At 33.9% G+C, this 68,931-nt stretch overlaps 3 protein-coding genes and 1 long non-coding RNA gene across 5 annotated transcripts in view; 3 read left to right on the top strand and 1 right to left on the bottom strand.

Moving 5' to 3' along the window:
* Positions 1 to 12,329: 12,329 nt before the first annotated feature.
* On the bottom strand, positions 12,330 to 13,689 carry LOC128164695 (uncharacterized). The gene is made up of 3 exons (XM_052828683.1): positions 13,306 to 13,689; positions 12,957 to 13,171; positions 12,330 to 12,781 (listed from the first exon to the last, which is right to left on the bottom strand). Exons 1-3 carry the CDS (start codon positions 13,450 to 13,452, stop codon positions 12,511 to 12,513), a joined length of 633 nt encoding a protein of 210 aa, XP_052684643.1. The 5' UTR covers positions 13,453 to 13,689; the 3' UTR covers positions 12,330 to 12,510.
* Positions 13,690 to 37,488: 23,799 nt separating this feature from the next.
* LOC128168716 (uncharacterized) lies at positions 37,489 to 39,002 on the top strand. The gene is made up of 3 exons (XR_008241434.1): positions 37,489 to 37,801; positions 38,436 to 38,495; positions 38,670 to 39,002. It is a non-coding gene; the product is annotated as an uncharacterized LOC128168716 (long non-coding RNA).
* Positions 39,003 to 41,361: 2,359 nt separating this feature from the next.
* On the top strand, positions 41,362 to 58,181 carry LOC128163453 (proton channel OtopLc-like). Of its 2 annotated transcripts, XM_052827061.1 has the most exons (11): positions 41,364 to 41,564; positions 43,787 to 44,005; positions 44,584 to 44,886; positions 45,801 to 46,055; positions 46,399 to 46,564; positions 49,626 to 49,740; positions 50,798 to 51,002; positions 51,392 to 51,555; positions 55,492 to 55,660; positions 56,861 to 56,989; positions 57,239 to 58,181. In XM_052827061.1, exons 1-11 carry the CDS (start codon positions 41,492 to 41,494, stop codon positions 58,024 to 58,026), a joined length of 2,586 nt encoding a protein of 861 aa, XP_052683021.1. In that variant the 5' UTR covers positions 41,364 to 41,491; the 3' UTR covers positions 58,027 to 58,181. The 2 variants fall into 2 exon arrangements, with proteins under 2 accessions (XP_052683027.1, XP_052683021.1); XM_052827067.1 differs by lacking the exon at positions 45,801 to 46,055 and having other exon boundaries at positions 41,362 to 41,564.
* Positions 58,182 to 66,317: 8,136 nt separating this feature from the next.
* Positions 66,318 to 68,931, top strand: part of LOC128167122 (uncharacterized) — a 4,686-nt gene continuing 2,072 nt past the window's right edge. The window contains exons 1-2 of the mRNA XM_052832673.1: positions 66,318 to 66,727; positions 68,599 to 68,748. Of these exons, the coding sequence (XP_052688633.1) occupies positions 66,511 to 66,727; positions 68,599 to 68,748 (367 nt within the window). The 5' untranslated portion in view covers positions 66,318 to 66,510. The remainder of the gene's footprint in view (positions 66,728 to 68,598; positions 68,749 to 68,931) is intronic.

Consider the following 68,931-nt stretch of genomic DNA (forward strand, 5'->3'; position numbering starts at 1 on the left):
GTGTACATTCATTTTGCTCACAGAGGTATTCCATATTGCTATTTTCTTGGATTGATTGAATGTGAATCGGCAAATTCAGAAGGAATTTACAATGCCATTAAAGAGGCATTGCATTTTAAAAACATTTCTGTGGATAGTATTCTTAAGAAAACTATTGCATTTGCTGGGGATGGTGCATCAGTGAATACAGGTCATCTAAATGGTGTAATAGCACATTTTCGCAGGAATGTTAGTCCGTCCATCATCATGGTCCAGTGCATGTCTCACAGAGTTGAGCTGGCTTATAAAGCTGCTCTGAAGGTAAGAGAATTAAACCAAAATTTTTGATAAGTAATATACTAAATTACCTAAAGAAAATTATATTTAATTAAATTATTTAATTTCTTGTAACAGCTCAAAAGTTTCATGTAGATTGATAGGTAGCACCAGTTTTTATTAAAGTGCATGGCTTGCTGGATGAACTTTTCAAATTTTACCACAAAAGTGCCAACCAATCCAAAAATTAAAAGAACCCTTTCATTGCCCTAGGCATGTCCCAAAGTCTTCCAACTAGAATAGGCGGAGCAAGGTGGTTGGGCCATGTGCAGACTGCATTAAAGAGCTTGTGTAAACGCACGAACGACCTTGACCTTTGCTGGATCAGGTGCAATTCCATTCTGTGAGAAAATAACTCCAAAAAATGAAATCTTGTTTGTTCTGAACACACACTTTTTACCATTTAGAGTAAGTCCACTTTCTGAAAGTCTTTATTTGGACTTCTTTAAGTGCTGTGTCATGCTGTTCTCTATTTTCTCCAAAGATCACAACATCACCGGATGTGTTTCTAGCTCCGAGTATTTTCTGTATCACTTTTCTGACTGTTTATGAAAGACTTCGGAAGCTGATGATATCCCGAAATTAAGACGCTTATATCTGGAAATCCCTAAGTGCGTGCTGAAGGTTGTGATGTACCTGGAATCTAGGTGCAACTCCAGTTGGTGATATCCACTAGGCAGATCGAGTTTGCTAGACACCTTGTGACCGTTTAAATCTAATATGAGCTCATCAATACTGGGTATTGTCTGGCGTTCACGTTTCACAGCCTTATTTGCCTCTCTCATGACTACGCATAGTCTTATTTCCTCTCTTTCCTCAATAGGAGAAATCCAGGGTGTTGGTTGTCTTTCTACCTTCTCTATGATGTCAGTCTCCACCAGATGTTGAATTCCTTTTGCCACCTCGCTTTGTAAATAAAATGGGGTTTCTGAGCCACTGGATGTTAATATTCATTAATGTGTAACTTCACTTGTCGCCCTTTGAGCTTTCCTATTCCATGGAACATTTCCTCAAAGTTATCCTTTACTTTCCATTGACACAAACAGAGTCAATTTTGTTTACAACAGTCCATATTTCCAGCTGATCTGCCGTCGGGTATCCTAGAAGCGAACCGCCTTCGCCCTCGACAACATGAAATGGTATCATAGACTATGACTTGCTGCCAAGTCACAGGTACCGATTACTTTGATTTCAATTTTTCCTCCAAAAGGAGTCAATGTCGTTGTAGTTTTGGTCTCCCAACCCTTCTTTGGGTGGTCTCGTCTAGGATGTTCACTGAGGACCTACTATCCAGTAAAAGTTTTAAAAAGTTAAGTTTTGCTTCGACGAAGGGTCCATTATGTGAGTTTACTTCAATCAGTGTACGAATACCATAACAGTAGTCCGAATCACTGTCGTCTTGTGAAATGGTTGATGAATCAATAGCTTTCACCTGCATAGTTAAAGGTTTATGTGCATCATTGCTTCGACACATTTTCTCGAGGTGTCCAGTATTCTTACAAGCATAACATGTCTTGTATCTTACTGGACAATGGTTTTTTCTATGCAAAAATGGTCCCCACAATTCCAACAAGTTGTAGTTTGTTTCGGACGGTGTGGTTTTTTGAATTTCTTTCCTTCACAGCTGTTACAAATTTTCTTGTCAACATCATTGAACTCAGAATTCTTTGATAGCTTGATTGAAATTGATTACCGGTATTTGATGAAATCAAATATTTATGGTTGAACGAATATTTAATTATGATTATAATACAGAATTAAGTTGAACACATGTATTCACAATAAAAGTTATATCTAAGTCTAAGTTTAAAAACCTTGTTTTATTGGTTGCTTCTAATTATTTAAAAGAAATAATTGTTTTCAGAACAATAAACATATATCTTGTTATATATCACTAACTATCTGAAGGTCTGGTCTGCGCTGAAAATTAGGAAACCAAAGTAACAGTACTCTAAAACTATTGAGTTATGAAAATTGTTCTTCCCCCACAAAATATAGTCCCTTTCTACACTTTATAAATATGTAATTTTCTTTTAATTTCATCCAATATGGTTTATTTTGCATTGTAAAATATAAATATACAAACTGAGTTAATATATATGATGCAGGATTTTAAGACCAGAGGTCACATAAAATCGTTACCTTAATGGAAAGGAACGAACCTCTTTAACTTCGAGCCAAATCATGAACACTTTCATGGTATGGTGGAACTACTGCTTGGGGGACTTATACAAAGGTAAGCAGATGAAGCAACGAGGAGTGGCAAGGTTGTGAATTAAGATGCAAAAGAATTATTTTGAAGGGCGAAATCTTCAAGCGTAAAAAATGCCACTTCTGTTTTTGTGGATCAAAATGCGAGAAAAGGCAAAATGAATTAGTCACATATAAAAGCTGTGAAAGGCACAATGAAACTACACGCGATTGTCGGTCTTGGTAAATCACCAGTCAAAGTGAATTATGTAAGTTGTTACTGTCCTCGGAGTTGTCAGGTGTGCAAGGGATGGAACGATGCAGTAAAAACAACACTTGTGGCAGAAAATTATGTCAGTGAGGAAATGGATGTCTCCATTACAGAAAGAAAAGTCACTAAGGAGCAAAAAAGAGAATATGTTGCAGCATTCTATGAAAATGAGTGGTATGCAAGGGGAAAAAATTGGTAGTGATGATGATGAAAAAGGCCGAGATTACATTTATGGAGAGAAAAAAAAGATTTATGTAGGGGGCCTAATAAATCTTGACAAACCTTGGTGTAACATGCACAATCAATGGGCCTATACATATACCAACTGGTAAGTCCAGTAGATATTTTAAGTTTTCAAGTAAAAACAACATCAAAAGGACTAGCTGAAAAGTTTGTTACTTTTCAAATGATTCCATTCCATTCCTCTTTGTTTGCACCGTTTTATTGTGAGGCGTATTCATCTATTCATAAGCCGAGTTAAAGAAAATGGTTCCTATTCTTGATAATTTTGTTATATTGTTTTCATTTACTTTAATGTTGCATTGCTAACACTAATTCAAAGAAGAGATGTTTGTTAAACACTTATGCCCCCCTCCCTTAGAAACTTCCACAAAGAAAAAGAAATGTAGGCTGCAAATAATTGGAATTTTTCTAAGTCCAAAGGGCATAACTCTGTCGAAAATTGCACAATCGTACCCAATATCGAACTTGACCTAGATATTATCATAATTAATCTGTATATCAAATTTCATTTCAATATGAGCAACTTATATATGAAGGAAATGAACGAAAACTGCAAATAAATAAAATTCCTCTACGTCCAGGGGGCATAACTCTGTCCAAAATTGCACAATCGTAACCAATATCAAACTTGACCTAGATATTATTTAGATAAACCTGTATACCAAATTTCATATCAATATGGGCATCCTCTGCGAAGAAAATAAACGAAAACGGCAAATAAATAGAATTTTTTCTATGTCCAAGGGCCATAACACTGTCGAAAATTGCTCGATCGTACCCAATATCGAACTTGAACTAGATATTATCATGATAAACCTGTATACCAAATTTCATATCAATATGGGCATCGTCTGCGAAGAAAATGAACGGAAACTGTTGGTGGGCCGACCGACAGACAGCAAAGCAATATGTCCTCCCTTCTTCGAAGCGGGCATAAATAAGGAATTTGCTTTCATTTTGATCTAAGTTTTTAGGAAGTATTTTAGTTTTTGAATGAAAGATAAAATATTCGTTACAATTAAACATTCCTTACTTAACCCCTCTTTATAGAACACACAGAAAATCTAAATTCTTACTTTTGCTTATTGTTAGATCAAAGTCGAATGTTAAATTCACTTGTCAAAACCGTTTATTTGTACCACTTGGATTTTGATTGACAATAATTGACACGTGCTGAAAACTACAAGTCACAACTATGGTCACTATGGAATACGAGGTAAAAGGGACTCTCTAAACGGAAAACATCACTTCTTTGTCGATTTATAAATGGTTAACCAATTTCAGTTCATTTTAAGATGAAATGACATAAATACAGCGAAGTACATTGAAGCGTTAAACAGGGGTTTACTCCAGAAAAGTTTCTACGTAATGTTTTGACTGACCTTTGTCCAATCAGATCGTAGCTGGGCGGAGTTAAGACATTGCCGCTCGTGACTTGAATGAGAGAGAGAGAGAGAGGAGATTGAATTGAGTAAATTATAAGTTGTGCCGATGAAGGAATAATCATTAGTTATAAACTTGCAAACAAATTAATTAAGGTCTGTATATAAAAATTACATGTATATCCCATATTGGTATAACTTTAAAGCGTTTTAAAGAACGATTGTGAAAATTTATTTGGCCGCGCGCCGTCGACAACATGTACATGGATAAGAATGACGTAGCTAACCAACTAAATTTCCTAGCATGGGGTCCGAGAATACGGACATTAAATATTTTGAAATGCGAACGAATGATCACTTATGAACATGATGAAGTTAGATGTAGTGTGAAGGAAAGGCAACGCAGACGGATGCTTAGTGGACAAGTAAAACAATGGCGGACAAATTCGTCCTAAGGTAAACAATGTTTCACAGTGAGTAACCATGAAGAAAGTTTTTATACAAAGTAAATTTACAACCTATGTTTAATTCCAGGAAGATTCGGCAAACTTGGATTTGAATATTAACGGTAACACTATTCGTAGTCTTCGATGTTTGACATTACCTCATCCTATTGCTGATCTATATATAGACATCGTTGAATTTCAAAACACTTTAAAGTTTCATTAATTTATAAGATATACTAGACCGTGATTTGTCACTTTATAGGATAACTATTGTTGATAGATAGTTCGCTCATCTGCGTATTAACTCTCTCTCTCTCTTTCTCTCTCTCTCTCTCTCAAATTAAGTCACGAGCGGTAATGTCTCAACTCCGCCTTCTATGATCTGATTGGACAAAGGTCAGTCAAAACATAACGTAACAACTTTGCTAGAGTAAATGCCTTTTAAACGCTTCAATGTAGTTTGCTGTATGTCAAATAGCCCCTCAAGGGGCCTCAGTTACAAAATGAATTTAGCTTATAGCAACTCATGTGATATTGCAATACACATGCTTACATAATAATAATTCTGGTTATTTTACAAAATTTGAACAATTATTACCTGGGAGAAGTAGAAAAGACATATTTCTATCAACAAACCTGTCCAGGAGAATCTTCGCGAGTCTTGCATGTGTTTTGTTTTTACAGTTCAAAGTAATTATGTATGCGTATTGGTATAGAACGCGGAACCCTATAACAGGTTTAGTTGCATATATTTATAAGTTATGAAATATTATAAATTTTGATGAAAGAATTTGATAAATTCATGGATTAAATTAGTAACTTTTTTAAAGTTTATACATTTATGAGTAGTACAAAAATACCGACCCGATCGAAAAAATATTCAGTCGGTTAAAGATGCTCTGTACTGTCTTGTTTAATTTCGGATCCTCGCTCGTTGTTTAGAACAATCCATGCTTGTGCGAAAATGTAGTCGGGTTTTAATGTTGATTGACTGCATAAAAAAACCGCAGGTTAATTTCAAGAATTTCAAAACATATTTATCGGGTAAATAACTTAATAATCAGATGTTCCGCTTTCCGTTCTTGCTTTTGTTCGCGTTTAAGCGTCACCTATTCAAAGGTTTTTAACTGACTTCATAAATGACTTGGTATACTGTAACGTACTACATTGAGCTGTGTATTCTTTTTTGCGCTTTTGGCGGATGGTTGCTTCCGCTAAATCAAGTACATCGCTTAATGCCATGCATAAGAATAGTCAAATTCAGGGCTGCGCTTATTCAAATCCACGTCAACTTGTTCAAAAACTAATTTCCGCCAAATATCGTACACGCCAAACATAATACGTTTACAGTATATGGGGTTTTTTTTCTACAAGAATTTATATTTTATAAGACATATTATATTAAGTGTATTCTCTCCAAATTTAAATATCTAATTTATGACAAAGCAACAAGACACATTGTAGTTTGATTTTTTACGGTCTAGCTGTAATCGTTTAATTGATGGAAATCCTTTCGCATATTATTCTCAAGAAACAAAATAGGATGCAGCCATTCTAAGATCGAAGCCTGGTGTTTTATTGTATTTCAATTTGACCTGTATCCGGGATTTGAAGAGATAAATTTACAACTTAATTTACAGCAAAGTATTTTCACAACAAAGACTTTCGTTCATGGCAGAGGCCCATTTAGTTTTTGCAAAAACTAAATGTGTCTTTCATGCAAGTAAAAATAAGCCTGATAGCCACAATTTCGTCCAAGGAGAGAAATCCTTTTAGCCGGGCTAAAAGCAACGACGGTGTTGTAGGCAGCAAATTGGGGATGTGACTTTTAATACCTACAAATGAACATAAAGCATCACTTTTTAAGTAGAGGGTTCCAAAATAAAAATTACCCAGATAGCAAAATTTAATCAAATCTAATAGGATTGTTGGTCGAGAATGAAATAACCAAGATTAAGAGGTTTTTTAATCTAACCTATAGCAAGTATGAAGTGAGAATTTCACTATCATTGAAATATTCAAAACAGATTTTGTTTTGAAGACAGATGGCCAAGAGAGGAGATACTATTTAATTGTCGCTCAGTATGAAACCACATATCACAGAGGACGTGATGTAAATGACTATGATGCATCTTCTGAATTAATATATAAGATACAAGATAATATACTGTACTTATTAAAATAAATGGAAAATGAAAATGATTTAAAAACTTAAGTATTGACTAATTTTATAGATCTTTATCCTATATAGTGTATATTTGTCTATGTATGTGACAGACTTTTTCATGGGTTTTACTAATTTACAATTTTCAAAATTTGTTGATGTTGGTGATGAGGTGTCCTGTGTCTAGTCTTGAGAAATACATCGGAAAGCTGAATCCAAATTGTGAAAGTTTTGGGCAGAGACCGAAGCGAAACATTAACGATTCAGATGCTGTTTTGTATTATAATTCTCCAGCTGGTCATAATACTTTGGGAAATTTTATGAAAACAATATCTATGAAAGCTGAACTCTTGACTTTGTATACAAACCACTGCATACGTGCTACGTGTATTACTGGTTTGGATCAGCGTGGGATTGAAGCTGGACACATCATGTCTGTCAGTGGACACAAGTCCGAAACGTCAATAAAGAGCTATTCAAGATGTGTAAGTGAAACCAAAAAACAAGGAATGTTTGATGTTATATCATCTGTTGTTTACCCATCACCAAAGCTAGGGCCAGAAGAACCAGTTGTAGTGTCAACAAATGTACCATTTCTTCAGAAAGTCACCTCTTACATTTAGATAACTGTCCGTAACAAACAATTGCTAAAGTCCTGCATGATGAAAATAGTTCGAATTTTGTTTGCAAATGTTCCAGATGAAAAGGAGAATGTAAAAATTGATTACACGCCTCAAAACTCCTGTGGTCCATTATTCAAAAATGTCAGTCAAGTGCACATTCATTATTACATGGGAAAAGAACAATAAAAATAAAGAAGATGCTGTAAATTTTTTATTGGATTCTCAAATGATTCTTAGATGTGGTTTTTTTTAGATTTTAATTGAGCATTCAAATTCAATGTTATTATTGCTAAAACTGATATTTTCAGAATATACACAATTCTGTTGAAATAAAATGTAATTTATGTGTAAAAAAAACTTTTGTTATTATTGTCGGTATGATAAAACAATTAATCACCCTTCATGAGGTCAACATGGCAAAATGATACCCCTTGATGATGCCCCTTGACCTGACCTGCTCGATGACCTGACCTGACCGAGGTCAACGGCCTCTGTCAGGTCAGGTCACCTCGTGGGTCAGGTTTCGGGTCATCATTTCACCATGTTGACCTCATGAAGGGTGATAACTGTATATTAACTGTGCCTAAAGATCAGATTGAATACGGAGAAATATTATTCATTAAATTAAGTTAACTTGTTGCCCTTAAAATTGGCTATTTTTCTTAAGTCACTTGAGTCATTTAAGTGACCTATTCTAATTGGTCCATAGTGTATCGTCCTTGAATAATTTTACATTTTTAGCGCCTTAAAAACTACAAGGCCAATTATTACCGATTTTGTTCAACGCTTCTCTAGGAAATTTCGATATGAATCTAGATGATATACTTGCCAACAAAGATACATCAATGAGTTCACAGGTTCTAGATGCACTGTTTGAGAATTTACTTGTTAATGCAGTGAAAAAGTTCCGAGTTCGATTCTTCTTACCACACACTAATCAAGGTAATCACAAAAGACAGCTAATGATCTTGTCAGAAATTGCTTGACAGGTTTTCAACACAAATTAAAACTACTAAAAGGTTAAAGGTACTGTGGAATCATCATTGTTTGTGGGTAACCCTTGCCCACTAGTTTACACCCCCAGGAACGTATATACAGGCATTTGTTTGATATTTATAAAAATTATTCCGAACCTTCAATAACAAAATTAATACGTTCCAACCAACCAGAAAAAGTTTTGCTTTCCACGAACATTGAGTAAAAAAATTCCAAAGTAGTTACTTGGGTTTGTTGCTGATTAACATTTAACAGATATTTCAAAGTCCTATTGCAAAATGTTTTAAATTAACTTGTTCTGAAAGTACAAAATGTTCCTTAAATTACTGAAAATACTAAAATGAAACGGCTAAACCTGATAATAAATTAGGAATACTGAATGATGGGCTGATAAAGCTGATGTAGAGATTCGAGATTTAACAAGACAACGATTTCCATTTAATGATTTCAGAACAACTGAATGTCCGCCAGGCTGACCATAATTGATCATAAATTTAAAAAAAACATGTTTCCAATTAAACAGACCGAACTGTTAATATTGCTCTTCTAAACACGACTGAGGCCGATAAATAAAGCATGCACTTGAAAACATCGTTTCCTCTTCGTCCGAAAGCTGCGTAGTAGCGCGTGTGAACGTGAGGTTTTCCGCTTTAGATTTATGACGCAATTACGAAACCGATAAAGGATTATATCTAGCCTTAATACGAGTGTCCATGGACTGAATGTTGTTATAATATAATGGGTTTTGTCACATTCTTTGATGTCTGCACGATACAAATATGGTCCATTTTTTCAGCAGCCACGTTAGGGAGAACAATGCCCCTAGAGATCGCCCATGATCTATAAATCAATGATCTGAGAAATTGCATGTAAAAGTGACATCTTGTTAGGTTAGCGACGAGGAAATTAATAGCAGGTTGTTTGTTCATCGTCTTTATAAAAATTATTTAGGAGATTATGGTATTTATATGGTGTAAGAGAAAGGTACACTATTACTATCAGACAAATTGGGGACTCTTTTAATACTTATTCACATGTTGTTGGTATCTTTACGTCTAAGGCATTTCCATTTTCCTTTGAAAAACATGTTGATAAACCTGGTATATTGGAATTTTCTAATTAGATTTGTTGTGTAACGTAACAAACTGTGTGTTAGTGTGATAACATTTAAATCACTGCTGCTTACGTGAACACAAACCATATTCGCCCCACCTATGATGAAACATTTCAAAGCTGAAAAAGGTACAACCTTTCTTGAGTTTTCACTGGTTAATATGGATTGATTAGTTGATGAATTATATATCGAAATTTCCTCTGCTTGGAAACTCATTACAAGGTACCAACCTTAACCATCACAATCATGGAAATCGACAACTCTATTTGGTCGTAAATCTTGTATAATAAAATAAGCCGGACAAGTATTAGCATTGCAACTGCTTTGGGTGATTTAGGGGGACATTTGGCCGCAAGAATAGTGGATGATGTCTGCTTGCACGACAGGTGCCGGTGGTTTAGGAGAAGTTCTTTTTGTGTTGTTATTGGTATTGTACATGTAACGGTTCGAAAGGTAGGCTACCTAGCCAATTCTACGACCCTGGGTTGAATATAGAAACATATACTTTATTTGTCTTTATCTCTGAACTGATTATATATAGTTATTGGCCTGCATATATAATCAAATATATTCCTTCCCTTACCAAGGGGCGGTTTGATTTACAACATACATTGTACAAAACCCCGTGCATGATGAACACTAGTTTATACCTTATTTAGGCGTGTAGTATTCACGATTACGTATGCCCTCGTCTACAGAGGTAGTCAGGTTTTCAACAGAAGCATTCACAGTGGTAATGCCTTATTCAAGTCGGACTGTGGACTTCCTTTAACTTAAGTTACATTCTTTATCAAATTAATAGATGCAAACCTCCAGGCGGCCAACCTCTACAAAATTAAACAATATTGTCAGCCTCTTAAACAGATGGTTAAATTATCGAAGTGACAAGCCTACGTATGCATTATTAAACAATCCACTCACCAACCCGTCGTAACAACTGGTTAAAATAAACTAATATGACAATCCACCTACCAACTGTTTGTGCCACGGAACTTGACGCATTTTTATGCTTGTTGACAGAATGACGAAACTGCTTTGTTGTCTAATGTATGCCCTTTGTGTCACTTGACGGTTGAGGCGGGAAATATGATTACTATGCTATCGTGAAGATAGTTCTCAAGTATCTCAGGCCGTGCTGCGCAATGGATCAAATATTAATATTGTTTCTGTATCATTTTTAATGAAAACTATTGAAAGTATTTCTAATATCCTGCATCCATATAAGGTTATGTATTTTACATATTGCAATATTTGATAATACATTTTCATACGGGAAATGTGAAAAAAAGTAAACTAGCAGTATTAGAAACACTTTATGACACAGTCCATTACTTAAATTGGAAAAGCTTATGGGATTGCGTCGAGTTATATCGAACTTTGTTGCAACAATCTCAAGCTGTAGATGTGTTGCGGCCGGTCTGAGAAAAAGAAAAAATCGGATGTACGATCCGATTGTGCAGTACGTTTACATTTATCAAAGTACAGAAAGTACTGAAAGACGGTGGCGTGAAAAGTTGGGTTGGTTTATCTAGATGCTACTGTTGTCTGATTTCTTTAGGTATGGTAAAACAACAAAATGAAATCAAGAGGCAAATGTTTATTGAACACATAGCTAGGTTTGATAAAAGATGAAGAACTTTTAAATAACAATACAGAATCTTGTATATTTGAGAGTATATCAGTTTGGAAAATAGAGATAAACAAAATAATGGAAGTTTATGTATTATGAGATATATAAAAAGAATAGTTAACAATATAATGATTTACACAAAGGTTTTTTATTTTGGTTATGTTATTAGAGTGGATTGGGAGAATTAGTTTTTTCTAAGATGAAGTGAATGTCAACTGGTATATTGACAATGGCAATGAAAATTTGGCACAAATTATTTGGCAGTATGTTCTTTTCATATTTAGAACATGTACCCATTTCAAAGAAAGAAATGGATGAATTGTAAAATGGCATGCAGAGATTATAGTCTGTAGCGTATTTCGTGATCAAGTTGCAATACATTTCACTTATCTTTCAGCAAGATAATTATTGCTTAGATTGTGTGCTGTGTATGTAAACTATAACTAAACTAGAATATGCATCAAGTAAGGGTAGTATCAGAAACAAAAAAAGTAAAGTATAAACAAACATGTTCTATATATAAACACACTATATATCTATGTCAAAGAAATAACCATATGTGAATGTCTCTTATAGACTGAACAATTGAGTTATATGGTTATGAAGATGAAAACAACAAAAATACAACTAAAACTAACAATATGCATCAAGTAAGAGTATTACTAAAATGGGAAAAGTAAAGTAAAAACCAACATAATTCACAGAAATCAATCTGTATATCCCAAATGAAGATTGGATGAAAGGGTCATATGGTTTTTTGAAACAAAAACAATAAAAGTAGACTAACTATCAAATTAACAAAATTAATTAACTTGTATAACCACTGTGTGCATGCAAAGTTAGAAAAGCATGTACCGGTATTTCTGTAAACAGTTGCTCTTTGCATTTGCTCATTAAATATTTATATCAACCAGAAATTAAACTAGATCTATATACAGTTATGGTGTATCAGAAAAGGTAAAAATAAGGTAAGTGAAATATTACAAATTTAATAAACCTGTTTGCAAATGTCAATTTGAAGAGATGTCATGATAGCTAATCAATAATCATACTGACTTTTTTTTATAGTAATTTAACAGTTCTTACAAAAAGTATTTATTTTGATATGGTTCGAATGTAGGAATGTTGGCAAGTGTTTATAACAATTCAAAGGAAATGACTGTTGTGCCGTTGATGACAAGCTTCACAGGGAAGAGACGTTTGTCAACAATCATTTTTTCTAGCTGTTGTAAGTTGAATGTTCCGGCTTCTTCCACATATCTTTGAACTTGGGCACGAACCATGTCCAGATCCACAATAAAGTCTTTATATATGTCATCTTCCTTGACACACATTTCACAGTGGGTGTCTGTCATTGACAGAGCTTCGACATTTCCGGCTACAACCATATCTTTAGGTTGTACAGCCGGAAACAATGAAGTATTCATTCGTTATTATACATAATATGCATAGCTGATATTTTTTGGCATGATTAAAGTACATTAATTTTTTTCCAATCTTGTGTAAATTTACAATAAACTAGTACTATGCTTGGATTTTGAATACATGTAAATGCAGTTGAATATATCAAGCTATTGTTACCTTGATGGTGGTGTTTCTTGTGGAGTTGAGACTCTTCTTTCTGAGCCATTCAGATACAAGACAATGAGTAACTTCAATGTATTGCCCTATCTTCAAGTCTTGTTCACTCAGCTCTCTCCAAAGAGTTAGTTCCATTGTCTGTCCATTCTCTTCTAAGGTCAATGCTCTAATCTTGGTGTCCTTCTGGGCAACTTTCACTGTTTTGATTGCTTCATCCTGCAAAGAAAATCAATTGAAAAGTAAACTATAGGGGTATAATTCAATACAAGTACAATTGTTTTTAATTTCATTTGATTATGAATTATAATTTTAGATGAATTTTAACTTTAATATCAAGTTGAGTTACGTACACGAATAATTTGCCCTTGAACAGTCAGGATTTCTCTAACAGGCGATGACATTGCATCCTTCAAGGTTTTTGTAGGTGATGGTGGCATGATTATGGTAACTGCTTTTTCCTTTAAAGATTCTGGCACTTGTACAGCTGGTCCTGCCATAATTTTTGATTGTTTGGACAGTACAAGTCGACTTCCTTACACAATGAAATTTCTTATTTGTAGGGTCCTTCCGTCTTTGATAGTTGGCATTTTTGCTTCATCACTAAGAGTGACAAGCATGGCCTCAGTTCCATCAGCAACACTAAAGTTCAAGATAGAACCCTTTTCTCCATTTGCATTGGTAAAGGTGGCCAGGTTTGATGACTGTTGCTTTAACCAAAGCATTGGGATATGGAAGGGAATCTCCTGACTTCATTTTTTGCAACTCTGCCAAAGTTTTGTGCAGCATCTGAAATACGGAAATAAATTAAGAGTCTTGAATGTCTACTGATACTTAATATAATGGTCTTGTACGATGGTAATAGATTTTAAATGTTGAGTATTTTAATATTGCAGACAATTGATTATTATTGTTTTATATTTTGAACTCATTATGCATATTTGTAAGAGGTGAGATTTAAGGTACTTCACTACACCGAGACTTACACTTTTTAGACACTACGTCACAAGATGGCGATTTAAATGTTTTGTTAAACTGTTTGTATCAATCGATTCAGATGTATATCGTCATAGCTCAGTGGTTAAAGTATCAGGCTTGTGAATCGCAGGTCATGAGTTCGAATCCACCTGGGGCTTTTGTTTATGTTTACTGAATAAAATTTTTGAAAATATCATTTTTTAACTAAAATTGCACGTTTTTTCGCCTATTAGACATATATACGTGTTATCCATCATGCTTTCTATCATAATCAAGTAATTTTCTGCTGATATGAGAAACTTTTTCAAGGTGTAGTGAGGCACCTTAATTATTATGTATTTTTTTAGCTGAAATGCAGTAACGCGTAATATAATAAATTTTTAAAATGGCAAATACACAACAATGGGTTTATGGTCTGAATAATATGATTCCAGAGTAGCACATGAAATTTCAGCAGAACTATTTAAGTTGGTATATACATGATCTAAACAACTTCCATAGTCAGTTGTAGAACTATGCATTATTTGTCTGATATTTAAATGTTTCAAATTTGAAGAGAGATCTCTTTGGGTAAAATAATCTATGTTTGTATCACCCATAATAAGAAAAGGTTGACTAGTATCTAATAAGTTCAAGACTGAAACCAGAAAACAACAAATATTGGTGATGGTGGCAAACTTTGGGGGACAATATATGAAAATAATTTGAACAAGGTCACTGTTTTTCATAAGCATTGCCTTTACTGTTTGAATGCCATTTAAAACTGCTTTTGACACATTGATCAGTGGATATTTGGAGTAAATAACTGAACCATAAAATGGCCGCATTGTTTGAGAGGATTCTTCTTCATCAAAACGATAAATATGAAAACCTGGTAACAAATAATTTTCACTGTTGTCACTTGCTTTTAATCTGCTTTCTGTAACTGCTACAATATCGCCTGACAGAATCTTTTTTTCCGACAATAAGTCACTTATGTGCAAATGCAACGACCTGCTGTTGTGATATATAATTTTCAAATCTGAGGTTATGTTTTCAAGAATAGGCAGGCAGGTCCACAATGCTGCATGATTTCTCATACGTTCCATTTCACAAACAACATTTCCTGAAAGTCCTATTTTTTCTTCATTTAGAGACAAAATGTGCAAATCTTGCAGTTTTCGAACTCTACTTAGACCGACATAATGAATGTGATCTAATTTCCTTTTTCCTAAATCTAGCACAGCATTATTTAATGTAGAACCCTGTGCTTTATGTATTGTTTTTGCACATGCTAGTCGCAGTGGAAACTGTCTTCTTGTGACATGACAAGATTTGTGTCTCCCGACTGTGAACTTTTTAGTCACTTCAAGAATGGGTGTCCAATCTTTAGAGATATCTTCAGAATACAGATTACAGTATTTTTGTCGTGCAGAAAATTCTATTACTGGGTCATCAAATAATACCCATACAATACTGCACCTGTTTGAACCTATTACTCTGTAATCTAATTTCTTCACTATGCATGGACTTCCATTTGTTAACCCATCTTGGACATTGATATTGATGCAAACCTCAGCAGGTAAATCGGTCACCAATTGCAATTTTTTACATAGTCCCATGGTTTTAGATGGATCATCAGATACTTGAAGGAGTATTGCATTTTTTATTTCAGAGGACACATCTCCAGTAACAGCATCAAGTGCCGTCACAATACATTTGTCATTTGAATCTGCTTTTTCATATGCTTGACTATTATGAAAATTCACATTGACATTGGTTGTAAACAAGTGTGGAATTAAATTTAAATTTTGGATTTCTTCTGTGCAGATTCTCGTTCTCAGCACGTTTATATCATTGTCATTGTGCTTTCCTTCTCTTAGTCTATTTAGTAATTCAGCAAAGTTTTTATCTTCTTTTTGCCTCATAATTTCTGTTAATTCAAAGACTCGAAACAAATCAGTCCATAAATTTGTTGCTAATGGTCCATAACCCTCAGTGAGATTTTCAAATATCCAGCCATCAAATACAGGTTTAAGCTGAAATAATCACCAATAGCTATGATGCTAATACCTCCAAATGGAACACCTTTTGCAAAAATCTCTTGCAGCCTTAAATTAATGTAATTGAACATTTTATTTCCTACCATCGAAACTTCATCAATAAAGACAATTTTCAAGCTGCGAAACTTAACTCTCATATTGTCAAGTTGCTGTACATCAAGAGGTTTGTACTTCAAATTTTGGTTTGCTGGAATGCAAGGAGTTTATATTCCTTATCACTCAGCATGTTTACTGATATATCATCAGTCTCCACTTGTTTTTTGGCTATGACTAAATCAAAACCTAAGTCATACTCCATCTGTGCAAATTTTGGGTTAAAACAACCATGATCTAAGCACAAGTTTTCATCTTCTTGAAAGTCAATTTCTTCATTATGTTGTACTTCTGCAGCAACAATAGGATCAACATTACTCAATAAATCATTCATATTGTTTTCAACAACGTCAACTATACCCCTGTCTGCTTCATAAGGCAATTTGTTTTTCTTTATGTTTTCCTGTTGCTGATTAACATGTGATTCAAAAGAGGTATGATTTCCAATTAGATCATTTTCTTCATTTCTCCATGGATAAAACAACATGAGTTGTTCTCGGAAATAGTTTTCTGAATCTTGTTCCTTGTTGTATCGAACATATCTGATAACTTTTTGAGTTTTCCTTAGTTTCAAAATAGAACCATCTTTCATATGGTATTCTTTTTGACTATTTGAATTGTCTTCATCACTAATTGACACATCACTATTGTCTTCATTCATTTCCTCATATTCATCCTCTGGTAACAACTCTTCAATATTGTTCTGTTTTTTGTCTTTAGGAGGTGGCACAACATCAAATTTTGACACAAATTCAGCTAAGCAATAATTCTGCAGAACACCTGGCCTTCTTTTATAACGTTTTATCCAGTTGTCTGACTCAATATTTGTTGAATTTTGTGGTATATCTTGAAGAACTTCAAGAGACTTCAATAAAAATGTGCGATTTTCTAGATTACATGTATTTATAAACACAACATTTCTACTACTTGATCGTAATGGCATTTGCAAAAGCAAATATGCTGCCTCTTGAGCACATATTTCTACATGTGTGAGGAATTTGTTTCCAATTTGTCTTATTTGCTGCTTTAAAGATAAATTTCCCTTCCTTGCCTCTTCACAAGCATCATGAAGTAAATTAGACATTCCTCTCTGGGACTTCGAAATATACGACACAATATATGCTGCACAAGCATATGCATCAAGAATGAACTGCACATCTATGTTAGCTTCCCATGACCTCAACAATATCTGATTGTATGGGTTTATTCTTATTTCTGCAATGCTGCGACGATAAAATACCTTCGGAGACTTTAAAGAAGACCGTATTGCCAAAATGTAATCTTCCTTTGTCAAATTTATCATTGTCAAAAATTCATCAAAACTCACTGCATTGCACAATTTAGAATCATTGAGCAGTTCACATATTTTCCTGTAATTTTGCTGTACATCTGCATTCTGTTCAAATTTGTCCTCCTCCAATGGTTCTAAAATGATGGTTTCTGGCATTGGAGGCAAAGGAAAATTAAAACGACAAATATTCTTTCCTGCTTTCTTGCATGTTCTAGCATGCCTGTGTGTTTGATAATTGACAAGTTCCGCAATATTTTCATTTTTGAAACAAGTGGAATGCTCATCAATAAAGTTTCATTAGTTGACTTTCCATACACAGGTGCATTTTCTATCCAAAGAAGAAAATGGATGTGTGGAGATCCCCTTTGCTGAAACTCAACACGAAAGAAATGGTCAACAATTTTTCCTAAAGGACTGCAGTCACCTTTCAAAATTTTGGACATAAATATCTGAAACCTATGGCTAAAATATCTCGAACAAGTTACTGGATCTCTTTTAATGAGTTCACATTTCTCGATCCAAGTCAATTCATCAACATCTGACTCAGTTAGTTCTGCATTGTTCAAACTTTTGCTCAATATCTGAATCAAATTTTTCCATTTTGTTTCTGCAGCTGAGAAAGAACAAAACCATGTTGGAATACCAAGCTGTCTTATCATTGCAAAAACATCTCTTTTTGCACTTTCCCAATATGCTGGTGATCCTTTTAATGTTCTCAAGACTCTATACCCTTCATTTAATTTAACAATGTTATCAAACGAAGTAGGATTCAAAACACGACCAGCTGTTATTTTTTTGCCTTCGCTTTTGCACTTTCGCATTGCAAGTGTCACTTTGTCCTGAATTTGCTTTATCTGTAATTTTTTTAACTTGAAAAAAAGGTTCGGCATTGAACATGCTGCTCGGCGATCTTGGGATCTTAACTCCCATTTGCAAATTGAACTGTAAGTAACTGGCACCGTACGATTTTTGTTAGACATTCTTCTCTGACCACAGTATATAGTTGGAAATGCTAAATATTCTGCATCTGGATCTTGATACAACCCAAGAGGTGTTTGGTTTTCACCTGGTGCAAATGACATTGTCTTATTTATTGATCTTACATCTGCAAGATGCAGCAACGTGTCTGTATTTCCAGTAAGTCTACTTTCAAAATTTGGATCTTCTGTCCATTCATCAACATCACCTTCATCTTGCAAAGAACTGGTCTCATTTTCCAATTCATTTGTATAAGATGTGTTCTCACAACTCGTAGCATTTTCACCTGATTTTTGCTCAGTAGCATAAAACTCTCTCTCTGTTCTTGTAAAATGTCCCAGTTTTCTCTTATTGATATCCCTTCATTTCGAAACAATTCACTGTTTTCTAAAAGCCACTTGAGTGCATTCATACATTTGTTTGGTCGTATAGCCTCATACAAAACATGGTGCTTATAACTCAACTTTCTTTTTAATTTCACTTGAATTGTTTCAGTTTCAGCTAACGTCCGTGGTAAAGATTTGACAGTAGTGTTGACATCTGAAAGAACATTAACAACATTCCCACGTAAACTCTTTTGTCCTCCTCTTGGTTTTTCCATCAACTGCATAAATGGAATTCTTGGACTAATGAGACGCTCTTCCATTTCAGTAATATTTAATTCGGGAGGTTTCGGGGGAAATTCTAATCCATTCACAACTGCTAAAGCTGGTATTTTACCAAGTTTTAAGTACTTCTTACAAGTATGACAAATCCATTCTGTATCTTTTGCACTTTTGATACCTTGCAAACATTTGTGTGCTATATCTAATGTATACAGAAACTGAGCCTTAGAAACACCATCTCTAAACCAAGTTTGTGTACAGCAAGAGCAAACAAATAATGGACCTTCCTTTACTAATTGTTTAAAATTCATTACTGCAATTTCCTCAGTTTGTTCAAGTCCTTCCCTTAAAGGGGTCACATTAGAACAACTTGAAACATCATTTTCAATCTGGCAATCTGAATTGCTACTTATTTCCCCAACTTCTGGTAAATTTAAACTATCAACATAGTTTTCAATAACAAAATTTTGGGTTCCTCTCTTATTCCAAACGTCATTATCCATTTTTTCAGTTTTCCCTTTTTTTCTTAATGAATGATCTTGACATTTAGGATTTGTATTCTCATTATGTTCTGACCAACATCGTTTCCTCGACTGTGTTCTATTTCGTCCTAATGACAAGTCACTTTCACTGCAAATGCGTGTTACAGGTTTTCTTGGTTTGTTGGAAAGAGTCTTAAAACAGAAGGCATTGATTTCATACTGCACATTATCCAAACTAATGCAAGAGAAAGACATACACAGATGTCGTAGAAAATTGCAAAGAGCTTGAAAACAGTTGTGTATTGTCATAGTACACTTTCCATCAGGGTCGCAAAGCCCATCATTTCCTCTATTATGAGCATCAAACACAAAAAATCTGTCACATCTTTGTTTCAAAGCTATTGCTGCTGAATGAAAAATCAGAATACAAGCATCATATTTTGCAAATGACATATTCAAACTGTTTTCTAATGAAAAACCAACCTCTTCTCCCACAGTTTGTGCCATGTTGCCAAAATAAGTCTGTCTGACAAATGATGAAATATATTTATTTCTAAATTCAATGTGATTTGGTAATTCAGAAGCTAATAAAAATGAGTTTGATTTAATGATTAAATGATACAAAACATCTCCAGTCTCCAAAACTGAATGTAGATCATGTTTTGTGAAAGATGCGTTTTCGTAAAAATGACAAAATAATAGAAACATAAAACTGTTTGTCACACATTGTTTTCCCCTTGAACTGATTTGGAAGATTTCCGCACATTGAGAATGATCTGCTTGTACAGTTAGTTGTTGTCTTTCCACACTTAAATTTTGTTGTTCGGCCATATTTTAAGAACTGAAATATCAAGTTATCTAAATACTCTGGCTTGAAACTATAATTAATTAAACATATTTTTTTGGACACTCATTGTAGCTCATAATAAATGTATTTCTACTTTGAAATTCTAAATCAACTAAACTTTTGAAGTCTACGAGTATCAATTAAAACAGCTTCTTTCAGTTAGTATTTTACGTTCAATACAATGAAAGTGCATACATGTATTAATTAATTTTGATTGTCAAATTGTCGCACTAGAGATGTGTTATGCATGAAATAAAGTAGTGTCTCTTCTACTTGGATTCTCAATCTAACTCATACACAACTTTATCAAATCCAAATGCTATTGTATATGTACTGTCTGTACACAAAAATCTTGTTTTTGTTCAAATGATAACCTTCTGAAGTTCTAATTTCAATCAATATATTATGTATTCAGTTCTTTATATGCTCATAAATCTTCATTCATATTCGTTCCAATTCACATTTTGCTTGAAGTAAGTTGCTCATATTGTTCTCAAATTATGATAATGTCAGCAAGTTTCTCATTCTGTACTTATATTCTGAAGTTAGTGCCAGTTTGTGCTCAAAGGAAGTCTCAAAATGATCTTATTTTTCTCTATGAAGTTTCTCATTTTGTTCTCAAATTCTCAAGTTTGTCTCAATGAAAGTTTCTCATTTTGTTTTCAAATTGATAAGTTGATGTCAATTTTCTCAATAAGTTTTCATATTGTTCTCAAAATCTCAAGTTTACCAACATATATATATATTGAACAATTGTTCAAAAAGTTCTGATTTTCTTCTCAAGAATCAAGATAGTCTTAATTTTAATAATCAATTACAAAACATTTTAGCACCAATAATTTTTATCAATAAATTTTTATGATTTATTTATTTGAAATTAATGATATACACGTGATATCAAGTGAAAAGTTAATGAAGTTTCCAAAACAAATTACAGATTATACTATGGCGAACGAACCCGATGCCGATATGGTCGACAGATAGCGTGGGTATGCTTGTACGCCCTAGATGATGATCAACTAATGACTATCAACAACAACGAAAATATAATATCATGAATAAACAAATCGAATCTTTTATAATAGCTGGTCTGTCCACACGTCGATCTCTTTACATATACTAGGCTTTATCAAAATAAACAAGAAATCTATTCAGAGAAAAAAATCCAATATTGCCGATTGATAGTAAAAAAACATCAGTAGTCTGAATCCTACTCTACATGACTATCAGACGAGGATAATAAACAATAGATACCTATATATATATATATTCAAAAGAAAACAAATTATTCAACTCTGATTCGCTTCTCTTTCTCCACGTGGCTTTGTTTATGTTGTTGTTTTCTGACCTCTGGGCTGTCTTCTTCTTTGTGAAAATGTCGAATGTCAGGATATATTCTTCCGCATTATTTTCATTTATTAGGAAATGTAAGATGCAAAGATATTTTATACCTGCTTATCAATATTTATAGCAATAACTGTTTGAGATATCTGAAAACAATATAGACATGTAAATTCAACAAAAACACTACGATATACTTTGAACTACTTTTCTACGCGCAATATTTATAAGGATGTAATACAGCTCTGGTTGAATACCTAACCCGACTCGCCTAGCATCGTTAACTTCATGAATATTCATAAGCATTTACTTTCAAGTCTTTTTGTGCAAACCTTAACCATTTATCAAATAACTTAAAAATTTTGTTTACTTTCAGGTTATGAAAGTTGTATAGTATTATATCTCTACCATTCTGATATATCAACTTCTGCGTAAACTTGATTATCACCTCCGCACATTTCTGCCGCTAGGGGTGCCATCATGCATACAAATGAGCTACTCGAGCGACAATATTATGCGGTGGCATATATGCCACCGTCTAATAAATGGTGACTGTATCTGCAAGTGGATTTTAAATACTTTATTTTTCAATAACGGTTTGCGTGGTTAAGATAAAGTTTGAGGCAAGTAAAGTGGCGATGTCAGCAGTAAGCTGTCTGAGGGTAACGGTAATAATTATGTTACAGTGTTTAAGTAAAAATAAATTGATCAGTTCAAAACTTTTTTTCAGACCGGGAGCTAAAGACCTGCAACTTAACAATGAGTAAACGTTAAGTTTGTTTATTTAATTGTATCATTTTTATGCTGCGATGCATTGTTAAAATAAATAGATGTGACAACTGTAATAACTATATGCTTATAGATAATAAAAGAGGGGAATGGCCACATCTACGATCGAACTCAAGACCCTTCAGTTTAAAAAACCAACGTTTTACCGACTGATTTAAAAGGTAAAACCACTAGTTCGTGCCGAAAGGATGAAAGGAAGTACTAAGCTTTTTTTATACACACTATTTCTGAGTTAAAGTATATACAGATCCTGGTTGAGTTTGATTCATTTATCCAACGAAGGTAGATGTAACAAAACAACATGTTTAAAAGGTTTAACTTATACAGAATTGAACGACGCTCAGCTGTTTCAGTTGAACTTTATATCTGAGTCAATAAGATGTTAATGAACACAACTGTGAAACGTACTTATCACTTTCTTTGCGTGGTGCTAACAAAAGAAAGTGATTACTATTTGTCAGAATTTTACCAGTCATCTTTCTATGAAAATAATTCAGATCAGCCATTGCCATTTAAGCGTATGTCATTGGACCAGCCATGTTTTCTAACATTTTAAATTTGTGAATATTAGAATTCTTACACAACACGTACTTTTGCTCATAACCGTAGATACTAGTGTTGACCCAAAAGTAATGTCACTCAGTGCATCGAGTTTCTCATGGGCGTTGTATTTTACAAAATAATATATATTAATTATTCATTCCACTTGAAAATGTAATTAGATTTAGTTGAATAGCTTGCTATCACTTTACTCCGACCCCTTATGCTTTCATCGCATCTGTGACATTACTAGTGGATGAACCCTGGTATTTGTTTTTTGTACATCCGTAAATTTTAGATAAATGACTGACCAGTTTATATTTGTGAGTATGTCTACTGCCTGAAAGTATTTAAATGATACATTTTTTTCTCTCTTTCATTCAATCCCTGTTTCTTTCCTTGTTAAACGCATTTCCTAACTTTTATTTTTGTTCACTGTTAATATTGTAGCTTCATGTTCGTTTAATCTATACGGGATTTGTTTTTTCATAGTTGCCCAAGTACTCAATACATAAACGTAAACAAAAATGGTAACTTGCTGATGCTACAACGGACAAAATAGCTATGATTGCTTAGAAACGGTTGAACTAACATAAGCTTCTGGTGGCTTAAATCTACGTTCTTCTTTATTTTGCATACCATAAATATACATTGTTTTAATTTTTCTCATCATTTACCTTGACAAACAAATCTTGATTATAATCATGACAAGAAATATTTTAGATGCCTTAAAAGAAGTCTTATTTCTAGAATGTTTGAGCATCCACTGGCAGGTCCTTTGTTTTCTGGTCCACTGTACTCTAGGCAAACGGAAGTAAACAATAGTTTTAAGAAGATATTAATTTTTTTTTCAACTTCCGGCGGTCCGTTATTTGATATACATTTAAATATTGTTACTGCGTTTCTGCGGGATAGTTCTTTTTTAAATGAATTAATATTATGCTTCTTTTTATGAATTCAAAGTAAATTTGCATGTAGAAATATGTTTTATGCCTTTTATCACATATTTTTTGTTTTACTCGTAAATGAAAAATAGGTCATACTTAGTAGACTATCGTATTTGGTGCGTTTTTATCGAGACTATAATATATTCGGAAAATTTCGGAGTTCTTCATTCTTTTCAAAATAATGCATCTGGATCGGTATGCGGGACATACTAAAGACCTGAAATCCTAAACACCTTAATGTCATTAAATTTTATATAAATGATATATTTGAATTTCTATGTGTCGTATCAAATAAAATGAATTTGTGTGTGTATTTATTATATTTACATGTAAAATGTGATAGAAAATATCATGAAATAACATCCATATCAATTATTTACGCAAAAATATGACAGAAATGAAATTTTGAATTGACTGGAAAATTTGATCTAATCCATTTTATTTTATTATGTGGTCCCTTGAAATCATATAAACTAATGCATCAAGTTTTCATTCAATACTACGGCGGCGTGGAAGGGCCAGATGAGAAAAAAAATTAATCTTATTCATTCGGACGAATTAGCTATTTGTTCGGACGAATAAGTTATTTGTTCGGACGAATTAGGATTTGTTCGGACGAATTAGGATTCGTTCGGACAAATAAATTATTTGTTCGGACGAATTAAGATTTGTTCGGACGAATTAGCTATTTGTTCGGACAAATAAGTTATTTGTTCGGACGAACTAGGATTTGTTCGGACAAATAAGTTATTTGTTCGGACGAATTAGATATTTGTTCGGACGAATTAGGATTTGTTCGGACGAATTATGATTTGTTCGGACAAATAAGTTATTTGTTCGGACGAATTAGGATTTGTTCGGACGAATTACGATTTGTTCGGACAAATGACTTATTTGTTCGGACGAATTAGGATTTGTTCGGACGAATAAGGATTTGTTCGGACGAATTAGGATTTGTTCGGACGAAAAAGGATTTGTTCGGACGAATTAGGATTTGTTCGGACGAATAAGTTATTAATAGTGGTACATGTATGAGAGAGAGAGAGAGAGAGAGAGAGAGAGATGTCATAATCATGGATACATAAATGTGAAAAGTCTAATCAGTTAACATGATCATGCGCGGATCCAGAAAAATTTACCGGGGTGGTGGTGGTGGGGGGGGGTCTGATAGATAGTTTTGTTAGCGGGGTGGGGGTGCAAGGCCCCCCGACCACCCCGGCTCTAGATCCGCGTATAGATGTACATCTATGCCAACTCTAGGCAGCGCAGGTTTTTTCTTAACTAACTATAAGTTTTATTTCGCGCAATGCCAGAAGAAATGATTCCAATAGTCATAATTATATGATTCCGCAGGTGGATTTCGATTGTCGATGTTTATATTGAAAATGTAGTCATTCTCCTGTTTACTTGGGACACTGGCCATACGAAATTATCTTTCGCCTTAACTTTATACATATACATGTATACGATCAAAGTTAACTGATATACTTCGTGGAATTGTAATAATCGCACAGTTACTTTTAATAGTGACTTATAAAACAAGCTAATTTTTACTTATACTTTATAATATAAAGTCAGCAAAATATCACAACATCCTAACTTTAATGCAAAAAAGTAATAAAAATAGAATTTAATGATAAAAATACTTATTGTCCGTCAAATAGACCTCTGATGACGTATTTGCATGTTAAAATTATCATATGGCTTTGTAAAGTTTTCCTATGTTTGGAATTTTAGGAGCGCAAATAAAAACGTTATCAGTAATCATAACTGATTGAATAATCATAACTGATTGAATCAAGTTATGGGGAAAATTAAAATAATTGGACGATTTAAGGTGAAATAAAAGCTTACAAAACAATTGACAATTTTATACAATATTTTCAAAAGGTTGTATCTCATTTTTCTTAACTATTAATGAAAAATTTTGTTTATGAATCATACTATCGTAAACATCAGACGCCTATTTTCATCGGTCGAATGCGGCATCCAGGTTATTTATAGATAAAAACTGCATATGATGACGACTAACTTTGATTTTGTATCGACGATTTTTGATGCTATGTCTGATTTTAAAAATGAAATAGATTCAAAGTTGACTAATGAGACAACCATTAAGGTTAACATTAGTTTTAGACTATCGAAAACCTATGGCACCATGATAATATAACTCCAATCCTTTAGATAGATAGAGTTTGAAAATTGAGCTTGACAGCACAATATGTCAGATATTGCATACATGTCAGATAGTATACATGTAACACCTATGTCTATATTATTAACAATTTATCATTTGAAGGAAAGGGGTGGCTTGACCCCCCCCCCTTTCATCTACATCATTACCAGAGCAGATACATGTAGTCTAAATATACATGTAGTCTTTATATTTTTTTTTTTTTTTTTTCCAAATTCTTTTATTGATTTTTTATAAAACAATTTACAAAATTGTGGTCAAAGATAGCTTATACATAGATATGAATTTCAATTGAAATCATTATTCATTATTATGCACACAGTGATAAATATAATAAAACAGTCTTTATATTTTAAAGTATAAGTAAAAACTAGTTTGTTTTATAAGTCACTTAAGTAATTGTGCGATTATTTCAATTCCACGAAGCATATCAGTTAACTTTGATCGTATACATGTATATGTATTAAGTTAAGGCGTAAGATAATTTCGTAAGTCCAGTGTCCCAAGTAAACAGGAGAATGACTACATTTTCAATATAAACATCGACAATCGAAATCCACCTGCAGAATCATATAATTATGACTATTGGAATCATTTCTTCTGGCATTGCGCGAAATAAAACTTATAGTTAGCAAAGAAAAAACCTGCGCTGCCTAGAGTTGGCATACATATATACGCGGATCTAGAGCCGGGGTGGTCGGGGGGCCTTGCCCCCCCCCAACCCACAAACAAAACTATCTATCAGACCCCCCCCCCCCCCACCACCACCACCACTACCCCGGTAAATTTTTCTGGATCCGCGCATGATCATGTAAACTGATATGACTTTTCACATTTATGTATCCATGATTATGACATCCTAATTCGTCCGAACAAATCCTAATTCGTCCGAACAAATATCTAATTCGTCCGAACAAATCGTAATTCGTCCGAACAAATAACTTATTCGTCCGAACAAATCGTAATTCGTCCGAACAAATCCTAGTTCGTCCGAACAAATAACTTATTTGTCCGAACAAATAAATTATTTGTCCAAACAAATGTGTAATTCGTCCGAACAAATCCTAATTCGTCCGAACAAATAACTTATTCGTCCGAACAAATCCTAATTCGTCCGAACAAATCGTATTTCGTCCGAACAAATAACTTATTCGTCCGAACAAATCGTAATTCGTCCAAACAAATAACTTATTTGTCCGAACAAATAAGAATTTTTTATTTTTTCATCTGGCCCTTCCACGCCGCCGTACAATACAATGCAACAAAAAAACCCAAAATATTTTGAAATACATAATCTCCAAGAGAAAAATGATAAGTTGAACGTTGCATTAGAGTAATATACAAATCATTGTGTTTTCCATTACTTCATACTATGGCAATGATCAAACAATTACCGTTAGAAATGCTTACACTAACGGACTCGATTCTTTATGATATTAGCAAAATGTTAAACTTCAAAAAAAGTTGCTGAATGTATATTAGAATTTACCATAAAAATTAGTACAACCAACTTTTATTTTCTTCTTTGTGGTGTGTTTTTATGTAAACAACCAATAATCCATACAACTTTTAATCATATTTTTTGCGGCCCATTTGACGCTTGCGTCAATATGATTTCTTGTTATTTATTGATATTAATATCTTTATGTTCACCGAGAGCATATGCTTCACAAAATTGTCATGAATATGGTATAATTTACAGTTGAACACGATGCAATGCCCTTCTTATTGGTTCATCTCAGATTAGTATGAATAGTGTATGGAGTTTCCGCAGGGTTTATCAAAGAAGATGAAGGTCGATTTCATTTGAGAATTGATTCTCAAAAAAGAAAATAATTACAAAGATTTCCATCAGTGTGAAACCTATACGACACGCTATCTGTTTTATAGGTAAAGATCTCACGCAGAGAAATCTCGTCAATACACCTATGTATCTGGAGATTATCCTTTGAAAATACCTCAAGGATCTTGTCTTTAATCATCATAAGAATTCTAATATTTTTCCTGTTTATCTGCCCTTAATGTGAAGAAAATTTATGAACTAATCACAGATTAAAATAAGATGTTTTTGAATATCCGGTGACAATTATATAAAATAGCACAACTAGAAAAAGTCACCCAAATTAACAGCTAATTATTTGATTATGAAAGATATAATGATAAACAAACTTAACATATGTCAGATAAGCGAAAAATTTTCAGTTTGGGGATAAAAGAATGTCTTGAAAGTTCAATTCAGTACGTACATGTAACAACAAAAGCCTCAGAGTCTGCGGAATTCGAACTTGGGATGAACGCACCACAAGTCCGACTCTCTATCCACTCGGCTATGCAGTAAGTCACATATTGCTGTAGATAAAATCCTTTTAATAAAACGAAATGTCGTTTGGATCAGAGGTCAGCCATTTTGTGATGATGTGTTATTCCACCTTAAGGAGATGACCAGCCGTCTTGTACACATGTTGACCAATATTTTAAGACAAAACTACAACTTCAATATTCAAACTCCAACCTTTTTTTCTCAACAAACTGCTGTAAAGTACACATCACTGGCTTCCTATCATATCTTTCAGAATTTTTATTTAAGCCTGCAGTTGGGAGGTCCTAAGTGGCTAAAAAGGCATTGTTATGTTCTTATATGCGTTAATACATCATACAAAACATGAAAAAAACATTATATCTATTGTTTTCTTTATATTTGACAACAGTTTTGGTCAGATTCTTGCAGAAACATGCTAGTTTATGAAATGTTTACATTTTCGTCCTCAAATGTACAAGATGGACGGACATCACCCTCAAACGGTTTTGATGGTAAACAAAACTTTATTTGAGCGATATTTCGGCATGGTTAATTCAGGAAATCCAAAACTACGTCCGAACAATCCGAAAGCTTATTCCTGACTGATGACATTCATGTACGAAAAACAATGAGGGATGAATTACATCTTCAATTTGATTACTCCAATTGTATAAAGTCCAGAGAGTAAGAGTTAAGACAAAGAAGCAATTATGCATTACCCACTAAACATAATATTTCTTAACGATAAAATGTGATCAGAAAGGTTTGGAATGTTGGGATTGGGTCAAGAAGGAGACGTTGGTAGAGAGTCTCCTGTTTTCTACAATAGTAATGAATTTTAATTCGCTTCTATTCGCTGCTTTATATGAGTTATTATGCCCCCTTCGAAGAAGGGAGGGCATATTGCTTTGCTACTGTCTGTCGGTCGGTCGGTCTGTCGGTCGGTCGGTCTGTCGGTCGGTCCACCAACAGTTTCCGTTCATTTTCTATGCATAGGATGAACATACTGAAATGAAATTTTGTATACAGGTTTATCATGATAATATCTAGGTCAAGTTCGATATTGGGTACGATCAAGCAATTTTCGACAGAGTTATGGCCCTTGGACGTAGAAAAATTCTAGTTTTTTGCAGTTTCCGCTCATTTTCTTCGCAGAGGATGAACATTTTGTATACAGGTTTATCATGGTAATATCTAGGTCAAGTTCGCTATTGGATACGATCGAGCAATTTTCGACAGAGTTTTGGCCCTTGGACATAGAAAAATTCTAGTTTTTTGCAGTTTCCGCTCATTTTCTTCGCAGAGGATGAGCATATTGAAATGAAATTTGGTATACAGCAATCATGATAATATCTAGGGTAAGTTTGATTTTGGGTATGATAGAACAATTTTCGACAGAGTTATGGCCCTTGGAGTTAGAAAAATTCCAGTTATTTGAAGTTTACGTTCATTTTCTTTGTGGATGTTTCCAAGGGAGGGGGCATAAGTGTTTCACAAACATCTCTTGTTGACATCATGTCATCATCTGATATTATCGAAGATAACTGAATTTATAGTTTAGACTATTTAAATGAAAAAATGACAATAACAGACCGTGAACCATCTCAAAAACCCATAAAACGAAATACAAATTCAAAGCAGAGCAACACGGACCTCTAAATAGATAGAGGTAGGATCAGGTACCTAGGTGGAGTGAGCATCCTCTGCTGACCGGTCTGTTACAACGCACTTTGGAAAATTACGCAGTTTGAAATATTTTTTCAAAGTGCGTTAATTTTTGGACCAAGTCAATGCACTTTGAAAAAAGAAAAAAATTTTGATATCGTCGATATTAACGCATTTTGAAAAAAATATTCATGGTTTAGAGAAAATAGTTGATAGTTTTATATACAATAAATGATTGTTTTAACTTTGTTTAGCTTAATGTGATATATTTAAAAAAGAACTCATTGCATTCTCAGCTAACTTGATAAACAGTTTGTAGATGAGAATTTTTTTTCTTTTCTTATAAGACAATATCGACAATTTACACACAAAGAACAATTCGGGATATTTGAATTATCCAAATATGACATAAACTTCCTCGCTTAGCAACTGCATTTTCCTTTTTTTGAGTATGCAGCAAATTAGCCTCTTATCTGGTATATTGGGCTATGCCCGAACGAATATGATATATATATATATATATATATATATATATATATATATATATATATATATATATATATATATATATATATATATATATATATAAAATGGTGTTGAATGTATAATATATTTCAACTGGCTTTTTGCAAATAGTATGTGAAGAAAGGATGCCTAAGTTCTGTTTATCAAAAACAATATGATCTTTTAGAAGATCAGTGCGAGAAAATTAACCCACATCATAATGCTTGTTTTTAAGTTTATAATAATTTAATGTTCGTTAATGTTAATATTCTTTCATTGAAGTGATTTATTTGATTAGAATACGAAAAGAGGGTTACTGTTGAAACATATAGATTCATTAACATACCTATGGAAAAATTATTGTTCGGCAAGCTCGTTTTTTTTCAATAACACTGCATGTACATATACAGAGCATATTTCTTTTTCCGATCTTTAATGTCTACAAAAAGTTGCTAATATATGTTTTGGAAGAAAAAATGTGGGGTAGGAGAGCTTTACTTTGTAATAAATTAAATGATGCACTGGTATTTGACCTGTATCTTTGGTTAACCCCCACTCTTATCCCCGTTCTATATACGGTATATTACATTCACGAGTGTTAACAGATCATCATACTATCAACAAATTAGATATTAAGTTCCAGAATGTGTGAGATAAAAATATTTTTTCAAAGTTCGTTAAGAGTGCCGATACTAAAAAATGTTGATGTACCTTCATAACGCACTTTGAATTTTTTTTTTCAAAGTGGGTTAACTTTGTCTAAAATTTATATTGCCTATTGATCAATGTATTAACATGTACTGGATATTTGAATATTTTTCTACAAACAATACATATAGATCGATTAAATTACGGGTGTTCTATATCTTTATTTCGTCTCAGAAAAAAATATGTACAAATGATTTTCGCCAGGAATTGATTGAATCTAGTATTGGATTATTAACACTTGAGACGATAGATTTTGCACACTGTTCGTTACCACAAAATGTCATTAACAGATTCGAAATGACAATATAAAGATAAATTTATTGAATCAGAAAAAACATTCGTTAGCGCATGAAGCTGCTTGTTACAGAGAGAAATACGTCAAGATTTGTACCAGCTTCTGAATTTCGACTGTCGCAAATTTAATGTACAGTTTCTTCTAATTCTGTGTGCTGGACGAGACATTGCGTTTTCATATATAACATGTAATCCCAACCTCCAATCTCTTTGCTCAGCTAAAATTCAGTCAGTTCAAAACAAGCATATTTGTAAATATCTGACGGATTAAAATAATAAATTTTACACATTTCACCAATGTGAGAATATTTTGCTTATTCCATTTTGTCAGCTATAATCTAAAAATTACATGTTTCTACTTTTTTGATTAGGTAACGAGGTGGTGCTCGTTACCATATTTTATACATTTTACTTTAGCTTAATTCAATGCATATATAAGAATTCTCAAAAGGTCTGTGTATGGGCTTTGGTACTCATGTGACCGTTAAGGCCTGTTAGCCACTTGTTTATATATATTTTGTAGACCAATGCTTTCATATTAACTATATAAATTAATTGGAGCACGTAATGCTGTTATACCAATGACATCCTCTGGCATTTCATCTCAATTTGCATTTGGAGAAATGGAATTGGCAAACAATGCTTCAGAATACATGTCATCATATAGAATTACGATTCTTTTAAAGATACACTGTCAATTTTTCCTTCTACTACAATTATGTTTATTTTTTAGGTATAACTAATCTATCAGAAATTACAATACAGAAGCCCTAGCCAAGACTCTGAAGGCTGTGTTTATGACAGAACTAGAGATGCGCGAGGTGGATGTCGATAATCTACAGATTGCTGCTCTATACAGGATGGGAGACAAGAATATCCAAAGAAAGTTTCCGAGGCCAATTTGTGTGCAATTCTCTAGTAAAGTGCATAAGGATATGGTTATGAGGAGATTGCACATTCTAAAGAAAAAACGTTCATTCTTAAGGATGTCAAACCAACTGCCGGAAGAAATAAGAGAAAACAGCTGCAGGAACTTCACCAAAAATACACCGATATAGGAATATCGAGACCTATTGCTACCCGTTTTCGTCCGTCGTTGTCCGTCGTACGTTAACCATTTTACATTTTTAACTTCTTAAAAACTACAAGGCTAATTGTTACCATTTTTGGTGTGAGGCATATCTATGGTAAGAGGAACCTAAATTGTGAAATTCATGGCTCTACCACCCCCGGGGGACCACAGGTTGGGCCAAAAAAGCAATAAAAAACTGGTTGCAGAAATTCATGGCCACTGGGTCAGGGGTTCTTGGTCTAGGGTGGGGCCAATATGACAATATAGTAAAAATGTATTAAATCTTAGAAAATCTTCTTCTCTACTCCCATATACATTTGTGAAAAACTAAATGCCTGGTAATAATGTCCATTAAGCCCTCTGCCAAAATAGTGAAATTCATGAACCCTGTGTCAGGGGTTCAGGCTCCAGGGTGGGGCCAATATGGCCACATATTAAAAATGTATCAAATCTTAAAAAATCTTCTTCTTTACTACCACACATGTAGGCAAAAAACTGAATAACTGGCTATGATGCCCACTAATTTTTAACTCCTCTATCTAAATTATGAAATTCATGGTCCCTGGGTGAGGGGTTCAGGACATTCGGGGGGGGGGGGGGGCAATATAGTGTTAAGGCATAAAATGTTTAAACATCTTCTTCTCTATTCTCGCTTATCTGTATGAAAAACTTTCTTCATAATTATATTTACCAGGAAGTCCTCTACTAAATTTTAAATTTCATGTCCCCTGGCGTATGGGTTTTGACTCTAGGGTAGGGCCAAAATGGATGTATAGGTGTTAATGCATATAGTGTTTAAAATTACTCCTACAAACCTGAAAGGAAAACTGAATTCATGATTTTGTAGACCAGATCTTTAAGTTTTTCGCAAAAAATATAGGTTTCATAGTTCTTTTTGAAAGATTTCAGGCAGTGAGGTGGTCGTCATTACAAATTTATAATTTTTCTACTCCAGAATGAAACCTAATTAAATGCATATATGAGACTCCTCGATAAGTTTGTGTATGGGTTATATGCTACTCAGGTGACCGTTAAGACCTATTTTTTATTTTTTTATTTTGCTAATCTTTTGGAAGAATGACCTAATTTTCAGGGGGAACGCTGGGTTTCATAGTATGTTTCGATTCTTAAATCTAAACAGTGATTTCGTGCACTTCACAACATTGCAGAATTTCTTGTGATAGATTGCTTAAAGATTTTCTTAAAGACCATGGCCTACTTTTGTGCTGTTTGGTAGCAAAAGGAGACAAAACTCTAATTTTTTGCTATTTTACCGGTTATTACACAACAGTTTGAAAATAAACCTTATTAACTATATCTTATCTTAAAAGATAACTCATTAATAGACAATGTAAAGGGTGGCAGTGATAGGTATTTACCTTGTTTGACTAAGATAATAATTATCTCAATACGATATATACATACAAAACATATTTCAATATATTTATATTTCAATTACTAGTATTTAATATTTTCTTTACCTACCGTATCCTGGCATACTTTTATCAATTTCAGTATACTAACTACTTATAATCTATTTGCACAATCTGACAATTCTTATAATCAAGATTGGCAATCATTACTAAAACTTTCATGTTTATATTAGATAAACATTGTTTAGGTATAACTTACACCTATTCGATTTCCTCTTGTATTTTAAATATATTCTATTATTTAAAAATAAATAAAAAGTAAACAATTTAATAGTAACCTTAGCATTTGTCCATCACAGTTTTCTTGGGTTCGATATTTGTTTTTTGAATACGTTAAGCCTGGTAATATTTTCTTTTCGCTGCCCGGCATTGCGCATCAAACCATGGTTTAGTGAAATTATGATTAATTGTCAGCACGAAAGTCTTTGTGTTGTAAGAAATAGCATGTCAATATAAATGTAGCATGATTAGAAGTTGGTTATTGACTTATTTCCCTTCAAGAGCAGGGTTTTCACCTGTGAATTAAGTTAAAGGTATGAACAATATGTAACTACCACATGTAACTTACGAGGAGTCTATTATTCATTTATAAAGGGGCATGGTGACGATTTTGGTCAAATTCTGGGGTTTATTTATTTACAATTCTTTAGGAATGCATTTCTAATGATCAAATGAAATTTAATAGCCAGTCTTAAAGTTTTACGCAAGATACAGGGCTCACAATTCTTTGTCATGTAAATACGGCTCGTACTCTGTTTATGATTACAACATACCAGTAAAAAATCTTTTTTAAGCCGATTTCTCTATCTTCTTGTTCATTTCAACCATAATAAAACAGTTTCTAATGTTTGAAACATTCATTTTAGGTCTAACACTAATTTTCAATTCAACATTCAAAATGTAAACAAAAGCTTTGTTTACGTAGCAAAGAATTGTAAGCTGTTTAATCGTTTATAACTCAACGAATGACACTCAAATTTCGGTTGCCTATTTAAAATGCCCTTCTGAATCATAGTAAACATTAAAAGCGGAAAAATGATTTTTGACCAAAATCGTGACCAAGCCCCTTCAAACGGACTGGCAAACTATAAAAATACAAATCTATTACGACTTATACGTATCTTATCCTTTAAAATAAAAATTTGGTTTTTAATTGAAATTATTATGATTTGAATCAAAAACATGAACAAACTAATCAAGATTTACTTATTTTTTGGTAAAAGCATATAGGTGTTCTAAAATACCTGTCTTAAGATGGACAGTTTAGGTAGATATAAGGTTACTTTTATTCCTCTCTCTCTCTCTCTCTCTCTCTCTCTCTCTCTCTCAAAAAGAGACGGACATATTGAGTTAATTTTAATTAATGAACAAAGAGTCTTTTACTGCACTACTTGTTCTTTTTATCGAAGGCATAGCTGTTAAGTTTGCTCGCCTGGGCCTCTTGCTTTTAGCTCACCTGAGCTGAAAGCTCAAGTGAGCTATTCTGATCACATTTTGTCCGTCGTCCGTCCGTCCGTCTGTAAACTTTTTACATTTTGAACTTCATCTCTAAAACCGCTCTGCCAATTTCAACCAAATTTGGCACAAAGCATCCCTATGGAAAGGCAAATATAAATTGCAGAATTGAAAGACCGATCTTTATTCAAAGCGAAGAAAACCTCGAAACTGTGGAAAAAGGGGGTGCATATGTGAAAATATTTTTCTCAAGAACTACAGAGTCAAATTCAACGTAATTTAGCATAAATAATCCTTATGGAAAAGAAAATATCAATTGCAAAAATTATGGGCTAATTCTGTTTCAAATCTGAGTTATTACGAAAATGATAATAAGAAAGGGGTGTTTCAATTAGTTTATAGCTTCGGGTTTGGTAAAATAGGTAGGCAAACCCGGGAACAAAAAAAAAGCCGGGCAGATCGAGATTTTTCAATTTACGTCGATAATAATGAACCATGTCAATGAAATTTTCAGGATATGTAACAGACCGGTATATTTGTACTCGCTATAAAAATTGATAGACAACAATGCGTATTTTGGAATTTATTGACGATTGTTGTTTTCCAAGTTGGTAAAATTGGTAGACAAACCTGGGTCGACATTTTACGGGTTTGTGGACTTATTTAAGAAGAAACTTAATAATTCATGTTTAATTCCACTCTTCTAAAACGAGGTTTTTTGTTTAGAGCAGCCATGACGTATGATAAACGGGTCGATCGGACAAAGATGAATTTGTTTGTTGTGAACAGTTCGCGTGCGAAGGGAATCTTTGAAACATGCAAAATGCAAAATACATTGGTGCTTATTTTGTGAAGTAAATTGAGGATAAATATTTCAATGCGTTGACAGTTTTCACATATGACGGTGGTGTTAGCTTGTCTTGATTTTCGTTTCGTTTTCATTATTTATGCTTTGTAACCTGAGAACTTTCGCCTGAATTTTGTAATTTTTATGTATCAAATCAAACAGAGACTTCGGTAAATCAGACAGTTGACTGTTTACCTGCGCAAATTCTGATGTATTAACAAAGTACTAAAATACAATTAATTCTTTTGGTAATTTGGTATGATCTTTTGGGTAATGGTTGATTAATGCAATGTGTTTTGTTGAGATGCTCAGCATTTTCTCGAGTTTATTCAGTTTAAATAGAGTTTAATATTGCTGACGGAAATAATTAAGTAGGTTTATACATGTATATGATTCATTTTGAGAAATAAATTGTGCTCTTCATTTGTCATAATGCATGTTTCTTATGTTTAATTGTTTATAATTTCTATTTACTAACCATATTTGAGTGCTAAGCTTTTGAATTATAAGCAAGATACAGAGCTTTGTTCACAACTCTATGTTTGTACACAGATCTGAAGCCATTTTTTGTTTCCTTAGTAAGGTAATTGAGGAAGAAAATGTACCTATATGCTCTCATATATTATGATCGCTTTATAAAGTGGGGGAGGGGGCAGAACGAAAATATAAGGAATTGGAAGTTAACATTGTACCCCTACAAAAGTTTAGTTTTATATCTTGCGTAGGATTTTCTTACTCTCAGTAAAAGTATTATTTCATAAAGGTACAATGTCAAAGAGTTAGTGTATGCAAAAAAAGTGTAAAATTCGAATACATTACAATATTTATATTTTGTTATTCTACCGAGGGGCCATATTTTGAACGCCCTTTTAAAGTCATTGTTGCTCAGGTGAGCGATGTAGCCCCATGGGACCTTGTTTTTTTTTTTTTACAACTTCTAGGACATCTATTCCCAAATATTCATTTTGAAAAAAAATGTCAATTATAATTCTTTCCAGCATTAATTTGTGTCCTTATCATTTCATTTTGTGTCAACAAAGAGCAACGTACGGGAATCTGCTTTCTCAGCTATGTTAAGGAAGGTCTAAGAATTCTACCACGTGTGATTTACAAAAATTTGCATAAGCCCCGCCCCTTATTCATGAGATTTTACGAGATATGGGTATTTCGGTAATTAACAAACATCTACAAAAATGAATATGATTAATTATTGGGTTTGAATGGTTCAAGAAAGGTGTACTGAAATAAAATCATAAACTATTCTTTATATCTCGCGAAATCTTGAAATTCCTAAGTCGTCTGATGACGTGTCGAGGCTGACTACGTCACATCGGCGCTTGCAGCTGTGATCAGAATAAACATGTGGACTTCAGTGATATATCTCGGAATTTAACTCGTTTACAACCAGCGTGGACAGAAATCGGCATAGGATTCAACTGAACAAGGTAGGATTTATCTGTACTTCCCCTAGATATTGTTTTATAATTATTTAATATTGTTGGATGGAACGGAAACGAAGTGAAATTCCTCGGCTTCGATTTTGTTTACTTATTTACATTTGTTTTTCATGTAATATTGTGTTCAAACATCAGTTTGGTGACTCAGTCAGGCAAAGTAACTGTTCTGCGTTTCGCTAGTTTTGATCATAAAGAGCGTTGAGGCTCATTGTAGCTTTTTACTGGTCTCATATCGCGATAATATTAGATCGCATGTCCTCCATGTTCAAAGTACACAATAAAAAGGCCATGGCCAAACACTGTATGTGCTAGCACTACAAGGATTACTGTGAGGATCTGGAATGATTATAGACAAGATTGTAATGTTGTTTAAGTAAATCGAAATGTATTTTTTTATTCAGCCTTCTCTTATGAAGATCTAATTAATTTTATTTAAGACAAAATTAAAGTGTGTTCAAACTGAATTTCCACACATTTAAAAAAATAAACATTTGATTATGCCTGTTGTAATATCACTGAAATTGAAACCGCCATTAATATGTCCAATAATAGAGTAATGTTTCATTTTCATGTTATCTTTAACACAATAGCTTGCTAATTATGACACATTATTCATTTTCAGGGTTACTTAGGCAGTAGATGGTCCACTGAAAACACTTAATTCTTGGGATGTTGATAAAAAGTAGGTACTACAAATGTATATAAATATTTCTTTTACTCACTAACTTCAACTTCATGCTTAGTTTGTTGTTTTTTAATATCATATTGATAATGATACTAATGTAACCTATTATAATAATTTGCATTGATATCTATTGAAATGAAATTTGAAATTGATATATATTCATCATTTCAGGTATTGGTTTTCTTATCAACTGGACTACCTCCTAATATCAAAAAGACAGAAGAGAAGAACATGTAGTGTGCAAGATGAATTGTCAATTTCCATAAATTACACATTATGACTGAAAAATACTAAAAATCAGAAAACACTAATCTTGTTGAACAGTTTGTCACAGAAAAGCAATCTCTATAGTATTTGTAAAGTTGATTATCAAAATAAATTCTTGATAATATTGATATATTGTTTCTTCTTGCTTTCTTTAATTAGTACTAAAATATCAATTATGATTAAAAGTAAACCTGATAATACATTAAAAGAATTTATTCACCAGCATAGTAACATAAATTATTATGAAACATAAATGTGTAAATATTTACAAACTCAACACTTACACCCCCCCCCCCAATAAAGGCAACTGATGAAGTTATTTTTTTCCAATTTCAACAATTTTATAATGATGATTGGTGTGAACAGAAACAACATTTTAACATTATTTTAGTGAAATTCACAGCGTTTAATTTTTTTAAGAATGAAAATTAAAATCATGATCTTAGTCAGTGTTGCGTTTGAATTTCACGCAAATGACGCTGAAAGTAAAGTGGGTCAGATAAAAAGCAGTAGTGCAAGGGCATACACTTGATCAAATATATTGAAAATTTCCATGTCTTACCATTGTATCCCTATTATAACAAAAAGTGCTGGGAGCTGTATGAAGTCGCTACGCATTTCATATAAATAAGCGTTAATTGCGGGATATCCCAGTAAATTGCTGTTCATACACTGTTTACATTGAATTTAATAATTGTTCTTACTTGAATATTTTAAACTCCCAGCACTTTTCGAAATTTTGAAGGTTCATTTTACAAATTAGAAACAGAAATAACTATATTTGTTTATGTTATGCCCTTGCACTTTGCATTTTTTCGTATTATTCCTGGTTCATCTATTTTTAGCAGTATCACGTGACAGGGTATTCCCAAGAGGCTAAAAAATTGCTCATCCGATAACAAATTATTTAATTTTTATAATCGATAAAATATCACTTTGTTGAACAAATGTTTGGAGTAGAATACTAAGATTGTTCAAAGGCTAACATTTTATGTGATAAATATCGCTATTTTTGTATGGACGCCCTTAACATAGCTGAATTTGAACTGAAAAATATACAAATCACATACCACTAAAGAATGGGGTATCATGTTCTGACCTATATATCGGGATAAACAAACAGAACTTGACGTAATGTCTTTATCAAAACGCTTCAGACTGTCCAACATGAACGGTTCGTCACATTTTTTAGGTTAAAAAATATAGATTTTCTAAACCATTCCATGGATATTTCATCGGGGAGAAATACAATTTTGCTGTTCGATTTCTCAACAGTATAGAAAATAATTCCATTTGCGGTTGAATCGTCAACCTAATTATTGCTTTGAAGATAAGGTGCCAGAGCCAAGAAATGTTATTAACACCCACCTAGAGGGTGATCTTTTGATCTCTCAAGGAGCTTGCTCGCCAAATATGTTTCTGGAGGATTTCATGCTCTCTTTGCTATTTAATCTTATGAAATTGAATTGCCTTTATTGTCAATTTCCGTAGAAGCAATTACCCCGAGTTAATTGAATATAAAAAATGGAAAAACAATATTTAGTTCTACAGAATTAACTTTAAACAGTTATTTTATAAAAACAACAACAAAAAGTAATAAAAACAACAACCACAATTTTTACTTATATCACACAAAAAACTTTAACATTTAAAAAGCTGATAGTATTTATAATGAAAATTCATTTTATTGAATCGGCTGTGCGTCGATGGCATGTAATTCAGTCATATAAACTTAACTTTTACTGTCCCCTTTCGCATCTTGTTGTGGAGGCTCAACGAAGATATATCATGTTTTTTATACGCCAGTCTGTTATATTTTTTTAAATATCGTGAGCAAGATTTTTAAGAAAACCTAACTTAAAATCAAGAAACATTGCAGACATCTCACTCATCGCTCTAAGTCAATAAATAATTATTCATTTCTCAAGTTATTTAAGATTATCGAGTATATTAGGCTCCAGTTTTATGGACAAGTAAACAAAAGAACAAAACAGTTTGACTACATATATTGACATTGTAAAAGACTGGATTTTTAAAAGTATTCCTTCGAGTTTTCTGGGAGTAAAAGCATGATACTTACTGGTGCTCTTTATTTGAAAGTACAGAAAACATTATAAAAATGAATTAGCGTTTTTTATGTCTTAAACATATTTTAATCTAAATACGAGTATTAGCAAAGGTTTATCATTGTTTAAAAGAAATAGGGAAGAAGCATATAGATACTATTGTTCCTGATGTCGGTAGTTTTCGGTATAATAAAAACCAATTTTTATGGTTAAGTACGGTAAGAGGGGTTTTTCCAAACTTTGTGTCAATTTACTAGTTTACAATGTATCATCAAAGTGTCCCTTTTAGATAAAAAAAAACCCACAAACATTTCAAAACGCATAAGAAAGATTTTAATGTTCATATATTTGCATAAAGTACTTAACAATTACAGCCAAAATTTGTCAAAACAAATTCATTGTTAAGCTAAAGAAATTATGAATAAGACTAGATAGGTCATTATTCAACTTTTAAAACACTCCATGTGTCGAATTGAAACACAAAAATATTAAACGAAGCTTGCACTCCCGTGTTATTTTTTTTCCTCTGATGACTTGTGTCATAAATTATCTTGTTGGACCCGTCTTCTGCCTGGAGCTAATATTTCCTTCAAGGACACCGTCCCCCTATCTACATGTAGATGTTTAGTGAGCTCTTTGTATCGCGCACCTGCTGCTGAGATGGAGGACAGTGTACAGCTGACCGACTTCCGGGCGCTCCGGCGCTCCAGCAGCGTCGGGGACCTGGACAATTGTGAGTACATGAAGCTTGCCTGCATTAGTCTGATTTTACAGTTTTATATATTTGTAACGTCTTTCATTAGCTACCATTATTTCTGACAAGTTAACGTGTAAAACTTATAACTGCAAATAGTAACAAACCAATAGTAATAAATGTAAACTAGACTTTCTACTAATTGTCCAATATAATATTAACTTAACTTGTATGATTTCCTAATTTTAAGGGTTGATGATGCGAGAGGGGAAGGGGGGGGGGGGGGGGGGTCCAAAGTCCACGGAATCAAAGAATCATTGATCTTGCAATGAAAACCACTATGATAAAATATTTTCAGAGTTTAATCATTATTATCAAAATATTAATAGCTTTTTTCATTACGTACATGTAAGTATTGGTTTTTTTTTTTTACATTTAAGACGACTAACATGCTCTAAGTAAAGTCTTTTTATATCTTTTATATCTTGGCTGTCGGGATTGCCTTGTATAAATCCAGCTGTATCCCCTATTATTTAAAACACATCAGCGGAGGATGATTAAATCAGATTTGTTTTCATATGGACGAAAATCATGTGCAAAAAGAATGACTAGATATGATTGGGAGACACATAATATGTTGTAAAGTACATTGACAGGCAAACTAATGACTTCGCCGTATGGAAGAGAATTAGTTTATCTTAACTAATAAACAAGGCGAAATTGCTCGCGCGGATGTTCTCCTCATACTGTGTTATTTTGTTAAGATACATTCTGAGAAAAAAATTACACTACAAGCTAAGACAAATAACGCATTTTTTATTAATACAAATGTTCGCTGCACTGCAATTTCCATTTGTTACCAAAGAATCTCCCTCGGGGTCAGTTGAAACCCAGGATTCACAATTTAGAAAATAATATCAAATCCTGAAATAATCGCATGTCTTAATATGAAGTACATTAATCTCAATTTTTACGATAAATATTTTCAACCAATTTTATGGCTTCAATTGAATCTTTAGCTTTTGGTCAACATACTGCACTCCGTTAGTGTGAAGCTGAAAACTCAAGTGAGCTTTTCTGATCACTTTTTGTCCGGCGTCTGTTTGTCTTTCAGTCTCTGTCTGTCTGTCTGTCCGTAAACATTTTACATTTTCAACTTCTTCTTGGACCACTGGTCCAATTTCAACTAAACTTTGCACAAAGCATTACTGGGTAAAGGGGAATCAAGTTTGCGAAAATAAAGGGCCACACTGTTTTTCAACGAAAGATAACAAGCATTCTGAGAGTATCGCATAAGCAATACACATCCCCTACCGGTTTGTGGAAATTGTGAAAAAAATCAATTTTTTCGAAAATATGTCAACCAGACGCTACAAAAGTGTAAACTTGATCTGTAGTTTGACATTTTGAAGCTGTTCAGCAAATTTCATATTATTCCTCAAACGCATAAAGAAAAAAAGTGTGGAAAACTGAAGTGGGACAGACAGACGGTCGGACAGACGGACGCACAGGAAAGCTATAGTCCCCTCCGGTGAAAACCGGTAGGGGACTAATAAGGATTTATTGAAAATATTGTAGGTTTATATCCCATATATATTAAACAATTGTTTAAGTTTTTGGAAAACTGCAATGCACAACATGTGATATAGATATTAAATCATCCTATTAGAAATGGGACTTGATTATAAACAAAAGAATATCCAGGGCATAAAATATTGACCTTCATTTATACAGGGTCTACATGAAAACTACATTGTCCAGATAGCTTCCATATGACTCCGTTAAGCTGATTTTATCAAACCTATTGTTGCTCAGGTGAGCGATGGGCCTCTTGTTTTCTACAGTTAGAACGCCGATGATCTTCAGTGAATGAAAATGTTTACGAACGCAAGAGTTAATATGATATATTAATTAAGGGATATCAAATATGAAATCATATTTTAAGAAATATGCTTTAGTAGGTTGTAAAAACATCTCATCGTTTATTGACATTAAAACGCCATAAATGTCGACACAGGTTTAGAAATATTAGATAGAGTTCAATGTAACTGAGCCTTCAAGGGGCATACTATATTATATTTTTATCGCCGTCGAGGGGCATATTATATATTTTCATCATATATCTAAACATATGCAACAAGATGAAGATTCAAAAAGATACTTGCGAAACAGATTCAAACTTTTCCACATTTTTCTACTGATTAAAAACCGTCAAATTTGAACTTTATTTTCCTTTCACGGTTCATTTGTCAAAATTATAGGTAAGTTTATATACGACACAAACAAAGAACTACGCGAGAGACTGACCAGAGCAAACGAGAGGAAGAAAGTAAACCAATGCTATAATCAGAGTGAGGACGAGCTGCGACCCAGGAGTCTGACCGTGGAGTGCATGGAGAGACCCCCAAGGCGGCCACGCCCCACCCCCCGGCACTCCAAGAGTCTCAAATTCAACCGAGAACATAGCCAACAGAGTGAAGGTAACTATAATTTTACTTCTGGAATGCCCAGTGAATATTATTTGTGACTCATTATTATTAAATTAAAGGAAGGAAAGATATGAATTGTGTATTTAAGATCTTTGGATCTTCAGCAGTCTGACAAAATAACAATCTCAACATTTCTTGGACCCTTCCAATAAGCAGAAAAACAAATGTATTGTGTAGGCTCTTGTGGAACCTACATAAAACTTGCTGTGTAGGGCAATGCTTTATATGTTTATAGTGAGGTTTCTACATTCTGCGATACATGTTTACCCTGACGCAAACAACGGAAGAGACATTCAAGGATGTCTAGACAATGCTAAAAACTAAATGGGAAATATCTTTAAATTGTATTAACATTTTTAAAAACATCCGATGACGTTACTAAATTCCATATGTGTTTTTCCGAAGAGGTTGAAATGAACAAAACTCTTGTCTTACATGTAAACAATGAATATCTGGTATATAAAACACCTCCATGATTTCTATATTGTGCTTCAAATTAAAATGTACGCAGTATATATTATTTATTAACAAATTGACCAATGCGCATGTTTCCTGCCTTTACACTTCAGATTCTGTCTTAATGTCGGACTTGCAAGATTTAAAATCATTTACTTCGGATAGAGATTTAACAAGAACCAAATCTCTGCTGAAGCCCACACCTGTGTACCCAGAGGATGTGTCGGACTATACAACAACAGACCAGGGGTCCTATATCAGCCTCAGCGAGACCAGTGGACAAAGCCAGGGCTGGACAGAAAACGAGGAAACCCCTCCAATTGGTGAGTCACCCGAAACCAAGGGATTCAAGTTCACCCCGTCCAACCGAGATCCCAGGTGGCTGAATCGAGTAAAACTAGACCATAGCCTACCAGGTAATTAACCAGTTCACTAAAAATTACAGATTAAAACCGTTTTAACAAGAGCTTAAACTTTCGGTGGGATGTTTCTATTCAGTTTGCTGTATATTGACCTCCTTTCTTCTAATTCGCTAGAAGCTCATTAATATTCATAGACTGTCAAAATCGGAATGTGTGAAATTGACGCTGTTTAAATTGAAATATACATCCCTGGATAAGGTCGGGCAAGTGTCATTGCGTTCAATGTATTCAGATCCATTAGCCAATGACTGGACAGTTAAGCTTGATCGGACCCCGCCTTCATCGAATCGAATGTTGTCACTTTCTGCCAAAAGTCCAAGGTCTTTTTAAAATGGCTCTATGTTCAATTCGATACAATACTTTGGCCTTACTAGGTTGTCTTACTAGTTCTTTTATGTTCTTCAGGCATTGAAACATCTTAATACCTTATCATTCCAAGTTTTTTTTTTGGAGTTGGTCAATCAATGCAAACATATGATCACCCTGTAGTTCTGTAATTTTTTATATCTTCTTTATATTTGTTTGTTTCATTGCCAGCATGTGAACATTTGAATACACGATTATTTTTTCTATGTCTTAACTTCTTTTCAATTGTTTCTTTCAGTGCCTTGCTAGATTGTTTCTTTCAAATAAAACAAATAACCATTTTGATAATCTGTCTTTTCAATTTTCCGACTTTTTGAACGTGATATATCTACAAGTGATAATGGTCCATCTCCGGACCAAAAAACAAGTTAATGTATTTTAAAATCTAAATCAAATGTATAACTTCTAGAAAAAATGCATCCATTATTCTCATTAGTCTGCCACTTTTTTTATTGCTTATGTCAAATTAAAACTTATGTATATATTTTAATCGTGCCAACTTTTTAAGTTCTGGTTTTTATATAAACTGTTTGAAATATCAGCTTTAGATCACATGTCACTGTTGTTAAAAAGTAAACCGAGAGCCTATTCCGAAAGAAATCTTCACCGTCTCCAAAATAAGCATGGCATTATTGCATCTACGAAAGAAGGCGAGAGCTCCGAGAGTTCCTACAAGAGAGGTCCATCCAGAGGTGTTCAAAACGGCCTGTACTCAGACTCAGATCCCAAGTTTGAAAGTGATGATTCAGCATTCCTTACCCCATATATAAGGAATGGTGATCAGCAATCAAACTCGGGTATTTACGAATTGTTTTTAACCAATATTTTATTTGCTTTTTGCGTATTTTTGTGGTTTTTATTTTAGAAAATATGTAACAGTTGTTATCAAGATTTGATTTTAATGATATCAAATTTAATTTAATGCAAGTTGATTACAAGAACTTATTGTATCCCAGCAATGATACGTCACTGATCTACTGATATAGAAGTGTACATATATACGGGTACATGTGAGGCGTGTTCAGCTGAGCGGGTTCTTGGGAGCGCTCGCCAAAATTCCTGTTTCATGTTTGGGGAATTTTGGCAAGCGCTCCCGAGCGCCCGCTCTGTTGAACACGTGTCTGATGATCTCTTTGACAGGAAAAATCAGCATAGTGAACGCTGACAGTCTCCGTGTGGATTTTCTAAAGGATGAGGGCCTGGAGACGACCGCTCAGCTTGAGCAGAAAATCCCGCTCATTCACTCAGAGTCCGTGGAGTCGAGCACCAAGTCATTCAAACTATTGCAGCTTAATCCAGAATTAAAGTGAGTGCAAATAGAAATGCAACCTACCATTTAAGCTTGTCTTTGAAGTCTTTGAGTAATAGGTGGTACTGGAGACCCTAGTACATAAAACGTTAGAAAAATGACATAAGTCAAGAAAAATAAAATAGTACAACAACAAAACAACAAAAGTAATGACAGATATTGGTTCTCATTTTCATACTTTAGTAAATGTTTCTGCCGAGGTTACACACATCTTTAATATTTTTAATATTTAACAATGAATTGTAACATTCTGAACATCGAAAAACTGACATTGAGTGTAGAAGAAAACCCCAAATATTTTAGCCGTAAAAATCGATCATTTTTTCTTTATCTTTAAACAGAGTAGATTAAAATAGTCTTCAAATGGCCCCAACCACCTAGCCCTTTCAAAGGGGGCTACACGCTGTTCCCAAACCAACGTACAAATTAGCGCAATTTCCTGAATTAATTTTTTAATATATTGTGTTTAGTGTTTGAAATACTTAAATTGCCAACGGTAAACAAAAAGAATACGGTTTGATTTTATGATTTGTAGTATGATTTCATACATTTCGTAAAAATTATTTCCATTATATGGCATTGGAACGAAAGAAAAGTATATGAATGCGTAATTATACTGAATTTTTCTACAGGTACCCTTTTTATTGATTTGCATTTGAAAAGTAAAAAAAAAAGTTGACTGAAAATAAGACTGAATCTACCATGTGTTGTTATAGCACCCTGTAATGAGACTGAATCTACCATGTGTTGTTAAAGACCCTGTAATGAGACTGAATCTACCATGTGTTGTTAAAGACCCTGTAATAAGACTGAATCTACCATGTGTTGTTATAGCAACCTGTAATAAGACTGAATCTACCAGTATTGTTATAGAATCCTGTAATAAGACTGAATCTATCAGTGTTGTTATAGCACCCTGTAATAAGACTGAATCTACCATGTGTTGTTATAGCACCCTGTTATAAGACTGAATCTACCAGTGTTGTTATAGCAACCTGTAATAAGACTGAATCTACCATGTGTTGTTATAGCACCCTGTAATAAGACTGAATCTACCAGTGTTGTTATAGTAACCTGTAATAAGACTGAATCTACCATATGTTGTTATAGCACCCTGTTATAAGACTGAATCTACCAGTGTTGTTATAGTTACCTGTAATAAGACTGATTCTACCAGTGTTGTTATAGAATCCTGTAATAAGACTGAATCTACCATGTGTTGCTATAACACCCTGTTATAAGACTGAATGTACCATGTGTTGTTATAACACCCTGTTATAAGACTGAATCTACCAGTGTTGTTATAGCACCCTGTAATAAGACTGAATCTACCATGTGTTGTTATAGCACCCTGTAGTAAGACTGAATCTACCATGTGTTGTTAAAGACCCTGTAATGAGACTGAATCTACCATGTGTTGTTATGGCAACCTGTTATAAGACTGAATCTACAAGTGTTGTTATAGAATCCTGTAATAAGACTGAATCTACCATGTGTTGTTATAACACCCTGTAATAAGACTGAATCTACCATGTGTTGTTTTAACACCCTGTTATAAGACTTAATGTACCAGTGTTGTTATAGTAACTTGTAATAAGACTGAATCTACCATGTGTTGTTATCGCACCCTGTAATAAGACTGAATCTACCATTTGTTGTTATAGCACTCTGTAATAAGACTGAATCTTCCATTTGTTGTTATAGCACCACAAATGAGACTGAATCTACCATGTGTTGTTATGGCACCCTTTTATAAGACTGAATCTACCATGTGTTGTTATAGCACCCTGTAATAAGACTGAATCTACCAGTGTTGTTATAGCACCCTGTAAAAAGACTGAATTTACCTGGGTTTTTTTTATAGCATCCTGTAATAAGACTGAATTTACCATGTGATGTTATAGCACCCTGTAATAAGACTGAATCTACTATGGGTTGTCATAGCACCCTGTAATAAGATTGAATCTGCCATGTGATGTTATAGCATCATGTAATAAGACTGAATCTACCATGAGTTGTTATAACACCCTGCGAAAAGACTGAATCTACCATGTGTTGTTATAGCACCCTGTAACAAGACTGAATCTACCAGTGTTGTTATAGCACCCTGTAATAAGACTGAATCTACCAGTGTTGTTAAGGCATCCTGTGATAAGACTGAATCAACCATGTGATGTTATAGCACCCTGTAATAAGACTGAATCTACCAGTGTTGCTATAACACCCTTTGTTTTCCCTTGGACTGAAATGTCACATTTTCATTGGTTTAAACATAGCACGTGATTGCCTCATATATCTCTATATTTGTTCTGTGAGAAATAATATTAGGCAATATGGCCGTCATTGGTCGACGCTTCGCTTACTCATTTCGACATTTCATAGTATTTTTTACATAAACTGCATGCGGTAAGTTCTTAAAGTATTTGGAGTTGTTGCCCTTTGAAATTCTTTGAAATTAGAGTAGTTGCCCTTAGAATATTGACGTCACATTGTTTTGTCTGGAACAGAACAAAATGGCAGCGTCAAAATTTGCTCAAATCTCTGCAGGGTAAAAGGGAGAAAACATTTGAAATTGAATAGCAACAAAACATTGTAAGTAAACATGGGTAAAGCAAAGATTTTGAAAGAGTATTTGAAAGGTGAGATGAAAATTTTGAAGAGTTTAAATAAGTTAAATTGGACGAGATGTAAGGCATCTTGTACATAGCTTTGCGTAAATCATCGCTATTTGTGAATAAATATGTCGCTTGATAGTCCTCGAGAAAACAAAACACTTATTAGGTTAGTTGCTGACTCACTACGGAAATATGTTGTTATAGCACCCTGTAATAAGACTGAATCTACCATGTGTTGTTATAGCACCCTGTAATAAGACTGAATCTACCATGTGTTGTTATAGCACCCTGTAATAAGACTTAATCTACCATGTGATGTTATAGCACCCTGTAATAAGACTTAATCTACCATGTGATGTTATAGCACACTGTAATAAGACTTAATCTACCAGTGTTGTTATAGCACCCTGTAATAAGACTGAATCTACCAGTGTTGTTTCTAGGAACTGTGTGACCACTATTCTGAGTGTCCTTTATGCCACTTTTATCGTCGTCATCGGATCTGTGATGTCAATGACCGAGTCCTTCCTGAAGGCTAACAGGCCACTGTCGTTTGAGGTAGATGGATATTCGATTCTTCTTCACAAGTCTGGTAAAATATATTAAAGAAACCGGATATTTCACATCATTAGGGTCTTCCGCTGAATTTTTATTCTGTTGTTTCTTTTTCACTTTTCTTATTATTCTTTTTATTCTTTTTTTGTCTTACAAATTTTGTGCAGGCGATTTCTCGAAGATGGCTCATTCGATTTTCTTCAAATTTTGAGGGTTGATGTGTCGGTATCTGAAGTTTGTACCGCCGTTTCAATTTTTTGATAATCACTTCCGGTCGGAAGTTATCGTCCGTTTACGATTTTTAAAAGTCAATTTTGTCGGCTAGAGATCCAAAAAACGAATAAAGATATAGGGCTGAAATTTTCAGTGAAGATAGACATCCACTTACCTGTTGCAACATGGTCATAAAATCGTCCGCCGTCACTTCCGGTCGTCACCGAAAGGAAAGATAAAAAATCGTTTTTTTCAACTTTTTGCTTTATATATATATTTTTCTAACGGGTTGATAGAGACTCTTTTACTTATTAAGAATATGTAATTTTTTTTTTAAATCGATTGATGCGTTCCCGAGATATTAAGCATCAAATTCCTGAAGCGAGAGTCCGATAAGCTCAGTCGTTACAGTGGTGGACATGTGCCCAGGCGACCTGGGTTCAAGCCCTGAGTGCCGAAATTTTTTTTCCTAATTTTTTTGGGGTTGATTAACAATTTAGTCTTTAAAGTGAAGGATTTTATCTCATTTACTCAAAATCGGACGGAAGACCCACTCGTTGCTCGCAACGAGAACGATCTAGTTTTTTTTCTATAATTGAAAACTTTTTGCAAAATATTCTTGACAAGCTCACAAAAGCACGGATTTTTTCATTTAATTCTATGTTGAAATACTAGTGTTATCCCAAGTGCAAAGAATCTTTCTATCCTTATGTATTAGACATTGAATAATGGATTGAAAAAACCCCGAATCAAATCAAACACGAATGAAGCAAGTTTGAAATACCAAACTTGTTAATATATAATACCAAACGTAATTTAATGTATATGTATATTATTTTTATTGCAGCTGTTTTATATATTCATTTATTCCGCGAGCATTTGTTTCCTGATCTTTGTGTATGTCTTCCTCCTCCGGAAACGATCCGGGGAAATCATAAGGCAGGCAGTGCGCAGACTCAGTTTCCATGACAGCCAACCGATGTTCCGGCGCGTGGTAACCTTTTCAAACGTTGGCCATTCTGGTGGATTCTACCTTCGACTCGGCGCGATAGGTAACGAACGATTCAAAGCTTACTTGAAACTCATAGTGAAAATGGTTCAAAATCTAAGAACATCAAGTATTTGGTTTACTCATCCATTAACTTCGTAATACATATCATAATGGTGGTGTTAAAGTGTCAGTTATATTAATATCACTAGTTTCTTCCTATAAAGATGAAATACAGATATAGGTATCAGATTTGCAATATTCTGTAGAGTAAGTCGATGGCAACTCTAGATGTTATACCTGTCAGTATTAAGATTTAGTTCAGGTCAATTTTAAAACTTTAATTATACAATCATGTCAAGTCTAAGATTAAGTGCAAGTCAACCATATAAATTCTAAGACATTGTGCAAGTCAATTCAAAGAGTTAATCAAGAGGGGTGGTGGGTTTTCAGGATTTGGTGTTGGCGGAATGATCTTGGATGGTCTCTACATAGCCGAGAAATTCGAAGATTACGGGAACCCGAACTCTTGTTACCCCGGCATCGCCGCGGCCACTTATATCGTCAAGATGGTGTTCGCCTTTTCACAGCTGTATTTTGTCTTTAATAATGCTGAGGTAAGTAATGTTTGTATTAATGACAACTTAGATGATTAAATACTTACAATGTCTCAAAGAGTAAACCGAGTTAAAACCTCAGAATTATGGTGTTTGACTTGATAGATTGCTTTTCTAAATATGGTCTTAGTTGTAAACTAGATACATGTAAATGATTTTGCATGATTTGATCGTAAAGTGTCGATAAAAAGTCAAAAAATTTTTAAGAATTTCTTGCTTGAAGTATAGCAGTAGAAAAAAATTGAACAGGAATTGAAAAGCACTGGACATAACCAGGTATTGACATAGTTGAGTGACTACATATGACTGAATATTCTAGTAAGTCATTACTCTCCAATTTACAACTTCCATTTCTATTGTGTACTACATCTTGTTCACATGTTTTTAAACAAAATGTAAGACGAGCCTTTTATAATCATATGATATGTAACTAAATTTGTTCATAGATTTGCGACTTTATAAAAGCAAAGAATAGTGCGCGTTTTGCAATGATTTTAAAGTATTGAGTTGACTACCATTTCGTTTTATGCATTTGTCTACCCAAATTTCCTGACCATATTATCAAATTATTCAAAATCAATTATTTACTTGAGTTACTTCCATCAGATACATTCTTCCACATTTATCAAATTCCTACAAATTTGTAGTCCATTAGCCAGATTTGACTTAACATTCCGAGTAATATTAAAGTTAACAGACCACATTGTCGTTTACTGGCACGATGTAGCTAAATAAGGCACGGATTAAACTGATTTCCTGTAAATCAATGACCAGTTCGTGAGTTGTACTATTTTCTGGAATCTCGGCCAATTTTTTACGCTGTAAATGTCAAGCTGATAATGTAATGAGACTAAGGTCGTTTGTCACTGTCAGATTCAGGCAACAAACCTTGAAAACAATGATTATGGAATCCAGCTCAAAACACAAAATGCATTGACGGGGCCGAGCAACACTTTAAACATCACAGTGTTGTTATTGCGCTGTCTTATTATATGGGGACTGTCTTTCCTTTTTTAAAGACAACAACCTTACACTCTTGATGTACGCTTGTAAATTTAAGGGGTGTGTGTGTGTGTGGGTGGGTCGGTGGGTGTGTGTGTGTGAACAATTGCTTGCTGTCCTACACAAAAAAAATAAATTAATGAGTTCATTTTTCTTTAGATATTTGACTTGACAAGTCAACAACCTGCAGTAAATATAAGAGGATGTTTAGCGTGCAATTTTTTAAACAAAGCTACATTCAGCACACCAATGATAATCATTGATGTTTTGAATTTAATTTTTTTGACGAACAAAAAATAATTCAGAAGTAGCATTCTGCTTCCTATCTAGATTCCCACGTTTCAATGGTGAGCTCTTGTGTCCTTTTGGTAGAGGTGATGTAACTAAAGATGATACAAGTATTACATATTGAATTACCTACACGCGGCTGAAAGTTTGGTTTTTTAGAGAATACAGTCGTAGATAATCAGGACTTTTAAAATTAAACAATAAAATGCTTCCTTTGATTAATCCGCGGGTTTTGTTAATTTTTTTTTCTGCAATGATCGCTACATTCATTACCCGCAGGAATCACCAAAAAAAAGCATTTTATTTTCCTATCATTTAACAAATTAAAAAATTGATCGTAAAAATTGAGTAAAATTAACTAAACTATTGTTAATGTGCATCAGGTCGTTATATAAAAGAATTAGCCAAGTCGTCTTGTATGAGATTTGAGTCTGATATCATCATTATTATTTCGTGCAGTCCGAGATTTTATTTAAGTTTCTGAAGATTTCGACCGATCGATAAACTAGTTAGAACTGGATCGTATAGATTTCAGTCTTGTCTTTGAATTACAATCAATTTCCGGTAGTAGGTAGTTATACTTGGTAGGTGTAAATATATGCATATACATATATTTGTCACTGAATGATAATTGTACAACCTATCTAAAATTTCTAAAAGGAAAAAAAAGAGATGTGGTATACGGATATTTTGTGTGTCACATGGACTTCTGAAAGATATCAAACTGTTCAATATTAGAATCAGCACGTATGTAAATGCATTTTCTCGTGTTGATTATTCGCTTTTTTCGCCAAATCTACATGTACATGTATTAGCCTTATTGAGTCTTCACCATATTTTCGCAGGATGAGTCCGACTTCGACTAATGCTGAGGTTAACTATATTTAAGGCTAGTGAGGGTTGCTGTCCTTTTCAGAGAACTGGACAGGCTCTTATTTTCTCAGACTCTCATATAAGTGTCTCTTGCATGTAGGGTTGGATACCGGTACACGGTACCAATACCGTACCGAATACTTGCTTTAAAAATACCGGTAAAATACCGTTTCATTTAATACCGGTACAAATAACGGTATTTCTGTATCTTTGAAACCTTTTGATACAATTAAAATGATTTTAAAAAACGATTACAGACTTGCTAAAATCGAATTTTCTGCGCATTAAAAGGATAGGCTAATTGACGAAATATGCGCTTTATCATTCTTAGTACGATCCTTGATTCGGCTGCCAATACTTTAATAAATCAATGCATAAATTTAAAAAAAAAAATACATTTACAATGATGGTGTTTAATTTTATTCTGACAATATATGTAAATTAAAAAGACAAACTAGAGCAAAAGTTTTTTATTTATTTCCGTTCTATTTTCTGATGTTTCGTCAATTAGTGCGACCAAACAATGGCTGACAACCGGGTAAACCGCTCGGCTGTTTAGTCTCATTTCAGTAGGAAATCAGATGGTGATGTTTGCAACAATTGCCAGTTATTTTGCCTGGGGAAAGGGGAAAACACAAGGAACTTTACTAAACATTTGAGAATCAGATTCAATTTATTTGTCTTTTAATCTTTTATTAAAAGATTGAAGCATAAACATAGTTTGTATTTTAACTCATATGTTATTGTATATATATTATACTCTCTTTATAAATTATAACACTGAAAGATCAAAATCACATTTATTGAAAAGAATAATTATCATTCTCATTTATTGAGGTCTAGTACCGTATCGTTAAAAATACCGTATCATTTCAAAGATACCGGTATGGTATCGTACCGTTTCATCCTTAACGGTATCCAACCCTACTTGCATGCCTAGTAGTTTTATACTAAATGATCAAAAGCTGTTACATTTATGGAACTTATATATATATTATTATATTTATATTATTATACTTACATGTTAAATACTGAAATCTGATTGGTTTAGACGCAGCTGATAATCCGTTCTATAACCCTCAGCTTCAGCAACACACTGGACAACGGGTAACACAACAAATTGTTATATGCGTGTAAATTATACGCGTACGGTTCGCCGTAGAATTCACGTCAATTCTATATATATAAAAACAGTATTTTCTTTAGAATTGAGACATTCAGTATAATAAAATGAATAGTGTCTGTTTGGGAGTCTAACAGTTGAATTTGACACCCCTCGAAAACAATTGTCAACCTCCGCTTCGCGTCGGGTGACAATGGTTTTCTCGGGATGTCAATTTCAACTGTTACCCTCCAAAACAGTCACTATTTATAAAGTGTTCATACCACCCAATGTGATATGCATGGAATGCTGTCCTTATAGCAATGCCACTTCACTTGTTTCATCATTAAATGGGGAAAATCTCTTTTTAAAAATCACATTTGTATCAACCAATTAGATTTCTTCTTGATTATTCAGATTCAGCAAATCTGTAGAAAAATAATGTAGGAGGTTTACGTACCAGTTGAATGATTTGAAGTGATGAGTAATTGTCTTATCATTAAGTATCTTTTTTAATTGATATTGTAAACAAATTACGCAATGATTAATTTAGAGACTAGTCATACATGACATTATCACGATTTGAAGTCAGACATGTTAAATTCTTGAATCGTTTAGTGTCCTATTCAATTGAAAATGTAACCATGTTACGCAACTATTTTTTTTCGAAGATGAGGATGCTGACTCACCAGAGTCTTGCTAAGTTTGGTCTGATGCACATGACGGCCACCAATATATGTGAGTGGTACCGGACAGTTGTGGTGGAAACCCTGGAGACATTGACCGAGGAAGCGGAAGGTCAAACCAAGGTCACGACCAATCTCACAGACCACGTGCACGGTTAGTCAAACCCCAGAAAAAACATTACGGAACGCAAATTGTTTATATCCAGATCAAAAAGTTCCTCTTTGATATGACTATATTTCGGCGGAATATGACGTATCATTATCAAAATCAGTTATTAACGAATTATAATTTTCAATTTTTAAATAATATCACGGGATTTTTTCATCTAATAAAAGTATTATCTAATATGTTAATTAAATGTGACTTTCCAAACAAATTTTAATCACGCTAAATTTTGAAAGCTATAAATTGTAAAAGTTTGAGTTAAAACATCGCTGAAATCAGCATAACTATTTTCTCTTGTAGCAAATGTTTAATGTACTAGTATTTGCTGTTCTGTTCCGTTCTGTTCTGCACTTTGACCTGACCTTAAGCTACGGTCAGCCTGGATTGGATTTGCTTGATTCTATCACTTGTTAATATTTTATTTTAGACTGTTCAATTTTTTTTAATTTCTAATTTCATAATAATTATAAGTATGAGAAGACTCTCACCTTGACATTGAAGACTGCAGACTTTCTCTTTGCAAAACCACAGAAAAACGTGTTAAGCATTGTCTGATTAGGTGGAACAAAAATAGATTGGATTTTTGAGTACATGCTGCTGACAAAAGGAAATGCTAAAAACGCATGAAATTATCACAGGACCCTTATGTAATGAAACTGATCTTAAGGAAAGTGGTTTGTGAGGCGATGGCATAATTTGAGACGTCGAGAATCAGCCCTGAATGTGTTGATGTCTGAGTGACGTGAAGTTTCTAAAGTCTATTTATTAGACGAATATGCCGCGATTTTAGGGACGTCTCGAAGGAAAGAATATCGTGGCCGACTCTGTGATGAATTAAAGTCGTTAACGACGATTACGGTCTCTAAGAAAAGTCCATTCATTTGGTCCATTCAACAAAACCGTAAAACCTCGGTGTCATCAGTCAGTTTAATCGCTGTCCTTGCGAAGAATTGAGGATGTAAAAGCGTCTTGTCCCGATACTCCCAGATGATTGACTGCGCCTAACACGTCTGGATGCTGGAAGTTCAGACTTATGCGTTATGAATTTGCGTCTAAAAAAGAATCTGGGTTTTAAAAAAGGATGAACTGCATCTTAAACATTGTTGTAAATTATGATATATCACTGATGTTATGTAAAGCAAGCCTGTTTTTTCGGGGTGTTTGGATAATGATTTGCTTTGATTTCAGACCTATCCAATCCTGTCAATAGCACAGACTACAAGTCGTGTATGCCTAGCAAATTTGTAGCGAACATCATCAAAGATACTAGTCCGTACCTTTACCCGTTCAAAATCGAATATAACCTCATCTGTGCTGGTAGGATATTTATAGAGTTTTAGATATAAAGTTTTCTTTATTGAGTATATCGTTGCATTCGTGATAAGTACCAAATTAAAAAGTTTTATGTGTTAAAAAAAAGTCTAAGCAATAACATAATTTCATATTCTGAATTAACAAAGTTTCTTCTAGTGTGTCAAAGTGTAATTTTTGGAGTTTAGTTCTTTTTTCTTCTTAATTTAACCCATCAGAAGTATGAAAATCATTAGCACTATTCCTTTTTTACAGGAATTTTGTATGTGATGTGGCGCCACCTTGCGTACAACAGTGAGGTTAAACGCCTGCCTCTTTCACGCTCGGAGAGTAATGGCGACAAGCGGAGGCGCCGCCTCACGGTCGACTGTTCCAGCTCCAGCAAAGGCTTGTTCCTGGGGATCCTACTGTTTGTGACTGTGGTGATCTCTCTGAAATCGTTCGCCAGCCTCGTCAAAGTCAATCCGAACGGAATGACTGTCCTGTTTGTTTCCCACTGCACGGAGATCGGACTTTACACGATGGCTCTCATCAGCACGGTCGTGGCAGCGTTTCGAATGAAAGATTTGAAATATGATTCAAAAGAACGAGCGAAGCTGGAGGAAAATTTGATCGGCATATCGCAGCTTGGGCTTTTCATGTATGGAGTCTTTAGTATGGTAGCTGGAAGCATTGAGGGTAATACAGCACGCGGGGCATTCACCATTGTAACAAGTTGTCTGATGATGACGCAAGCAGCTTTGCAGACGATATTTCTTTTCGCAGCAATGCGCATGTCAGCCCGCAAGGAACAATCCACGAAACCTGGACGAGAATTTGTAACGTTTTTGCTTCTCTGTAACTTTTGTATGTGGGTTGTGAATACGTTCGAGACAATTCGGCCAGAACACAATTCTGTCCAGATCAGTATCTATGGCGAGGACGCCTGGGCCATCTTTGTCCACATCTCCGTCCCCCTGGCCATATTCTACAGGTTTCACTCCACCGTCTGCCTGTCTCATATCTGGAAGTATGCATGGAAGGCAAAAGGGGAATTCAGATAGAAAACTCCTCATTTTATTCAAACAGCTTGGTATTTACAGGTAGATCACCAGAGACCAAGATTAAATAACCCTTTTCCCAAAATCAATACATGAAGTACAATTGTGTTACGGTTATACATGTTTAAGACACTTGGATAAAGCAATCAAACAATTTTGCTTGCTTTAATTCGTTTTGTTTATATTGCATGTTGCTACATTTAATGTCTATACAAGAAATTATAGAGGCAATCATTTTTCTTTATTTTTAGAATCATTTTGTTCGAGTGTATATAAATACATTGTAAAAGATTAAACAGCAAGTGATATGCCTGTATAATCATATTATCTCCTATTATCAGGTACAATAAACATTGCTTTCACACAAGATACGTATATTGCCAAACTTTTTGATTGATATGAATGGTTTAAATATATTTTAGTCTCTTATGCTCTATTAACATTTACAACATTGACAATACGTAAATTACACATGAAGTTATTTTAAGTATGTAGACTAAAATACATTGACACAAAGGCCAAGGAGTGTTTCAAGTTTGGCTGTTGCAACAGTCGGACAACTTTGGAATACTGTTTATTTGTTATGTGTCGAGAATGTGAATCTTGAAATAGTATGATATTTGTACTAATTGATCATCGTTTCTGGCACAAAAATCTTTCATAATTGTGGGTCGGTAAATAATATTCTTAGTTTGCTGAAAAACGATGCACTTTATATCTCTTCTTTCATTGCATATTGTAAAAAAAAAAACTATTCTTCTTACCAGCCTCTGAGAATTGAAACAAAAGAAATGATCACAAGATGGGAAAAAAAATCGAAGTGAGGAGAAAAAGGCTTTATATTGAAGTTCTCCTTTTTATGCTTTCAACAAATCCTAGTGAATTAACATGACTTGCAAAGAAGGTTTGATCCAATTATCCCACAGCTATGAATTTTGCGTAAAATAATCAATACTTGTAATTCCAAACACCAGTCCAGTGAGTATGGGGAAAGACAAAGACAGGCCAGGATTTAGCCATTACTTGTGTCTAGGGAAAGGTCTTACATGGTCAATACGCCGTGCTTCTTTTTAGATTAAAAAAAACCTGATTTATATATAGAAACTATGGTGGCATATTTTTGTCCCTGCATTTAAAATAAATTATGTCAGCATGCCAGATAATTATATCTACATGCCAGATAATTATGTTGACATGCAAGTTAATTATGTTGACATGCCTGTTAATTATGTTGACATGCAAATTAAATATGTTGACATGCAAGTTACAAATCTTTGAAGATTATCCTATTTCATATGGGTACAATAACTTACGTACGCATGTATCTGACCTTAATTATGCACGATGAACCATAATGAAGACGGTATTCAATTTATTTATGTGAACATGCAAATTAATAATGTTGACATGCAAGATATTTATGTCAATATGTGAGATATTTATGTCAACATGCAAGAAATTTGTCAACATGCAAGATAATTTCGCATGTTGACATAATTATTTATGTCAACATGCGAGTTAATTATGTTTACATAGAAAATATTACTAAAACCGATTTGGTTTGACTTTTCCGATCGCGTCGCGTTCAACTTTTTCAGCTACGTCATACATAAACAATACCCGCACCTTAACCACAGTTTTTTTATTGGTGGAAATAAATCTTCAGCTTACCGCTGATTGGCTGCTGGTTAACTAAGACTAAATTATGCACGGACAGAACAACAACATATCAGAGAATGAAAAATTCACATGGGTACTCGTGACTGTCGAAATTGGGCTATTTTTCGAAAGTGTACACTTGTGATAAAACAATACATACGGTACATAACATATATAGCTGTAGCTCTGTGTATAAATTTTGGGTTAGAAAATATAAAGCTACAGTGCATACAATACTTACATGTACAAAAAAACTTTACGGCAATTTGCCACTTATAAAAATAACACTATTTTTAAAAAATATTTACATCATACCATACCACATTTTGTGCAAATAATCCATTTAAATAATTCTTCATTTAGTTTACTACTGTTAATAATTGTAGCTGTACCCGCCCCAAACTTTCTCATATTAAACAACCTTTAACCGTACTCGGAAAGCGGATCAAGAACTGTATTTTTTATGTATGTAAACAAACCAGTGTTCATGTATGGAGCGGGTGATCGGGGGTTCAGAGACAGGTAAAATAAAGAAATCTGCAGTAAATGGTTTGTGGATATTTTAGTATATATATTTACACCGAAAGTGATAGGGCAACAGAAGAGAAACGAATCGGACACTTGCCTGATGAAGACGCACATGTACAAACCTCCTTGCACTCTCCACTTCCGTCTCGTTCTTTCACACCATCGTTCAATACTTTTATTGACTGTCGATTGCCGATCGAAAGGTGTAGAAATCGAGGAATTCATACCTATCACTTTGACTGGCAAGTTAGTAGGTAATACATGTGCATTATACATTTACGGTATTTACATGAAATGAACGCTTAGCACATGCAACTTTTAAATATTATATTTTTTATAACGCCGTACTTTGGACCGTAGCTTACACACACACAGAGAGAGAGAGAGAGAGAGAGAGAGAGAGAGAGAGAGAGAGAGAGAGAGAGAGTGAGTGAGTTTAGCACAGAATTTAAACATACGGGATAGTCGATTTTGAATGAATAATATTGGGGGGAAATAAACTGTTCTGAGAAATCCTTCAGCTCTGGCATTGCATAAGTGTATACTGATAACTCGGCCTAAAAATAGGAGTTAACCAATCATATAGTTTTCACACCGGCGGCGTGTATAATTTATGCATGACGTAGCTGACAGAAATGATCGTGACGCTATAGGAAAAGTCAAACCAAATCGGTTTTGATAATAATCATGTCAACATGCGAGGTTATTATTTTCATGCAAGATAACTTGCATGTTGATATAAATATCTTCCATATTAACGTTATTAACTCGCATGTCCACATAAATAAGTTGCATGTTGTCATGATCATGTTGCAACTTTCAACTATGATGTCAGATTCGGCATTAGAAAGTTATTTTGCCCATACAAAAATCAGATTCTCTAAAAAGTGTTGTAACTTTCATGTCATCATAATTATCTTACATGTAGACATAACTATCTCGTAAGTAGACAATTTATCTTGTATGTTGACTTAATTTATCTTAATTGTATTGTAGGGGTCATAATTATGCCCCATAAGAAACAGCACTGTGGGGTGGGGTGTAAAGAGGTTGTTATTACTGTGACTCCACTATGAGATATCTATATTTGGCAATTATCTCTCTATATATGAACCCAGTTCAAACCAAAGCGCTTCATGAAGTGTATCGGTATGCATTTAGCGTCGAAGTTTATTGGAGAAAGTCTCTGATGAAGATACATCGGATTTTTTCCTTAAATGTGAGTTGAAGTTAAGAACTGTTGATGGTCCCTTAGAGACAAAAATTAAACAGACTATCGACAGCCGAACAAATCCAGTCGCAAAGTACAACCCCCCCCCCCCCTCCCCCCCCCTCACCAAATATTAAAATATTGTGGGAAAATTTGTGGGAATGAACAATTTCAGGTTGAATGTTAGTGTATTTGTATTTTTTCTGATAACGTAGGAATCACACACACACGCACACCCAAGAGACATAAAGAAAAAACCAGCTGCTGCAATAAACATAGTTACTTTGTAAAACTTTGGATGGATATAGTTACATGCTTGTAAAAAACTTATGACAAGCAGAGTAATTATTAGTGAGTAATTAGCAGCTGATAAACACCCCCATGTGTCATCTGTCAGCTAGAATTACTTTTCTGCACTGTGTACTATAATCGGTGAATGCTGTTGGTATCTGACAGGAAGTGAATCAGTCATAACGAAATCCAACCATAGACCACCCGGGCTTATTAAAATTGGTTTGTTCCCGTTTTGCACACATTTGAAAATTAGGTATCGAAAAAATGTGTGCGAAACGGGAATTTGACCAGGTGAGATAATTGCTTAATTGCTATAGTCTATATCACAATTCCTGCGAGGGTGATTGACAATAAGATAGGTAAAACAGATCTACTCGCAATTTATATTTACATTTATTTTATCTTACAATATAACTTGCATATTTACATAATAATGCCCATCCATATTCATGAATTTCATTTCAAACATCAATTTGGTCATGAACAATTTCACTATTTTTTTTAAATAAGAAAGATTATTGCAAAAATGTTGAATATGTAGCGCCTTTGTTTAACTTTATTGCCTATAGGAAGAACATGTATACGCTAAAAGTTTGAAGAGAAAATATCCTATGTTAATATTAAATTATTGCTTTTGCTGACATAAATGGAGGAGATGTGCCTAGTGAAAACGCGGCTTAATATTTTTCATGTTTGTTTTTATGTTGTGGCTTGAATAATCGAAGAAATAGACAAACTGTATGATGATAAATCGGCAATTTTATATGCTTCAAAAACTGTAAAGATTATTTCACAAAACCTATCAAATGTAGACCTAATTCATGCATTTTCAACCTTTTTCAGTTTGAGTTATATCGCATCAATATTAAAATATTATTTTTGTCAGATTTTTTTAATGCATTTAACCTCTGATTTGAAAAACTAGAAAGTGACCCGCCATATACTAAAGCGGTGATGTCATAAGAACTACCGTCAAGGTCGCTACTTCAAAGATTGAAATATTTTGTGATAAAGATCTGTTTTCTTTCATAATATTCTTTCTGTTGATACCAAACAATCAATTATAAACATGCGTTTTACATAATTTGCAACTCAATTGTAAAAAGAGACACGGAGTACCCCATATGACTGTCCATGTAGTTTTCCCCTTCATCATATACGGTAACTATCCATTGAATCGGCTTCCAATTGGCTTGGGACCAGCAAATTTTTCTGATTCATTTTGTTTTATATTCAAGGTAAATGGACAAAAATTTGAAAGTCAAATCATCTAATCATTATTTTTTTTAATCAGTGTGCGGAAATTGAAGACTTTTTAAATATATCATTATCTTTATCGAATCAAACAAAAAAAATGGTGATAATTTTTGGACCTAAAATACAACAAAATGTCTATATTCTTCTTGTTTTATCGTTAAGGCGCTGATAAAACACAGGTAAAAAAACAGGTAAAATCTTTGACCGAAAGCAGACTATAATTGCTATCACAACACAATTCACACCTATTGTTCTATACCCAATTATCAAATGTGTGCAAAACGGGAACACACCTTAAAATTGAATTAATTATAAAGTGATTAATGATACAGTAACTGGACATATATATTTTACTTTCAATCAGAGATGATTTAATTATTACATATTCTGCGGGGAGGGCGCAGGTGAATATCTTAATGAAAAGGAACGGTTAATTAGAAAAACCCGATTAACTGTTAAATATTACTAATTGAAATATTTACAAAAAAAAGTTTTATTCCGTTGGACTCTCGCTTATCTTGAGAAACTACATTAAATAAAATAGGATTATATTTGTTTGTCCAAGTAATCATCAGATTATTGGAAAGAGAAGGGGGATTTTGAAGCCTATAAAATCACCGCAGTAAAATGTTCTGATACGTCCCGTATTTTTCTTCCATATGACATTGAGTTTAAACATGGTTTGTTCACATTGCAATGACTGACTAAAGAAAGACAACTCAGGTGGTAATGTAGTGATTTTATTTGTGACATGTATGGTTATCTATACTTATAAATTAAGGCATTTTGCAAATAAACTACAAAATGCCTGCACCTGAGTACTTGCTCACATCTTTGGTATTTCAACACATGTGTGATGATGTCCGTAAGGTATAACTGAATTTTAACTGATAAGTTATTATTGTGAAATTAATCAAAAACCTACTTTCATTTTCGATAAATAAGCCCGATATAGCAAAAATGAGAGTAAGGTGGTGGACACGCTTTGGCGGATCCAAGTCAGGGATAGTTTGCATCAAAATATATACTTGCAATGAAATAATATTGAATGATTACGTAAAGAGTGAATATATTTACCGTGAGCCTATTTAGAGAAATACATAGAAGTTAAGATTTGAATATGTTGAATGAATAAAATGAGTCAGTTCGTTTCTTTAGTTGGCGATTTTAGGTTTTAGTCGGACTTTGCTGTACGCAGAGTCCTGGCTGTAGGCAGGCAAATCCCCAATGTTACTATTAATAGCACAACTTCAAAGGTAAACAAAAAAAAACGAACAACGTCAAAGTAAAAGCTATACCAAATACACCCCTGCGAATAGTTTTGATACACATTCGCTTGAGAACTTTCCAAAACGGGGTATTCACTGCGATTAAACCGGATGTAAACCAGTCTAGCGAAATTCTTAGGCACTTGGATGGATAAAAACACCTTTTTCTTCGACGTAACAGCATTGGAGCGGAACGAATGTATACATATGTCGTAAGTAAAGTATACTTGAACGATTTATCGCGAAATTTCGTTTGAGGAACGCCCAGACTTCGTCAAACCCGATTTCGCCCCAAAAAGAGTGTCCTACCCTTACTTTTTTATACATGCACATGCAATATATTTACAATAACTTCCAGGGCCCGTGTAGCAAGCGACTATCCGAGATTTTTCAATTCAGTCGTCTGTTTCGAATAAAGAAAAGTAAGTTTGCTTGAAAATTTTCTTCAATATGATTTAACCATGAGCTTCAACGATCATTGTTTACCGCTGATTTACATCTTTGCACTTTTAGCAGTGGGGGAAATGACGTAATAAGTAAAAACTAGATTGTGGCATCTTTGTGATACGTTACCATATACCTTCTTTGATTTGACATAATATCAATACATATTACATGTACAAACAAAAGGAATTCATTAAACTCTAAGAGATTCATAGCGCAGTTGAACGCCTGATTGCACAATATTGTGTATTAAAAAGTCAACGATTTTGTGTATTACCGTATGATAACAAACGAATAATTTTATGAGTTTTGTTAATGTATTATAACCCTTTCTACCTTTAGTCTGACCCAAAAAGGGCCATAATTCAAAGTACATTATGCAGAGTATCAAATCAACATGTACAGGGATTTTACTATGTTATTATCGCAAAGCCGATACCTGATACAGTAAATTGTAAAACATGGCAAATTCGGGGCGTGCTAAAAAGCACAAAAACAATACATGTATGTTTTGAGTTCTTAGCAATGATATAATCTAACAGATGGATAAACAAGGAAATCGCCATTTAACGTATGTCAAGTTTTATCAAAAAATTCAAGAAACAAGGAAATACGGAAAGTAAACGTTAAATTTTAGCCGATAACTGGTACAGTGCCAGTACCATTTCTCGATTTCTTGTCGAGCTTCTCGTGCATTTCTGATAAGATAATATTTCCCTGTTATAATTCAATATTCAAACAAGGTATATTACATTTGTATAACTAGCCAACTAGGCAAGTGTTGGAGTCGTTTATTTTTATCTTCCAAAAGAATGTCACATTCCCTTGACCAGCGAAAAGGTTGATTATCTATAGATTTTGAAGATTACAATAACATGTTTTTTTCATTAGTTACAGCATCTACCTACATGTTGGGGTTTTTTGGTGAGTAAAATTGAACAGCTTATTCATTTCATCTCAAACCCATAGCGGAAATTACCTACTTGTGCAGATATCTTCAGCGCCTATCTGATATTGATCATTCGGTGCAACGACTTTACACGTGCTGGCATTTTAAATCGAAAATTAATTAATTTTTTTTACGTAAAATACATAAAATGACAGCATATCACATCAATCAATATTTCCTGTGCCTTCTCCGTTGATATTCTGGAGACATTACTATGATTTCACTGTCTGATTATTGGATTTGACCCTTAGAGGGTGCGGTCCCTGTATACGCATACATTGTGGATAGGTAAGTACATCCCAGACTTGAGTAATCAAGATTCCTGGTTTTGTGGGATTTACCGACATTTGAAAAAGTAAGTATGAGGTAGCTGGTTGTTAAACCCGTAAGTTCCTTATTTTAGATGTAATGGGTGTTCGCTATCATTTCATCAATAAATAAAATATATAGGTATAGGACCTGATCGTGACACGGAGGATTGTGTATATCATAGCAATGTCAAAACAAAACCCCGAGCGTCATCAAGTGTTTACCTCTTCCTTATTACAGAAATTGGAAGTCACACAACCCGGGGTTTAAGTCACGCATTTCGAGAGTCATTTTAAAAAAATAAAAGACATAGCTGTGAAAGGGTATTTAAATCACGCTCCGTCATAAAGTATACATTTATCTATCTACTTTCAAGGGTGCCTGAGCTCCTCGCCAATATATTGATTTCACCCTCGGCCAGAGTCTCGTCTCAGAGAGGTTTCCCAATAGGACATCTTGCTCCGATAGAACATCTCATATTTTGGATTTATATTATCAACGCGCACCTGTTTTTCCAAAAGAACATTTAGGATTTTTTATAATATATTCGCGCACCTGCTTCTATAACGATGGGCTGCTGTAACGATTCCTCCGTGCTGTCTAGGGTAGCCACCGTGGTGATCGTGGTGTCCTTCGCCTGCTGTACCGTGGCCATCTTCACCCCCTACTGGTCCAACCTGGAGTCCAACGGGACCGTCAACTACACCGGCCTCATCTTAACCTGTACCAATGACATCACCAACTGCTTCAGCCTGGATAACGTGCTGTCCGTCTACCAGGGCACGGGTAGGTGATTCGAACTCTCAACCGCAAGTTGCTTTCGACATATTATTGTCTAAATGGAACGTGTGAAGAGATGGCTGTATACGTAATTTTAAGATTCAATTATTCATAAAGTATTTTATTATAGATTTGGCCAAAAATATTTTTGCTACTTTAATTTATTGTTTAAAAAATATGAGGTAAAAGTACAAGTGGAATCTGACAATCCCCGGATTTAATAAATATCTCAAAAAGTTTGCAAACACTAATTTTCTTAATATTTTATAAATCTTTCAAGTATATTTGGTATAGTTCTTCAATGAAACTGACATCAATAGATAAGTGAATTTAAAACATGTCACTAACGAAAAAGGAATATAAGAAGAAAATATTTTCGAAAGAAACTGACGTGAAATTGCAAAAATATTAACATTCAACCAATCTCGATTTCCAGAATTTTGTACAAATAATTTATGTTTGTTCAAAAACGAAAAAATAATGCATCTGATCAATCAATGGCACACACACAAACGAACACGACAAAATTCATATCAAAAGATTGGTTATATAGAGATGTCGTGTCTGTCAATGATAAAGTCGTATGTTAAAAGTATGAACTAGGACCCCCCCCCCCCCCCCTCTCCTCTCTCAATTTGTCTCAGAAAATTAAGTTACGAGAATTTGTTTTTGAGTGTGGGGTTAAAGTGCGATTGACTTAATTCTGGCTTCGTTGAAATCTTTAAAACTTTAGCTAAGTGAACTTTTCTCGACAAGGTACTCGAGATTAATGAGACAGAAACATCCTGACTTTAACACCCCAAACTTAAACGTTTAACTGTTTGTGCGTGTGGAGGGCTAACGTTGGGTAACATTAATATTTGAAAACCAATAATAAAAAAAACCATGTCTTGTTTCATAATGATGTGTGCCAACACAGCTCTGTAGAAGTGGCGTGGGGGCGGGGGTTTTAGACAGGGTGAATCCATACTACGACTTTCAGTACATTAAATAAAGGATCTATTTTTTTTTTAAACCTACCAAATCTTGAAATTGTCGGCAACTGCAAAAAGACTTTTTTTCAAGCTTAGCCTTTATTTAATACTTATTCAAAACGACTTTTTTCACCGCCTCTTTAAAAAGAAAAATAGGTTAAAACCAATGGTGCCAAAATATCCAAAGAAAAAGCTTTTAATTGTTCGTTTATATATATATATATATATATATATATATATATATATATATATATATATATATATATATATATATATATATATATATATATATATATATATATCGGGTATTTCTTATAAGGTGCGTTAGTCTATGTGGATGAAAAATTTCCCTGATTTATCGATTTATTTAATAGACATGTAGATAGAAAATGTAAAGATTTATAGTAGTGTGAAGTAATAAGAGTTAATTAGAGTTAATTTCTAACCCCATCTACAGTACAATTCATGCTGCAAAGATTTTCTTACGACTGTTTATGGTCGCAGGCAATAATACAACAGACACGAGCGATTTTTTAAACCTTAATCTTAGTTCATGTTAGAGTACAGGAAGGCCTGGAATACCTTCCTTATTATAGGTTACACAATTTGACAAATTTTTGATTCGTAACATGTTACAATTAAACCAATGCTAATTGTATTTACTATACTTATTACATATTACTATTGTTGTACGTTTTCATCACAATGTACACTTAATTGTTAAGTACTACAATGTACAATTTATGTACCTATTTATTAAGGTTACAATTGTTATCCCTTTCTTATTACAAATTCAAATTGTTGTACCTTTCACATTACATATTACATTTTTGTGCTTTCCTTATTACGAAATACGATTGCTGTACCGTAACTATTAGAATTGTTGCACCTTTTTGATTACAGATTACTACGACGATTTCTTGGCCACATTGTCCCTTCAGTTGGTCGGCTGGGTCTGTGTTCTGGTTGGCATGGTGATCATGATTGTTTTCTCTAGCTGTGTCCCGAACAAGATCCTCGGTTGGGTGGCTATCATATTCATGCTACTTGGAGGTAAATATTATCATTCAGAAAGCTAATACCTTTATTTCATTGATTTTTGCAAAGGATCATTAATGTTTTCATTGAAAATCCTTCATAGCACCGTTCGACCTTCTGTTGTATAGAACTATTTACTGTGGAAGTTAATATATTTCATCACTGATGCGATAAATCTCTGAAATAATGCAATCCGAT

This window comes from Crassostrea angulata, chromosome 1 (assembly GCF_025612915.1).
Source record: "Crassostrea angulata isolate pt1a10 chromosome 1, ASM2561291v2, whole genome shotgun sequence".
In the NCBI taxonomy this organism is placed as follows: domain Eukaryota; kingdom Metazoa; phylum Mollusca; class Bivalvia; order Ostreida; family Ostreidae; genus Magallana; species Magallana angulata.

What these genes read in the sequence shown, in the direction of transcription:
- LOC128164695 (XM_052828683.1), bottom strand. Translation starts at nt 13,452, where the DNA reads ATGGCAGGACCAGCTGTACAAGTGCCAGAATCTTTAAAGGAAAAAGCA. An exon ending in TTCAAGGGCAAATTATTCGT is followed by an intron (nt 13,172 to 13,305) that starts GTACGTAACTCA and finishes TTTTCTTTGCAG; the next exon opens with GATGAAGCAATCAAAACAGT. An exon ending in ACAAGAAACACCACCATCAA is followed by an intron (nt 12,782 to 12,956) that starts GGTAACAATAGC and finishes TTCATTGTTTCC; the next exon opens with GGCTGTACAACCTAAAGATA.
- LOC128163453 (XM_052827061.1), top strand. Translation starts at nt 41,492, where the DNA reads ATGGAGGACAGTGTACAGCTGACCGACTTCCGGGCGCTCCGGCGCTCC. An exon ending in ACTAGACCATAGCCTACCAG is followed by an intron (nt 44,887 to 45,800) that starts GTAATTAACCAG and finishes TTGAAATATCAG; the next exon opens with CTTTAGATCACATGTCACTG. An exon ending in TCTCACAGACCACGTGCACG is followed by an intron (nt 55,661 to 56,860) that starts GTTAGTCAAACC and finishes CTTTGATTTCAG; the next exon opens with ACCTATCCAATCCTGTCAAT.